Source organism: Sorex araneus, chromosome 2, assembly GCF_027595985.1.
Source record: "Sorex araneus isolate mSorAra2 chromosome 2, mSorAra2.pri, whole genome shotgun sequence".
Lineage (NCBI taxonomy): Eukaryota > Metazoa > Chordata > Mammalia > Eulipotyphla > Soricidae > Sorex > Sorex araneus.
In genome coordinates this window covers 81,575,843-81,647,931 of record NC_073303.1, presented here as the reverse complement: position 1 = coordinate 81,647,931, position 72,089 = coordinate 81,575,843, and positions in this window count along the sequence as shown.

Sequence of the window (72,089 nt, the reverse complement as noted above, 5' to 3'; positions counted from 1 at the left end):
CTTGAATCCTCTATTTGGCCAGTTTCAGACATGGACTTTGTTGACTCAGAGTTAACAAAACATATTTACTACACACAATACGCCAGCCCAGAACTACAAACACCAATCTGAGTACAGAAGTCTCAGTTCCAAGAAAAGAACCATGAAACCTGTCCGGGAGTAGTGATGACAGATGAATCTTATCACATTCACTGAAAGAAATGCACTAAATGCAGGTTTCTGAAAGATTGATGAAGGGTGAAAAATGTTCATTAGAAGACTTTTTTAGCTCTATTTTATAAATTTATTCCTTTAGCTGAAGGTTAGGGAAACAAAAAGGAGTGGTCAGTTTTAGTTATAGAAAATAAATTTCTACTTACAGGGATCTATACAGTATAGTATATATGGTTAACAATACTTTATTGTAATAATGTATTATATGGCATTCTTAAAATTTGCTAATATAAAAGATCCTATGTTAAATATTCTTACCATAGATATGGACTGGAGCGATAGCACAGTGGGTAGAACATTTGCCTTGCACATAGCTGACCTGGGTTCAATTCCTCCATCCCTCTCAGAGAGCCCCAGCAAGCTACCGAGAGTATCCCACCCACACAGCAGAGCCTGGCAAGCTACCCATGGCATATTCGTTATGCCAAAAACAGTAACAAGTCTCACAGTAGAGATGTTACTGGTACCCACTCAAGCAAATTGATGAACAACAGGATGACAGTGCTACAGTGCTATCACTATATATATATATATACATATATATTAATTATGAAACTGGAGGAAACTTTTGGAGGTGATAGCTATCTATGGCATTTATGGTGGAAATGACTTCAGAGATTATCACCAAACTTATAAAGTTGTATACATTTAATATGCCTATCATACTTTAATGAAGCATTTTTTATTTTTTAAAACTTACCCCTTTACCCTGATATTCCCATGTCCACAGAAGCAGACTATATTCAGTGGCAAGCTTATTTACAATTTAAAAATTGAAATGACTGAAGTAAACAAAGTCATGAGATTGAGATGGTATAAAATTGTAAAATGCCGTTTCACAGACGGTCCTTTTCAGAACTCAAGTACTTTAAGAACATCAGCTATGGAGTTAGAATTCCTGGATTAAAATCTAAACTCTCACTTAAAATCTATATGACCTTGTACAAGTGCTGAAAGCCCAGGGAATGAGAATAATTACATCACCTCACATATGGCTGTTATGAGGGTCCCATGGTCAATCTCCATAAAGCACTTAGCAAAACATCTGGAACAATATGAGTACTCCATGAGTGTTAGCTGTTTAATCATTGTTTTTGTTGTTAATCTTATTCCTTCATTGTGAAAGATAATCTACTCTGCAGCTGAAGAAGATAATGCTACTGAACAAATAGGTCAAAAATGTTAAATAATTATACATCTTGGAACTTTATTGAGGTTTTTAATCACAATATTGTCTATTTTGGGGTAAGATATTATTTCCCCTGTGACTGCACCATTCAAACACACATAAAATTAAAGAGGAAACAAAATAGAAACATAATATTTTAACTTGCTGAACTAAACAGATCCACATGCACATAAGACCTGTATGTAGAATCAAACTTTGATTTAATGTAACCAGATGTTAAAGAAATCATTTCGACTTTAATTTCAGCAGTGACTCCAAGATAATAAATATCACATTTCAAAGTGAGATGCAAGACACCAGTCTGAACATGCATGAGACTCGCTTAAGAACTGGTTATTAACATTTTGCTGACTATCTATCCTCAATCTAGAAAGGATTAGGAGTACTGAAGGAATGTTGGAGATTATAAAACTGAGGAAATGGCTGGGTCCTCTGAGTGCCAATCCTACCTAAGATTAAAGGAGATGGGGTAAGGGGAAAGGTCAGGTCATGATCCTCCCTTCCAACATACAGAAAGGACATTGTCATCCGTTCTTCAGAGCTGATATCACGAGCTCTGTCTGACTCTGGGATGTAGAGAAAAGACTGATGATGGCCAACTATACTAACAGAGAATAGGGCAGTTACTTCGGCTTGTTGAAACAAAAGACCTCCAGGTGTGACCTCTCATAAGTGAAAACCAGAAAAGGAGTAATTTAGAACCTACCTAGGAAATAAGCTGGCCCCAACAGGACACACACTGGTCAGTTTCCAGGACCAAGATCCATGAATGTGACTGGCCACTGAAAACATGAGTCGGGCAGAACATCCTAGCAATTCTTTGGTGTGAAGGGAGCAGATAATCCATAAAAGTGACCCCAAGAGGAAAGGCATTTTACAAACTCATTGTACGAGATAATTCCATGAATGAGACCCACCTCCCGCTCCTCTCCCACTCCACCTCCAACTCCGGCTCTAGTAAAGCAAGACCTGCCAGCAAGCCTGCAAGGGGTCTAGTTGCAGCAGTGCCAGGCTAAGGGAAAAGCTTACTGTTAAATAAAAACAGGTATCTTTTTTTTATTTAACATCCCCCTAGCTTGACATATTAATTTCTGAACTGAAGTTGATTCATTACCAAAGATAATCAGAGGATCTTTTGTTACCTGGGGACAACCAGAGAATCCAGAGGCTGGCCCTAGGGGCAGCAGAGAAACAAGCAGTGAGAGAGATGAATGAAGATATCTTCAGAGCTCACCTCATGAGTCCCGCTTGCTCAACACAATGACTCGAAATTATTTAAAAGTGTCCTTGCCAAGCTTCCTAAGTCAGTTCTGCCATGTGCTTTCCACCCTGAGTAAGACAGCAGTCCCTACCTAACAGTGATACAAGAGGAGCGGCACCATCTAAGGGCCACAGAGAACATGAAGACTATTGGGTGTTTCTGGTTCTACAGAGACCAGCTTCATCCCACTGAGACTTGCAGGTCATTCTGAGGAAGGGAAAGAAGCCCACAGCGATGTCTCCAAAGCCGCAACTTTTACCAAGACTCCTTTCTCACCCACACCTAGGTGATGACAAGAGAGCCAGAGAGGTAATACAGGATTAAGGCACTTGTGGATTGGATCCCTGGCACTGTGTATAGTCTCCCAAGCACTGTTAGGAATGACTTCAAAGAAAAAGTGAGAATCGCCCATATTATTTTCCAAAAGGGCTGAACAAGTCGGCATTCCCACCAGCAGTGAAGGAGAGTCCCTTTCTCCCCACATCTGCGCCAACACCAATCGCTTTTATTTTTTTTGGATGTAGGCCAGTCTCTGTGGTGTGAGATGGTATCTCATTGTTGTTTTGATCTGCATCTCCCTGATGATTAGTGATGTTGAGCATTTTCTCATGTGCCTCTCAGCCATTTGTATTTCTTCTTTGGGGAAGTTTCTGTTCATTTCATCATTCAATTTTTGATCTGGTCGGCAGTTTTCTTCTTGTGGAGTTCAACCAGTGCCTTGTATATTCTTGATATCAACCCCTTATCGGATTGGTATTGGGTAAATATCCTTTCCCATTCTGTAGGCTGTCTTTGTACTTTGGTCACTGTATCTTTTGAGGTGCAGAAGCTTCTTAATTTAAGGTAGTCCCATTTATTTATCTCTGTTTTCACTTGCTTGGCCAGTGGTGTGTCAGCTTTGAAGATATTGTTGGCTACAATGTTGTGGAGGGTTTTGCCGACCTTGTCTTCAATGTACCTTAGGGATTCTGGTCTGATGTTGAGGTCTTTAATCCGTTTTGATCTGATTTTTGTACATGGTGATAGGTGGAAATCTAAGTCCATTTTTTTGCATATAGCTGTCCAGTTTTGCCAGCACAATTTGTTAAACATGCTTTCCTTGCTCCACTTCACATTTCTCGCTCCCTTATCAAAGATTAGATGATCATATATTTAGGGTGGTGTGTCAGACCCTGTTCCTTTGGTCTGCAGTTCTGCCTTTGTTCCAGTACCATGCTGTTTTAATGACTACCGCTTTGTAGTAGAGTTTGAAGTTGGGGAGGTTGATTCCTCCCATTTCCTTTTTCCCAAGAATTGCTCTAGCTATTTGGGGGGCTTATTGTTCCATATAAATTTCAGGAGTGCTTGCTCCATGTCTTTGAAGAATGTCAAGGATATCCTTATAGGGATCGCATTGAATTTGTATAATGCTTTGGGGAGTATTGCCATTTTGATAATATTAATTCTTCCAATCCATGAGCAGGGGATATCTTTCCATTTCCTCATGTCCTCTTTTATTTCCTGAAGTAGCATTTTGTAGTTTTCATTATACAAAAATTAGAAATTGAGCTCCCATTTGACCCAGCAATACCACTCCTGGGAATATATCCCAGAGAGGCAAAAAGGAATAGTAGAAATGACATTTGCATTTCTATGTTCATTGCAACACTGTTTACAATAGCCACAATCTGGAAAAAAACGAGTGTCCAAAAACAGATGACTGGTTAAAGAAACTTTGATACCTCTACACAATGGAATACTATGCAGCTGTTAGAAAAGATGAAGTCATGAAATTTGCATATAAGTGGATCAACATGGAAAGTATCATGTTGAGTGAAATGAGTCAGAAAGAAAGAAACAGACATAGAAAGATTGAACTCATATGTGGAATATAAAGTAGCTGAGAGGTAGGAGCTAGCAATGATGCAACTTCTGGCAGAAATTTCTCTGGACTTAGTTACTAAAATACAGAAATCCAAAACCTCGCAGCTGCTATTGTGGCCACACGACCTAATATCTCTTCATTCTCAGCAATGGAAAACAAATTATCAAATGCTTCCTTTCCAGCAGGTCCGACTTTGGGAGGGGACTCCAAACAATAATAGTGAGTTCTTTGTTGAAATATTGAATGTAATCAAAGTAAAGAGCAAGTAAAGTGAAATTTATTAACCACAGAGGCGGGGTGGGGGGCTGGGAAGTGGGGGGGAGGCTTACTGTGGTTCTTGGTGGTGAATTTTGTGCACTAGTGAAGGGGATGGGTGTTTGAGCATTGTGTAACTGAGACTTAAGCCTGAAAGCTTTGTAACTTTCCACATGGCAACTCAATAAAAAAAAATTTTAAAGAAAGAAAAAGTGATAACAAAAAGTACTATTGTCGATCCCAGGTTAGGTAGTCTAACAATTTACCAAAATGCCCTCAAAGCATTCATTCCCATGGACTCCCAGTTCCTTCCTTTTTCCATTTTTTTTTACAATAAACTCAAAGAGCCCCTTGCTGCTGTCACTGCCAGAGAAGTGGTCGCTGTGAGTAATGTTCAGTGTCTCCTCAGGGTTAGTCCAGCCCAGCCCAGCCCAGCCTTGTTTGCAGAGATAAGAAAGGGAAGGGTGTCAACTCTAGAATAGTCGTGTAAAGATGTCATTTCTAAATTTAGAATAAAACTCAAAACACTTGGAATTTGTATTTCACTTGACTCTGGTGGGACGGGGAGAAAGAAGTGAGTATGAGGCTGCTGAAGACTTTGCAATTTCTTTCCTTGGGATCCCTGGGAGCTGAGTAAACTTTAGCAGCCAACTGGTAAACTAAGGAGGTCATGATGCTTTGAAATTTTTTAGCCTTAACTCAGTTTGCAGTAACCATTCTGAGCTGTCCTACGTAAGCTAAGAAATTGTTAGATGAGTTGCTTTGTAGCCCTGGGAACAACAGCCCTCATAACTAGTAATTTTCCTTATGATGCTGGAACATTTTTTTTTTGCCTCTGTCTGGTTAACAGCAGGAATGGTACTGATTCTTTTATCTGCCCTGAAATGACACACACAGACGCACAGACTCACCAAAAAATTCCACACACAGGAGAATGTATCTGACAAGCACAATAGCAGAAGAGAGCTGGAAAGTGGAGCCTTGAGCTCCGTAGGACTCTTCTTGGCTTGAAGGGTTTGGTCTGTGCTTTCAAGCCACATGCTGCAAATGAGGAAGTCCACCGCGGAGTTGACAGGTAAGATACAGTAAGTGCCTATCAAAAGTCAACTCACAAAACCAAGCTTTTGACAACACACTGTGACTCTCAGTGGGAAACCTACAATTTGCCAGTTGGCCCAGCAACAAGGAGAAGCACATCCAGGAAGTTCAGCTTCCTCTCTCAGGCAGCAAGGGGACAACCCCTTTTGATTTCAGGTTGGCATGCAGAAAGGACAAGAAAGGGAAACAATATTGCGTATGATCAAAAGACTGTGAAGGAAATAAAACAGTGGAAGTCACTCATTTAATTGTACTCCTTCTGAGAGCTCATCAGCATACAGTAAAAGTAGCATAACAACCAGGACCAAAGAATATGAGAGCAGGAGACAGAAGTCTACCCACACAGACAAAAAGATGGAGCTCATGTAAATGTTTGCCTTTCATTTATTTTGAGCAAACATTTCCTTCCACGTAACAGACTCATCCTGATCAGCAACTTCCACCTGGTGTTCTTCAAACCAGATGGAAGTGTAAATTATTTAAATACATGATCTTCCATTAGCTGTTGAGCTTAAGTGCCTCAAAAATAATTTTTAAGTGCTTTCCAGGATTTTAGAAAGCATTTGCACTAAGATAGATAAACATATTTTCAAGACACAACTCCAATGACAGCAATTTTTAGATTTTTAAAGTACAGTCAGCATTACCATCTATAAGTAATTATGACTTCTGCAAAAGATTGTTTATACTGTAAAAGTAAAATTACATCTAATGAGCCAATTAAGGATTTTCCCCTCCACATGACACTATTGTTTAAAATTCAAACTTGTTCATCATGACACATTGAGGAGCTATAATGATCCACCTTAAATTCCCTTTCAAGGGTGGATCAAAAAAAATAGTTTTTTGAGAATATGCTTTGTTAAGTTAAAAAATTGGAAGGTAGATTTTTCTGTAGGAAATAATGTTCACATTCATGATTATACAGTAGTCATATACTCATGACAGCATATGGATTGTGTCATGGCTACATGATAAAATAATTGCAGTCAGTGTGGACACATAAGAGTAGACACCAGAGTCAACTTCCAAAACTGCAATTAGTCAATTGAGCTATAAAAAAAAGTCCAATCAAATATTTAAAATTTTTAAATTGCCAAAATGATTGATAAGGCAATAGTGATCACCTGAATCAGAGCTTATCAACCTGATCACATTAAAATCCAGATTCTGATTCTGCAGAAAATTCTGAGTTTCTCTATTTCTAGGCAGCTCTTAGACACAGCAATGAAGCTGGTTTGTATATCCTTAAATAGCAAAGCCCTAATCTTTAGGTATCCCCTCATCAGCCCATCTGAAGATTCCACAACTTGGTAAATGTACAAAAGACTGCTAATCTCAGTAAGAAAAAGAAATCACTCTTTTTCCTAAATGTGTACTGGTGGTAAATTATACATACAGCAGTCAATAAAGTTTCTAAATAAGCATTACAGTATTGCATGGTGTGGCAGTTTTTAACTTATTTTTGAATGCCAAGAATCATTCATTCCAAGGTATTCTATTCAGAAGTCTAGTCTATAAAGGACACAAAAGTGAAATTGATCATACGTGTATAGTGTGTGTATCGTGGTATATGTATATGGTGGGTGTTCACTGTATACATATATATATGTGTGGGATATGTAGTTCATGTTTGATGTAGAAGTGATACAGTGATATATATGTATATATATCCAAGAGCCCAGAAAGCTACCGAGAGTATCCTGCCCACATGGGCAGAGCCTGGCAAGCTACCCATGGTGTATTCGTTGGTGTATGCCAAAAACAGTAATGATAGGTCTCATTGCCCTGACCCTGAAAGAGCCTCCAATCATTGGGAAAGACAAGTAAAAAGAGGCTGCTAAAATCTCAGTGCTGGTAGGAATAGAGACGTTACTGGTGCCCATTCGAGTAAATTGACGAACAATGGGATGACAGTAATACAGTGATACACTTTGATGTAGGTGTGTTAGGTGTGGTATGTGTATGTGAGTTACATGAATAATATATTATATGAGTGGGGTATGGAATGTGGTTTCTGCAGATACATGTAATATGCGCATTTGTGGTAGTAGATGTGCGATATGTGGTATATATGAGAGAGTGTAGTACTTGTATATGTTGTATAATATGGTATAGCACATACTGGTATGTACTTTGTGGTATATACATGATGTGTAGTATAACTGAAATGTTGAGGTGTTTTGAGGGCACATGTGTTAAGAGGAGTACATGGATGGTGTGTGTTAAAGGTGTGGTATATGATTGCATTGGTATGATATGTGTGTGCGTGTGTGTGTATGCTTGTGTGTGTGTATATGTATATGTGTGCAGTCTCACTCCTACCTGAACTGTGAACTCCCTTAACCCCATCTGGGATGCAGAGGGCAATAGGCCTGTTTGATGAGAGGAGTCTGAAAATAGCTGTGACCTTTCCACTTTTAAACCTTATTTCTCTTGTTTGCATTTTTAAAGGTCTTGATCCCAAATGTTCAAAAGAACCAAGGGGTCTGCTCATCCCTTGACTTAAAAGCACACAGCATTATGTCGGCCTTCAGATTTTACTCCCAGTTCTGCTCCTCATTTTTTTGCATGACTGCTGTTAATTGGACATTGACAGTGAATATTTGATATCCCTCCACCTTTTTTTCACTCTGTGAATATTGTTCTTCTCACCCGTTTTTATTATCTTTTTGATGTCTGTGCTTTGTTTTTGCTCTTCCCACTAGGGGTAAGTGACTAAAGGGGAAAAGTGTTCTTCTTATCACAGTCACCCAACCATCACCCCAGAATCAAATCGTTTCAGAGTTAAGAAAGTCATGGACGGTCCCCACCCCAATGCCTCATTTAAAGTTTCTGTTTTAACAAAATTGAGCTATAGATTTGAGCTCTTCATCTCCAAATTAATTGCTGCTATTCATGGTACTGACTCTAGCATAGACTTTCTTTACCTAGTTAAGGTTTAAAAGGCTGGGAAATAACTTCTTTTCCCCCAACCAAGTTCAGAATCGACACAGATCCAGGAAAGATGAAAATAAAATATCACCTTTGTTCCCAATAAAGCTGTTGGAGAATTTGTCTCAGATGGGAGAGCTAAATGGGCTCACTAACGATGCGAGACAGAATTAAAATTATGCACTGTGTCAAAGGAAGCACCGAAGTGCAGCAATCACGGGGCTCCTTCCCCACCCCCAGCCCGGGCAGAGCCAGTCTCGCTGAGTGGAATATCCAGGAGCAGACATGCGTTCTCAGCAGGTGGGCGAAAGCAAGACAGAGATGGAGAAATAGCATGTTCTGTCTTTCTCAAATTCAACTGTCAGATTTCACTCTTCCGTTTGAAACGACTTTCGGGCAGGAAAGAGGCAAAGAGGGTGTCATTTCACAAGAGGACAAGATGAGTGAGAACTAGCACCTCCCTGTGCACAGACTTTGATATGGACAGATGAATGCATTACATTTGCTAGTTCCCTTCTTCCTGATGGATGTACTCTCGGAGCAGGCATAAAGGAAGCTATTTCATTGCTATTATCATATCTCCAAACAATTTCTAATAATGAGCTCAAAATAGTCATAAAAGACTTTATGCCAATGTTTGTGAGGGATACAAAGTATAAAACTATTTATGCCCTCAAGATGTTCAAATATATAGTTGGATAGGTCAAATTGAACAAGGTTTTTTTGTTTGGTAGGTTTTTGTTTTTTAGTGTCAGGGATCAAATCCAAAGTCTTACATAGGCAAAGCCATTAAGTCCAATTAAATCATGTACCCAGCCCCAAAACAAGCATTTTTTTTAAAGAGACAGTATTGTTTTTTTAACCAAAACAAAGGTCTCATTTCAGCACATTTTCACCCTAGTTGAAAGCACAATAAGAATCCACAGGAGTCAGGGTTATGGCACAATAAGAAATGCCTGACCTGGTATGTGTGAGGTTAGATTCCCAGCACCACATTGATGCCAGTGGGGTCACCAGGTGACTTATGTGAAGAGCTTTCTCTCTGTCCACTTCTCCCACTCTAAAAAAGACTGGGGTTTTCTAGGACTGATAAAAGTCTGCTGAGTGCCTTGCACCTGGCAGGAAAGGACAGTCAGTCCTAGACCTTCCCTGGGGTCTTTTGGGTATTCCGCCTTTCTCTAAAGAATTTCAGGAGAAGACAAAGCAGTGAAGCAAAAACAAACAGGTTTAGTTGCAAGTTTTAAGGAGGTGGGAAAGAGAAAGAGAGACAGACACAGATTAGGCCCAAGTGGTAGTACAATGGGTAAGGTACTTGCCTTGCCTTGGATCCTCAGCACGCTATAAAGTCCCCTAACTGCTCCAGGAATGATCCCTGAGCGCAGATCCTTGACCACTGCCAGGTATGGATCCCCCCTCTATAAAAAAGTCCCATACGGTGCTAGATTAAATACCATAGACCAGGAGATTAAATTAAAATTGGACTCAATATATTACTTATTATGAAAATAATTTTATTACAATAATGACAAAAATTTGAAAATATCTAACTTCCCAATTAATTTTATATTTGTCTATAGCCTCTTTTAGTTCTTGTCTACACACATGCACAATTTGGACATAAAGATTTGAAAATAAAAAAGAGACAGACAGGGGCTGGAGCGATAGCACAGCGGGTAGGGCGTTTGCCTTGCACGCGGCCGACCCGGGTTCGTTCCCCGGCATCCCATATGGTCCCCCGAGCATCGCCAGGAGTAATTCCTGAGTGCAGAGCCAGGAGTAACCCCTGAGCATCGCTGGGTGTGTGACCCAAAAAGCAAAAAAAAAAAAAAAAAAGAGACAGACAGACAGACACACACACACACACACACACACACATATACAGAAGGGGGAGGGTTGAGGAGAGAGAGAGAGAATACTGGAGAGACAACAGGGACTTCTCCAGGGTGGAGAGAGAGTGAGAGCGCGAGAGTAACATGCTCAAGAGAGAACACAGTCTTCTCCAGAGTGGAGCGAGACCCCGGCACACATCCCAGCATTAGATATGAAAGCATGAAAGTACACATCTCAGGAGGGGAGATGAGGGTGACACATGTGCTTGGGCACCACAGGCGCTCAACAGCAACACAAGTGCATAGGCGGCACATGAACTTGGGCAGCACATGCTTGTGCTTCCTTTGTTCAAGTTGACTTTTGCAAGGTTTCTTTCAAGCTGTGCCATGTGGAAGTTTCTACCTAGGTAAGAGTCCATTGCTAACGTGGTTGCCAAGGGGACAGAGTTGGGGGTAGCTAATGGCCTCCTTCTTTAGAATACCTTTAAATACCTTTCCCGGCCTTTGTTTCTGTTGGAGCTTCTCTCTGAGAAGGGTCCACACTTTGCTGGCTCTGTGCTGGTGCCAAATACAGGTCTGATCAGGCCTTAGTTCCTGTGTCCACAGTGGGTTCTGACAATTCTGACAGGGCGAGTTGGTTTTATTGTTTCTCATAAGGGGCCTTTTCCGATCTACTTGCCTGCATGCTTCAACATGATCTCGGAGCACCAAGTAATGAGCCAGAATCGCCCTCAAACACTTCCAGGTACGGCTAGTAAGAAAATAATAAATAAATAAATAAATAAATAAATAAATAAATAAATAAATAAATAAAACAATTCAGAAAAGAAAAAAATCTTGATTAGCTAGGGTGTAGGATAATGTTTTACTGTGAAGTATGATCTGGTTCTCCAAAAATAAAGATTTTGGATAGAATAGTGAAATGGTAGAAGCCAGAGGATTATTGACAGTACATACATTTTCTAATGGAAGACTTGAAAGTGCGAACATCCATACTTATACAGTTTTGGTGTATTAATCAAAGAATAGCTACAATAATCTGAAAAGACTTATAAAATAGTTCTCCCTGCTCTGACTAAATCTCTATCTAAGGCTTATTTAGTTACTGTACTCTTACCAAAACATCACACCAATTGAGTACTGAAGCAGATACAAGATGCCAATTCATAAAAATGGTTTTATTCTGGGAAAAAAAATCATTATTTTGTGGTAATTTATCACAGGAACCAAATAGGATTGGCATCTTCTATCTTTATCCAGCAGGTTAATCACAAAAAATGAGATGGGGACTCAACCAACAGTATAGAGGACAGGGCTTTTGCCTTGCACATGATCCTGGTTCAGTCCCCCATGCTCCATAGGGTCCCCTGAGCCCACCAGGATGATCCCTGAGCACAGAACTAGGAGTAAATCCTGGACACTGCAGGGTGTAACTCAAAAGCAAAAACAAAACAAAGAATAAGATTAAGAGATGGAGGCAACATCACAAGCCAGCCTCAACACTCCTGAACAGGTTAGCCTTTATTGTTTCCATTAACAGGTACATTCAGAACAGTTAGCACGTGCATAAATAGCAAAGACAGGAATATTTACATAGCTATGGCCAGTAAGTTGATACATAATCAACTGGAACCTTATAGTACTAACGTCATGGTAATTTCTTATTGTATTCTTATTTGGATGCATTTTGCTGCCCTCATTGTAAACTAGACTTATTTTACTCAAGAGACTATCCCAACCTTGGGATTATTATTAAGGGAATAATTTACCACAATTTTAATAAAATTATACTGTTTATGTTAATATGTAACCAGTTCATTACCCCATTTTAGATAAATAAGTAAATTAAAAATGCTTCAGTATTAATTTCTACTATGATAGGCATATCTGTGAATATATATAAAAATACAAATATATTTTGCATATTGTGCAAAAACCCTTTAGAATCTTTAGTAATTTCAAGAATGCAAAGAATCCTGAAGCAAAGTTTTAAGAATTGCTATAAACTTATGGATTATGTATTCTCAATCAAATTTTAAAAATAAAAGTGGAGCATTAATTAAAAAAAGTCAGAGTTTAAAGCTGCAGATACTCCTCATGCCCTGCTACAGCCGGAGGCCTCAACCCCCCCAAGGGTCAGTTTCTGGACAGTGAAGATCACACAGATCTCAGGTGCAGCTTGACACCTGCTGTGGGATGGATGGAATGCTAGTGTCCACACTGCAGGTGCTTTCAGCTAATTCCACTGCTCTGGAACCATCCCTCCCAGCTCAAGGACTCTTACAGGACACCAGGGGGTGAACATGGGTCAGCTGGATGCAAGTCCAAAGCCTTAGACTGCTGTACCAAAGGATTTTTTTAAGATTTGAGGGCCTCACCTAGAGGGTCTCAGGATTGACTCCGGACGCTGAGCTCAGGGATCTCTCCTGGCAGACTTAGGGGACTATATAAGGTGATGGGGATTGAATCCAGGTCAGCCATGTGAAAGGCAAGCACGCTACCCTCTGTACTATAGTTTCAGCCCCCTGCAAGACTTCTATCAGAAAAATCCAATGTCCTCTTACTTTTTTTTCCAGTTAAAGCAGACAGGTCTTAAGGCAGGAAATCCCTAACAATGAGTTTCTAGAAGTGATAAAAATGAAAATATGACCAAAATTTTAAAAATGATTGTTATCAGTTCTGTTTACCCCCTCAAATATTCAAAGGACCCCCATAGAAATGAAGGAAACCGAAATCTAATAAAACTCTAAATGATCCTATTACCAACCTAGAGAAGACTGGATCTCTTAGATGAAGGAGAAACTTCAGGAGGAATAAAATGCCTTAAGGCTAGGGAAAAAAGACAACTGAAAGTTCAAAGTTCTTGTTCCTTACAATTCCTTAGCAATTGACTTTAATCTACATAGAAATCCCCAAGCTGGGGCACTTTAGGAAAATCCTATAAAACCAATTTTGCAGGGGCTGGATAAATGGCATAGCAGGTAGGATGCTTGCCTTGCCTGTGGTCAACCTGAATTTGATCGCCAGCGCCTTACATGGTCCCTGATCCTTGAGGGCTGAGTCCAGAAGTAAACCCTGAATGTAGCCAGGTATGTATGGCTCAGAAAAACAAAAAACAAACAAAGAAAACCAACTTAACAAAAGCAAGTAATGTACATTCTTTTCTAGAATCACAGCATTCCAACTTGGGATGTGTGATTCCTTTCTTTTACTTTAAAGAGTTCTCTCCCCACTCACTTCTCTCACTTGTATCACTTGTATCACTTGTCCTCCCGTTGCTCATTGATTTGCTAGAGCGGATGCCAGTAATGTCTGCATTCATCCCTTTCTCATGCTACTGTAGCCCAATGGCATCTTCTTGCTCCAGGAACACGAAAAGCATCACAGCCTCTCCTTACTCGTCCTTCCCAATGCTGCCATGGGGGCTCTTTCAAGGCCATGGGAATGAGGCCTATTATTGTTACTGTTTTTGGCATGTCAAATATGCCACGGGGAGCTTGTCAGGCTCTGCAGTGCGGGCAGGATATCCTTGGTAGCATGCCAGGCTCTCCAAGAGGGACAGAGGCTTTTAGATCAGCCTCTAAGCATCCCTACAGGTGCTCCCAGTCTACCGGATGCAAGCGAAATAAATTTTGCCCCCTCTTAGGGGTCCCCCAGTGAGGACAGCCTGGCCCAGGGACAGGAGGTTCTGTGTCACTCTCTTCTGGGAGCTTTGTTTTATAGACTCTGGATCTTGGCCATTGATGAAATTACATGGCGCCTAGGGCATTTTGTGGGTGTGACTGCCAAAGTACAGGAAAAATGGGGGATCTGGGTGGAGAAGGCCCAATCCTGATCCGAGCTGGCTTGGACATCTCAGCCACGGGTCCCACATACCTGGGTTCCTCTATCAGTTCCTTTGGGTGTGAGGCTCATCCAAGTGTGTGGAAAGTGGCCTTGAGCATGGCTGGGGCTGGGTTCCGGAGATTTTTGGCTGGCAGGGCTCTGCTTAGGGTGGGGAGGGAAACTCAACCCGCCCCTCCGAAGGAGCCCTGATAAAGACAGCCTGGTGTGAGGGCAGGAGATTCTGCATCCACTTCTCTCATATATCTTAAATAAAATTTCTTGGTGGTGGGGGGGAGAAGAACCCCCAAGCACTGGCTAAAGTAGAGGCTCCATTTCTGGCCCCAGTCAGGCAATTCAGTGCTAGGACCACACGACAAAGCTGAGAAACTTGGGTGGAGGTCAGTGACTGGCCTTTTATTTCCTGCAAAGAACAATCATTTGCTCCTGCCTGAGGCCACAACCCATTGAAATTTTAGGCACTAGGAACCAGTTCCATGGCAGGTGGGTTAAGTGGAACTTGGGTACAGTGGGCTAGTAGGACCCTTGAGTCCACACTGTGCAGGTACCGGGGCAGACTGATCTCAATCTCAGGCACTACACAGGGGAGACAGAGGTGGGCCAAGCAAGCGACACTTTCTCTGTGTGGCTACTTTCTCTCTGACCAACACCTCCTTCTTTCAACATGTTAGTAGTCGTTTACGATCATTGCCTGAACCATTATTTTATTCATTTCAAACTGGCAATTTTCTTATTTTTCTTCCTCATTCCTTTTTCTCATATCAGCTTGAATATTTCAGCAAAGGAAATGTCCCATCAATTATCTGACTCCTCTTGTGGCAGGGGGCTGTCAGTTCTCTCTGAGAAAGGCCAAGATTGCCACCCTTAGGGAGGAACGTTAGCTGAGCACTGGAGCAGGAGATTATGGCCACAAAGGTCACCTGAAAAAGCAGATATTTTTCCTACATTTGATGGAAAGGACTAAAAGTAATACTAACTTTGCTTTCACCTCAATTTCTGTAAACCCACTTGATTCAGGTATAAAAAAGGAAATAAACTGTCATTCAGGGCTTGATATCTTGGATGTTAATCCTGCCAAGCCCATACCTACTCAATAGAGCTGTTTTTCCTGAAACCCTTAGTGTCCTGAAACTCTATTCGAGATTCTCTTCAAGCTCTTGAGCTCTTACTTATAAAAGAAATACAATTAAATGGGCGATTTCAATTTATATGTATTCATGTATTTATTTTGGGTTTGGGGCCACACCCAGCAGTACTGGGAGCTTACTCCTGACTCTGTGCTCAAGGATCACTCTTGGTGGTCCTGGAGACCACCTGGGCCTGCCACATGCATGGCAAGCTCCATACTCACTGTAGCATATAAGTGAAGCTCAGGAGCTTCTCTTAAGCGGGTGATTTGAAATGGGTGATTTTAAAATAATATCATTTTTCCCTAACACTCTCCATAGGTGTCTGTTGGAATTATCTTGCTTTAGGAAGATTATAAAATTATGTATTTTAGCATATTTTAAATGATTTTGTCAATTGTCATTATCATGTTTATTTATGGATGATTTAATGTTTCCCTTTGCCAACGGAATGGGGCATTTCTTCAAGTTGACCTTGAGTTCTTCATATATATCCATATTTTCTGGTTTCTATGCTCTGTAAGATGAGATGCTACAGGGTTCTACTGGAATGTTTTCTGCCTTCCAGAAGTGAACACAGTTAACTAACCAGGATCTTGACATTAAGTCGCCGGGATGGTAGTAACTATTTCCAGGCTTTTTAAGCAAACAGAGATAGAAATATTTTTGTTATTTTGTTGTCATTTTAGGGCATGATACATTTCAAATTTAAGCTGTTTTTCTTATTTAATTTAGTAAGACAGCTCATTTATTAACTCACTTTCATTTATGTTGCATCTTTTATTCTTTCATTCCCAAATACTGTTTTCCAATAATATAAACATCACTACTCACTTCATCTACACCATATATATTCAACCATCTTAAAATAAAAGTGTCAACACTACCACCTACAATATGATTACCAAAAACAGTTTAAGATTTTTTTGAAATCTATTTTCTTTTGGGCATATTGTACTAGGGAAAGTATGGCCAAATAAATGTGTTCAAAGTTGTTTTGAATAGTTTCTTTCTTTAAAATGATACCACAAACTCATTATTCTACTAACACTTCTATCTTGCTTTTAGTTTTAAAATTATGTGAGCTTTGGAGATTTCAAAAGCAAATCTATAAAACAACAGCAATTCAGAGAACATAAGTTTCTACCTTTCTCTTCCCACTACGCATAAATATTCATATACAATCAGCTTTTAGTTGAATGTTGTGCCCCCAGACTGTTGACTTTCTAACTTCAGATACATAAATACATGATAATATTAAAAACAGGGTATTTGATGACATAGTCAAGTAAAGATAAAGTCTTGCTCTATGAGGATGGACCCTAATCCAGTGACTAAAACTGTTATAAAAGAGAACGGAAGGGAATGTTGACACAGAGCCATAATCACACTCAAAAGAAGGTGGCACTGTGAACATAGAAGCAGAAATTGGAGAGAAGTAGGACATGTAAAACATCCAAGATGGTCAGTAAGCACCAGCAACTAGGAAGGGGCAAGTCAGGATTCTTTCTTCTTCCAGTTGGAAGATGTTGCCACCCTCACTTTGATTTTGGACTAGTAGCACTCAAAACCATTAAAGGAAGGAGAACTTGTTTCACTTCACCTAGTTTGGGGGAACTGTGGAAGGATGCTGCAGGGGCTCTCACTGACCTACAAAAACTCATGCCAGTCTCAGCGAGGTGTGGTAACTGTTTCCTCAAGTTCCTGTTCTCTCTGAAGAATTATAAGCTTGTCACAGAAACTGAGAAACCACAACTGAGCACTACAACAAATCATGACCAAAAAGGCCACTTACAAAAACTGTTTTCCTTAGCTTTGAAATAACAGTGTTGAAAGATAGAGTTAAGGGGCTGGAGTGATAGTACAGTGAGCAGGACGTTTGCCTTGCACTCAGCTGACCTGGGATTGATTCCCAGCATCCCATATGGTCCCCCAAGCACCACCAGGAGTAATTCCTGAGTGCAAATCCAGGAGTAATCCCTGTTCATTGCCAGGTGTGACCCCCCAAAAAAAAAGATAGAGTTAAAAGTAACAGTGACTTGGGGCCACTGAGATAGTACAGTAGACTAGGGGAATAAGGTGCTAATCTTGCGTTCACTGACCCGGGTTCAATCCCTGGCACCAAATACAGTTCACTTGCAAGGAGTAAACCTTGAGTGTCATTGGGTGTGGCCCAAAACCCCAAAACTATACCAAAACAAAACAGTAACTTTCCTTCCCTTTCTGCTTCTGTAAGCCTGCTCTCCTAGAGTACATAAATGAAGAAGAATTGTCATTCAAGGCCCTGTACTTTGGATGTGAATCCTGCAGAGCCGATGCAGATACACTTAATAAACTTGTTTTTCCTAAAGCCCTTGGTGTCCTATAACTTCATTTGAGATTTCGGCTACAGTACTTGATGTGTCAGCTCTAGGACACTTGCTATCTTCTCAGTCCCAACTCATGCTCTGAGAGTAGTACCATGTCACACACATTTTTTTTAATCTTAATTTTTTAACCTTGTGTATATGTCCTGATGATTATTACCTAAGAGTTTATAAAGACATTCCACGTGCCTTTTCATAGCTGTATTACTCCATAGGTACAGTACTTTGCACAGATATAGTACTCTTGTTTGTCCATACTCCATAATTCAACTCAATAGTTCTCCATGAGTTTATTGACTAATTTATCATTACTTACAAGGCTTCAAAAATTATATTTTTGTCAGTATATTTTTGTGGTAAGTATCATATAGGAGTGGGATTTTTGGGTCAAGGGCAAAAGTACATAAATAAATGTTGTGAATACTGCCAAATTCCTCTCTTAAAGATTTTCCCATTTTGCATTCACAGCAATTATGTGAGATTGCCATTTTCTTCATGGCAACTCACCAACAATATTTCAAGTATCTGGATTTTCATCAACTTAATAAAAACATTTTTCTTCGTGAGATCTATATGTGTACTTCTTTATATCACACATATGCTTCTTTAACATATATATGAACAAGAAATTATTTCCAGAAGCATGAAATGAAATATGTATATACTATATAGACTCCTTCCCCTGCTACCCTTTGCCCTTTGGCTATAGGATAAAAACTGTGAGGGGGCAGGGAGGTGCAAAACGATAGTTTAGTGGATAGGGTAATTGCTTGGATGCAGCTGACCCAGGTGCGATCCTCAGCATACTATATGGTTTCCCCAAGCACCACCAGGAGTAATTCCTGAGTGCAGATCCAGGAGTAAGCCTTGAGCATTGGCAGGTGTGACCAAAAAACAAAAGCAAAAACACCAGCTAAAAAGCAGATCAAAACTGGGGACCTTGGGGCTGAAGCAATAGTACAGTGGGTAGGGCATTTGCCTTGAACGTGGCCGACCCAGGTTCGATTTCTAGTATTCCCATATGGTCCTCTGAGCATCTCCAGGGGTGATTCCTGAGTGCAGAACCAGGAGTAACCCCTGTGCATTGCCAGGTGTGACTCATAAAGAAAAAAAACTGGGGAGCTGGAGTGATAGCTCAGTGGCTAGTACACTTGCCTTGCATGTGGGCTGACCTGGATTTGATCCCCAGTACCCCAAAGGGTCAAGGATTACTAGAAGTAGTCCTTGAGCTTAAAGCTAGGAGTAAGTACTGAGCACCACTGGGTATCACTGTATCACTGTATCACTGTCATCCCGTTGTTGGTCGATTTACTAGAGCAGGCACCAGTAACGTCTCTATTACACTCAGCCCTGAGATTTTAGCAGCTTCTCCTTACTCGTATTTCCAATGATTGGAGGCTCTTTTAGGGCCAGGGGAATGGGACCTATCGTTACTGTTTCTGGCATATCAAATACGTCACGGGTAGCTTGCCAGGCTATGCCGTGAGCACCACTGGGTATGACCCCTATAACAAAATAAGTAGCACTGTAGCACTGTCATCCCATTGTTCATTTATTTGCTCAAGCGGGCATCAGTAACATCCTCATTGTGAGATTTGTTACTGCTTTTGGCATAAACAAAATAAGTAAATAAATTTAAAAATCTATAAGAGCAAAAATTCTACAACAGAGAGATAAAAATATTTAATTCAAAAGAGAAATGAGAGAACATTAAATGAAATTTAATCTAACATGGAAAGCATGACAAGTAGACTCAATCTTGCAGAAAACAAAAAAGCATAAAATGAGAGTTAAATATTGCAGTAATGATTCAAAGGAAAGAGGAGTGAGAAAAAAATGTGGCAAGAAAAATAAAATTCAAGAAAAATACTTCATTTGAAGGGCAAATAGCAGGGTGATGGAAATTTCAAAAGAATAAAAACCATATTTAAAGTACTAAAAATTTCCGAAATCTAACAAAATAACCACAAATGTATACAAAGCAGAGAAAACACTCCATTTGTTTTTGGTATTAGTTAGAGGTTACACCCAGCAGTGCTCAAGGCTTACTCCTGGATTTGTACCCAGGAATCACTTTTGGTGATCTCAGAGGACCATATGTGGTACCAGGGATTGAACCTGGGTCAACTGCATGGAAGAGAAGCATGCAACCTGTTATACTGTTGCTCTAATCCTGAGACCCCCCAATTTTTAAATCCACAGTAATTTATACCAAGACATATCATTGTTCACTGTATCACTGTATCACTGTCATCCCATTGTTCATTGATTTGCTTGAGCAGGAGCCAGTAACGTCTCCATTCGTCCTAGCCCTGAGATTTTAGCAGCCTCTCTTCACTCATCCTTCCCAATAGTGCCACATTGGAGGCTCCTTTAGGGTCAGGGGAATGAGACCCATCATTGTTACTGTTTTGGGCATATTGAGTATGCCACGCGGAGCTTGCCAGGCTCTGCCATGAGGGCAGGATACTCTCGGTAGCTTGCCAGGCTCTCCGAGAGGGAGAATTAGACAATAAGAGGTCGCGAGGCCGCAAATGTGGCCACGGGCTTCCAAGAGCTTTGTTTTATAAGTTTCTGAATCTTGGCCATTAATGGGATTACACAGCGCCGGGGCAGTTTCTGGGTGTCACTGCCTAGCTACTGGAAAATGGGGGATCTGGGTAGAGGAGGCCCAGTCCCGATCCAAGGCTTAAGATCTCAGCCCAGGTCCCACACACCTGGGTTCCTCTGCCAGTTCCTTCATGTGTGAGGCTCGTCCGAGCATGTGGAGAGTGACTTTGAGCATAGCTGTAGCTGGGTTCCGGAGGTCTTTGGCTGCCGGGGCTCTTCTTGGGGCAGGGAGGGAAACTCAACCCGCCCCCCTCTGAGGGGCCCAGGTGAAGACAGGCACAGAGGCAGGAGACTGCCATATCATTGTTAAATTACTATAAATTACTATAAATCAATGGCTAAAAAAATATGAAGACTGATAAGGAAAATATTATATATAAAGGTATATTAGACTTCCATCTGACTTGTTAGTAAAAATCTTACATTTTAAAAAGGTAGAATTACATATTCACACCTCTAATATATAAAAAATAATCCAGCTCAGAAGACTTTATCATTTTTAAAAGATCATTCAACAATCAAAAGTAATGGAAAAATAACCTTTTTCAGACAAACAGAAACTAATAGAGTCTACCATCACTAGACCTTCTTTATAAAAAAGTTCTACATGGAAAAAGGAAAGCAAAGAATGCAAATCCTCTTAGGTGATAAATAGTAATATAGTAGTAGAAATATGAATAACAACAAAACATAAAAGGAAGAGGAAAAATTATAAAATCTTAAAATATCTAATAATGAGGTGATACCACAACAAAAAGAAAGAAAATTTTAAGGAGGTCAAGAAGATGGCCTAATGACTTAAATGCTTGCCTGGCAAGTGCAAAGTCATGAATCCAAATCAGGATGCTCCACATGGGCAAAGACGATCAGGGTAATTCCACTGTCTGTGTTCCACAGTTAAAAGGTTATGGATTTAAGTAACTCTGTGACTTAAAGCACTTGCCTGACAAAGCAAAGCTGCAAAATCAAATTCTCATGCTGCAATATGCACGAAGGCCAGTCTGACACAGCTGTGCTGTTGAGAGTTCTCAGTGACAAAGGGCCTGGAAGATTGCTCAGTAGCTTAGCAAGTATCCACAGCAAGTGTGAGATTGTACTTAATTCTGGTGCCAGACACATGCTGAGGTAATATTTCCCACCAAAGACTAAATATTCTAGAAAACAAAAAAAAACATAAATAAAAAGACATTTTCAGATAAGTAAATTTGATGTTACCTTCATTGTAACCTCAACACAAAAATCTAGAGCAGAGGTAATTGGAAGACCAAAAGAAAAAAAAAAACACATATTCTTTAGGGGAAACCACATATGAGGCAGATTGGTAAAGGTAGGAGGTAGACACACACACACAAAAAAAAAAACAGAAATTAAAAAAATCAGAGTGAAATGACAGGAAGTCTTTTATGCCAATAATTATCCTAAATGATATGAACTCCTCAACCAAAAAAAATAATATGGCTGGGTTGAAAAAAAATTTTTTTAAAAACTTAAAAAACAAGATCCATCTATAACAGAGGTTCCCAACTTTTTTGACCTACTTCCTCTTTGCAAGAAAAAATATTCTGTGTCCCTGGAAATCCATCTTCTTTAAACCAATAGCCAAAAGCACTGCACCCACTCCAGTGGCTCCAGGAGCTTCTACCAACCTCTTTGAGGTATACTGATCTATGCTATGCATACTAGAGTCAGATCAGATATATATAAAAAAAATACATAGATTCAGAGTAAAAAGATAGAATAAGATCTTTCAAGACACTTTTTTAATGCAAAAAGGGACAGAAATTACTACTGATTTATATGATAAAATGAACTTTCATATAGGATTACTGGTGGAGAGAAGTTGACACTGGTAGTGGGATTGGTGTTGAAATATATGCCTAAAACTCATCAACAACTTTGTAAATCACAAGTCTTTAATTAAAAAAATTTAGAAACAAAGAAAATTAAAATGAACTTTTAATCAACAATGGTAATGAGACAAAGACATATTATATACGAATCAAAGTGTCAATCCATCAGGAAGATATATAATAGTTAATAGATGAATGCACCTAATACAGAGGCACTAAAATATACAAAACAAGTACAAACAGAACTCAAGGGTTACATTGATAACAATAAAACTGCAGTTTCTCAACATAACACTTAGACCAATGGACAGATAATCCACAAAAAAAAATTAAGTATATAAATGCATTACATGAAGTAAGGAAAGACATGGACTTAGTCAATTTATGTCCTTCTATCTCTACAATTCCCCAAAATGAATTCTACCAAGTTCACATGAAACATTCTCAAATACTGATTGTATATTAGGACATAAATAAAATATTAACGAATACATGAATATTGGAATCATAGCACTGTTGTCCCATTGTTCATCGATTTGCTTGCGCAGACACTAGTAACGTCTCCATTGTGAGACTTCATGTTACCGTTTTTTTTTTGGGGGGGGGAAGCTTGCCATGGGGAGCTTGCCACGGGGAGCTTGCCAGGCTCTGCCATGTGGTCAGGATACTTTTGGTAGCTTGCCAGTCTCTCCGAGAGGGATGGAGGAATTGAACTCAGGTCAGTCGCATACAAGGCAAACACCCTAGCTGCTGTAATTAGAATCATATCAAGCATATTTTCTGATCTCAATTGTGTAAGACTTGAAATCAAAAATAAAATGGGGAAAACTACAAATATATGAAGAGTAAACAACATGCTTCCGAATAACTCTTGGATCCCTGTGAAAAACAAAGGGAAAATTTTAATTACCTCAAAGGAAAAAAACACCAAAGGAGATAAAGCTATTGATGCTATGGGATATAGTAAAAGTAGTGTTAAGAAGGAGCCAAGACCAATCACTGGAGAAAATGACCTCTCCAACAAATGGTATTGGGAAATCTGGACAGCCATATGCAAAAAGAAAAAACAAAATCCCACAGCTATTTAGTATTTACAACAAACTCAAAGCTTTACATAGAATAAACAATTGGATAGGAGACTCCAAGTTGTAAAATATATAGAAGAAAACAGGCGATACACAACAGTACATCAACATCAGAGATATAGTTGGAAAGTCAACCCTAATTGCAAAGGAAACAACAAAAATAAATTGACTATATCAGATTTATAAGATTTTACACAGTAAATAAAGTATCACAAAACAAAAATTATTCCTAATGAGTGGGAGAATATATTTGAATACTATACATCCAAAATATATAAAGAACTCACACTACTCAACAACAAAAAGCAAAATGATCAAAGACTTGATGAATGAAATAGTGTAGTGGTATGGCACTTGTCTTGCATGCTGCCAACTGGGGTCCCTAACAGCACATATGGTTCCCTGAGCCCTGAGAGTGATCCCCGAGCACAGAGCCAGAAGTAAGCCTGTACACAGCTGGATGTGGCCCCTAAACAAAGACACTTTTGCAAGGAAGATATAAATGGTTCTTAGATACATAAAAAATATATTATTAGGGAAATGCAAATCAAAACCACAGTGAGATATCACCTCATACTGGTGAAAATGGCCTATGTCAAAATATTGGAAACAGCAAATGTTGGCAAGTATATAAAGAAATAGGAACTCTGCTGGTAAAAATGGAAATTGGTACAATCTCTAATAGAAAAGGGAATGGAGATTAGCTTTTTATAAAATGAGAATCCCTGCGCTGGTAATACCAATATCTGGGGACAGATCTGAAAGATATGAAAACAGTCCTCTGAAAGAATATTTACTTCACTATGTTCAGAGCAGCTTTATTCACAACATACAAAATAATAAATCAATCTAAGTGTGCATCCACAAATGAATGGATAAAAACCTGTGGTATTGGGGACCAGAGAAATAGTACAAGTGATAGGGTGTTTGCCTTGTATGCAGCTGACCAGGATTTCATCCCCAGAGTCCCGTAAGGTCCAAACCTTCCCTGAGCACCACTGGGTGTGACCTCCAAACAAAACAAAACAAAAACCCACAGTGGGATATATTCTCACTGGAATACTATCTACTATTAAAATATATAAAATCACACCACTAGAGACATGTGTAGCGCATGAGGTGATCATGCTAAGTGAAATAAGTAACAAATTAAAAAAATTTTATTCCATGGCTTCTCCCATTTGTAGATTATGAATAACTAAAGCAAATGAACTGAAAGAATAAAGCTAATTCCTAAAGTTGGTGAAAACTTTGGTAGTATGGTAAGGAAAAGGAAAGAAGACAGAAGAAATTAGTAGATGGGTCCTATTTGGACCATATTTGGATTCCAGGGTACTGCCAGGAGGCATTCCTGGAGCAGAGAGCCAGGAATAAGCCCTTAACTTTTCTGAATGTCATCCCCCAGCCCTACCGCCCCCTCCAAAACAAGATATATCAGAGCTATCTCTCTTATGCACAAACTGAGGAAAAGACAAGTGAGCACATGAACTGTCAAAAATCCATAATGCGAGCTTCCATAAGACTGAAGTCCTTTGGGTGCCTTATCTTGAGCTTCTCAACTTTCAGACCATGAAAACATTACTTTTTGTTGGTTAACAGAACTCATTTCTGTGACTTTTTAATATGGTAGCTTGAGCAGACTGAGTTAGAAACTCTAAATAAATATTGACTGCTAGAAAAAATAATAATACCTTCTAAGGAATAAAATGCATTCAAAATTAAAGCATACTACAAAGTTGGGAAGAGAACAATGGTATAGAAGTATTCTAAGACTCTAGCACTATTGTAGAAGTCATAAAATTAATCATATGTATTAGACTAAATGGCTAGAGTGATAGCACAGCAGATAGGGTGTTTGCCTTGCACGCGGCCCACCAGGGTTCAATTCCTCCGCCTCTCTCGAAGAACCTGGAAAGCTACCAGAGTATCTCGCCCACGGCAGAGCCTGGCAAGCTACCCGTGGCATATTCGATATGCCAAAAACAGTAGCAACACGTCTCACAATGGGGACTTTACTGGTGCCCGCTCAAGCAAATCGATGAGGAATGGAATGACAGTGATAGAGTGATTAAACTAAATCTGAATGCATATTATAATCTATATAGTAAACAATTTATTTTCTTTATTTTTTTTCCTTTTTGAGTCACACCCAGCAATGCACAGGAGTTACTCCTGGCTCATGCATTTAGAAATCACTCCTGGCGGTGCTCAGGGAACCATATGGGATGCTAGGAATCAAACCCAGGTCAGCTGCATGCAAGACAAATGCCCTACCCGCTGTGCTATTGCTCCAGCTCCTAGTAAACAATTTTAAATGACAAGATGAATAACTGGCTATACAAATAAAATATGCTATAATAAAAGTTTAATTCATCCAAAGATAGACAACAAAGAAAGGGACACATAAAATAGAAGGGTCAGATGGGAAAGAAATTGTTAGATGGTTGCTACAAGACCCAAATATAATAGTAAGTACGTCAAATACAAATAGACTACACATGCCAATTAAAAAGTGTCAGAGTGAGTTTTTTAAACTATATGTTTACAAGGAGATATACCTCAAATATAAAATGCCTAGCATGATGCCTGGCATATGGTGTCCTCAAAAGGAAGCTGGTAGTGGAAACTGTAATTAATACGATTGTGAATGTAATTACCAGCTTCCCAAGGAACAAGGATGAAAGTGCTTCAGAAAGAGTATAAAGGGGATGTGACTAGTTCACAATTGTGTCAATTTTTGGTCCACAGAATAAATATTAAAAGTTCTTTTCATGAAGGCATAATATAAGTTGATAACAAATATTACATGATTTGCTTTATAAAAATCACCCTTAAGATATGCTTTAAATCAATAGAACTTTACATTGTGTTCAAACATCTATTATATAATGAGAATTTGTAGAAAGATCTCTATCCCATGGTGTAATTGTACAGATTTTAATTTTAATTACCTCATCAAAACATAGAGATTTTTTTCAGATTTATCTAAACTTTAAATCACTTAGACACCAAATAATTACTCCAGATATTTCAGGATGTTTTTAAAATTCAGTATTAATACTTCAAAGGTAATCTATACGATCCTGTAAACAGGTTTTCCCCAGGGCAAATATAATGTAATCTCAACTGTTTCTAATTTTTCTTCAGGAACTTTTAAAGTGTTAAAAATGTTGAGAGAAGCTGGAGCAATAGTATAGCGGGTAGGGTGTTTGCCTTGCACACAGCCGACCCAGGTTTGATCCCCGGCATCCTATATGGTACCCTGAACACCGCCAGGAGTAATTCCTAAGTGCAGAGCCAGTAGTAACCAGTGACCATCACTGGGTGTAACCCAAATAAAACAATCAATCAATAAAAATAAAATTGTTGAGAAAATAGTCTATTAATTACTTTGTAAAAATGCAAACTATAGAGAAGTTGCATAAATAGAACAATGAAATTTTTTGTTGGTTTTTTGTGGGGTTTTTTTGCTTTTTGGGTCACACCTGGCAATGCTCAGAGGTTATTCCTGGCTCTGCATTCAGGAGTCACTCCTGGCGGTGCTCAGGGGACCATATGAGATGATGGGAATTGAATCCGGGTCGGCCACGTGCAAGGCAAACGCACTACCCACTGTACTATCACTCCAGCCCCCAACAATGAAATTCTTCACTCTGATTTACCAGTACCTAATATTATGCTGCTACATTTGTTATATATTTCTCTCTCCATAACACACAAGTAATAATTATTATTTTTCTTTTTTGAGAATAAATTTTAAGTGTTACTCTTTGCCACTAAATATTTTGACTTGCATCTCCTAAGAAAAAACATTTTCCCATGGTTTCCATGAAAATAATGAAAGAAAAGATAGTGATATCAAAAATTTTGAACAATTCTGTTCACAATCATGACTCAGAAAATCAAGTACCTCAGAATCACATTAGTTAAGGAGGTAAAGGACCTGTACAAAGAAAACTACAAAACGCTACTTCAAGTAATAAAAGAAATGGAGACACATCTCCTACTCATAGATGGGAGAATTAACATTGTCAAAATAGCAATATTCTCCAAAGCATCATGAAGATTAATGCAGTCCCTATAAGGATACCCATGATATTTTTCAAAGAAATTGTTCAAACACTCTTGAAATTCATATGGAACAATTAACCCCCACGAATAGCTAAAGCAATTCTTGGAAAAAAAGATGATGGGAGGCATTGCCTTCCCCAAATTCAAACTGCATTACAAAGTGGTAGTAATTAAAACAGCATGATATTGAAATAAAGACTGACCCAGACCCACAGACCAATGAAATAGGAATGAATATCCTGACACACAGTTTTAAATATATGATCATTTAATCCCTTCTTAAAAGGGAGCAAGAAATATGAAGTGGATCAAGGAAAGCCTCTTTAACAAATGGTGCTGAAAAAACTGGACAGCTTCATACTGATAAGGGGTTAATAGTAAAGATATACAAGACACTGGTTGAACTCTACAAGGAAAAAAAATCCAACCCCATCAAAAAAATGGGACGAAGAAATGAATAGAAATTTTCTCAAAGAAGAAATTCAATTGGTCAAAAGGCACATGAAAAAATGTTCTTCATCACTAACCACCAGGGAGATTCGAATCAAAACAACAATGAGATATCATCTCACACCACGGAGACTGGTACACATCCAAAAGAACAAGAGCAACCAGTGCTAGTGCAGATGTATGGAAAAAGAGTCTCTCCTTCATTGTTGGTGGGAATATCTACTGGTCCAGTCTTTTTGGAAAACAATATGGACATTCCTCAAAAAATTAGAAATTGATCTCCCATTTGACTCAGCAATGCCACTTCTAGGAATATACCCTGAGGGCCCATAAAACACATAGCAGAAACACCATCTGCACCCCTATGTTCATTGCAGCACTGTTCACAATAGCCAGAATCTGGAAACAAGCTGAGTTCTCAAGAACAGAAAAATGAAAAATGAATAAAGTAACTATGACACATCTATACAATGGAATACTATGTAGCTGTAATAAAAATCACTGTATCACTGTCATCCCATTGCTCATCGATTTGTTCGAGCGAGCACCAGTAATGTCTCTCATTGAGAGACTTATTGTTACTATTTTTGGCATATCCAATATGCATGGGTAGCTTGCCAGGCTCTGCCGCTTGGGCTCGATACTCTCGGTAGCTTGCCGGGCTCTCCAAGAGGGGCAGAGGAATTGAACTCGGGTCGGCCACGTGAAAGGCAAAGCCCAACCACTGTGCTATTGCTCCATCGCTCCAGCAGAAGTCATGAAGTTAGCCTATAAATGGATGGACATGATGAGTATCATGCTGAGTGGAATGAGTCAGAAGGAGAGGGACAGATATAGAATGACTTCATTCATTTGTGGCTTTGTGGGTCTATAAAAAAATAGACCCAGTGATTCAATAAGAAAATAAAAATAAATAAGAAATAATAAAAAGGACATTTTCTTACATAGCCACCATGTAAATATCAAATTCAGGAAATTTAAATTTGATTTAGAAGTATTAATAGAGTCAACATTTACATTTTTTAAATGTAACTCATTTGTGAAGATCTTCAAGATCTTAGAAATTTTTTCTTACTCTCTTTCCTGGTCATTTTTATTACATCTTCACAGCCATCTTTTTACTTTTACATGATATTTATGCCATGCTTGTCAGTCTAATTCATTTCTTTGACATCTCTCATATCAGACCCTGGCATTCTGGAGGATAGCAACCATGTTCTATTTTTTGTTATTTCCTCAGTTTATGGTACAGTTCCTAACACTAGCAAGTATTCCAAAATTACTTTATGAATGAATAAAATAAATATATCACATAATTATTTTTGTTTCTGATTTCTTGTCAAAAGCACTATCATATCCCTAGTTATATTCAGGTAGTAGTCAAATATATTGTTCTTCTTCTGCTTTACCAAAAACATAAACTATATTACTACACATTCATAACAAAATTTTAGTTTTTTTCCTCCCCCGCCCCCAAATTTTAGTTTATTAATAACATTTTTCATTAAAGTTCACTCCTTCCAGCTTCTGTCCAATCACCTGCTAACTGCAACACACCACTTAAATTGTAAAACTATTATTTTAAAGGCATTAAGGTAAATAATAAGAAATATAAAATAAATGATTATGTATTATTTTATACGTAAAGGTCAAATTAATCAAAATAGAGATCAAAGTTAATGTTTGCATTCTATATATAGTAGGCATCAAATTTTAAATCCCTTCCTTTTCAATCAGAAAAGAAATTAGAGAAGGGAGTGGAAGTCGGGACAAAGAAAACTTCACTATTGGTTAGTAACAAGAGATGAATTTTGTCCACACAGACTCTTCTAAAAGAGAATACCTTGGAATCCACTTAATTGTGAAGGTAAGGGACCTGTACAAAGTTTTGTAACTGCAGCTCACAGTGATTCAATCAAAAATAAATAAATAAATAAATAAATAATACAAGAGAACAATCCCAACTAGGTATGAAAAAAGACAGAAGAAATGTCAAGTAGCATGTTCCATTTATTTCAGACTCTTCTGTATCAAAAATATTTCACGAACAAACATTCATTGGCAACTGTCATCCAATTCTCCAGTATGCTCGGTACATTTATCTTCTTCACAAGAAAGTACAGTATCATTTCTACCCCCTCCCATTCTATAAATAAAGCAGATCCAGTGTTGTTTCATGACTTACAAGAGCCACAGCTGTACTGTAGCTTTTCATTGCATCCAAGTGGACTTTGATCTTAAAACCACTGTTTTATGTTTCCCTGATTGGGCAGGGTGAGGGTTTGGGGACATGCTAAATGTTAAAGTTTGACAACATGCAAGATTATTCGTTTTTAAGTGCGTCTCAAAATTAGACATATTAGAAATATGCCTTCAAACCAATGAAATAGTCAAGTGATAGTTGGGACTCCAACATTCATATTGACAACACCAGATACACCAGTTCTCACATCCAAGTGGGTCAATGTGGACTACAACTGCTCCAAAGGCTGGGTGACATTTCTCACCACCCAGATGAGAAAGATCAGAATTTGCCTCTTACGAGTGAGCAATGTTGCCTAACAATTGAAAGGCTAAAAGGAAGTCACCAGGTGCGCCAGAGAGATAGAATTCTCTCAATATTTACAGCATGACCAAGAGCTTGGGAAGTGGTCTTGGAACTGAAGAGCTGAGCCAGAAAAGCCCTGGGACTCGATCAGCAGTGCAGTGCATCAGGGCAGAATCTAAATAGTGAGCTTTCTCCTCCTCTGACTGCGTGGAGTCCACTTTGGCATGCTGCTTTCCCTGCACAACTGTGGTTCTTGCTAAATAATTGAAACCCAGGCTTTGTCCATATCAGGGATATTACTGTTTGATTTTGTTATCCCAAAGGGACAGCTGCGAACAGCTGATGCCTCTGCTAGTACTGGAATTGCAACAGAATGTGGGAATTTTTCTAACTTCCTTTCAGAAAAAAATCTCCAGGCATTGCATTGGAAAACATAGGCTTCTTAGGATTTTTTGTTCTTTTTAATGTACAAGAATAAACAGGTGAGAAGGATGAGAGGTTGGTGAGTTACCTTGCAGAAAGGCAAATTGCATCTGCGCATAAATTGTAAAAGAATTTTTAATTATAAATGAAATAAGCCAGTCCCCAAGGAATTGAGATGATGCAGAATAAGTTCCTCCTAATGGAAATTTGTGAATTTTAATATGCACACCATATCAGGATAATACTGCTCTCATACATACATGGTTACAGAAGCATGCTGCTACATACATCCTGCTTCACCCCAAGCTAACGAAGAGAACAAATCACAAAGACTGCTATGAAAGAGAAATTCTTCACATGGAAATCCCCAACGTGAACTGAGAAATTAACACTGGCTTCAGCACCATCAGACCCGTGACCTCAGTCTAATAATTCACCACATGGTTACAGAACACACAGTCCTGCCCAACTACCAAACCAATGCTCTTTGAAATACGTATCTGCAAAATTCTTTATAAAAGGTTTAATCATTATTTATCAGAAACACATTGACTAGTTTACTGTATTTAAAATAGCATTTAATGAAGAGACACATAAAAAGACCAGAACTTGTCTTAACATATTCTTATATACTTGATTTCATCAAAATTTTCAAATTGACAGAAGCAAAAGGAAGAGGAGAGTGGTGAATGGGGTCAGCTCTATGGTAAAGGCCAGAATTCAGCCTTTAGTGATTTACTTAATGTAGCATGTACAGACATTGACATATGACTATGCAGAACTGAAACCTAAATTATGTTACTGTGCAATGCTACTTCAGAAAACTTTTTAATCCTTGGGTCATAGCAAAAGAATATGAACAACATATCATTCCTTGCTACATGGTGAAGAATTTAAGGGGTAAAAAATAGAATTAATGTTTTTTTTTGTCTCTAGGCCATACCCAGCTGTACATGGGCTTACATCTGGCTCTGTGCTCAAAGGTCAGTCCTGGCAGGCCTCAGGGGACTGTATGGGTTTCTGGGGAATGAACCCAGGTGGGCTGGTGCAAAGCAAGTGCCCCACCTGCTTAACTAACTCTCTAGACCTTGTCATGATTTTTTTAAAAAGCAAACAGAAATAGGCACAAACAGCTGAGAGCCCTTTAAACTAAAGCAAAGCCTGATTCCCTCCATCTCATGGCTCTAGATGAAGTGCATAGAGGAGCCAGTTACATTCTAACACCCCAGTGGATGCCTGGAGGTGCACACGGCACTGAACCACATCTCAATATTTTCCTATGCATATTGGGAAGCAAAACCAGAACACCAGCACACACAGATCTCACTGGCCCTGATTACTGAGCTCCTCCACGAAGAACTTCATGGAGAATAAAAAAAATTAAAGCAAGAGTTGACTTATTGTCTGTTTATTTTTGTTTTGGAGCCACATCTAGTGGTGATCACAGCTTACTCCTGACTCTGCACTCAGGGATCAATGTTTGTGAGCATAGGGGACCATATGGGATGCCAAGGATTAGATCCATGTAGGCCATGTTCAGGGCAAACACATTACCTGCTGTACTCTGGCCCCAAAGCAAGCTTTGATTTTTAAAGCTACAGGATGAAAGTGGGCTGGAGCGATAGCACAGAGGGTAGGGTGTTTGCCTTGCATGCGGCCGACCCGGGTTTGATTCCTCCGACCTTCTCGAAGAGCCCAGCAAGCTACTGAGAGTGTCCTGCCCGTCAGAGCTTGGCACGCTCCCCCTGGCGTATTCAGTATGCCAAAAACAGTAACAAAAGTCTCACAATGGAGGCGTTACTGGTGCCCGCTCGAGCAAATCAATGAGCAACAGGATGACAGTGATACAGTGATACAGTGATAATTTATAAATTATATATGTAAAAAAATAATTTGCAATACAAAAAATGTATCCATCAAGGAGTCAGGATGATGGGTGGGAGGGAATCTGAGGTTACTGGTGGAGGGATGGGGTTACAGACAGAGGAATTAAAGGTGGGAGGTGGGACCCTCTATAAGCCTAAAAGCCTACTACAAACAACTTTGTCAATAATAGTGTCTAAATAACAATAATTTTAAAAGTACAATTAAAACATTTGGAAAGGGGGGTTATAGCTGTAACCTCCTAAAATACTATGTCTGCCGCCACACAGAAAGTTTCTTCACGATAACATCTCTGCCTCCTTACCAGGAGCAGCTCTTGTCCAACACCCCAAAACAAACAAACAAAAACTCCACAACACCACTACTAACAGTATATCATGAAACTGATCCTAATTCCTGATAGTACCAAAAAAAACTGACCCCAGTTTCCTTAAACCCTTCCTAGAATTACTCCTCCCTAGCAGCGTCCTGTTCTATTTCTCCCTGTCACTTCTTCACAGCAAGCGGCTATAGAGCTCTCCTGGTTGCAAGTGACGCAAATCGGGCTTCGGTTTCCTTTCAGATGTGCTCCTCCTTGTCTTCCTTTGTGGGCTGATACATAGAATAATACCTCCAGCAATAATAAAACCAGCACCAATCACTTATTTTTTTCTCAGAACTAGAGAAAAAATATGTATAATTTTATATCTATATAAAATGGGGGGGAGCATACACAGAAGTGCTAGGGGCAGTCGTCGCACTGTCTCCCTTGCCCACTAGAGACTGTTTAGTCTTTACACTTACAGGTCTCCCTCCCACCCAAAAGGCGAGTATTCCGGGGAAACCTGTCTTCAGGCATCAGCTGTGAAGGGAAGAAACAACTACCAGTAACTTGGCTGCAAAAAAAGTTTCAGCATCCCCAAAATATTCTACCAAGTCAAACCAAATATCAAGAAACCCTAAAATGGCACTATCTACAGTAAAAGCAAGAATGATAGGGCACAGACACAGTCTGTATAAGGTAATTCTTGAGAAAGGAGCTAGGCAAAAGGGAGCTAGCTCCACGGATGAACAGCTTCTAGAAAGACTGCAAAAAAAAAAATCACTGAATACTGTTTTGTTTTTTCCTTCTTATCCAAAAAAGCTAAAATTCTCTTTAGACTCTGTTCAGTTAGTGAAAAGAGGTATTAAGTAATGTACATCTTTCAGAAAACCAAAGTGATGTTACTTGAACTTAACTGAACTCAGTTGAACTTTGAAAAATGGGGAGATGCCTTATAATCCAAACAACCTATGTTCTGGGTTTGGAGAAATAAGACAACTCGAGTATGCAGAGAAGCCAGTGTTCAAACCCGGCCCAGTTGACAGCACAATGCTCTCAGGGCCACTGATTCCTGGAATAAAAGGCGGCCGGCCAAGCGAGTTAATAGGCTGCCTCTTAAACTGGATTTGAGCATAGCTCTCCCCAGTTTATTTCCCACCTAGTGTTCACTGTGTGAGGGATGGGGGAAGGGGCAGGGGAGGAAGAATGTATTATCTTCTCAAACGGAAGGCGGTTTTCATTTTGTGTTCATGTCTCTATAAAAACTTGTAAAGGGGTTTTTGGGTTTTCAATTAATACATTCTTGGATGTGAGGAAGCAAGATGGCATAGAGAAAGGAGACAACACGAAGTGTAAAATGCAGGAAAAGGGGACTAATACCCGATGCAATCCTTCTAACCATGTGGGGCCCTCTGAAGCTTGGTTTTCTCTTCTGTGAAATGGGCACAGTAATACCTGCCTCTGTGGGAGGTCTACAGTGCCTGATACAAAGAAACATGGTTATGAGAGCTACTACGGCCACTGGCTACCGTAGTAGAGAGGACCTACAAGGGCTAGCAATGACCCTGGCAATCAAAGAATTCATAGAAGCCCAGATGGGTCCCTTTCATGGTTGCTGGAAGTCACAAAGGCCATCAGAATTAGGAATGGGGGGAAGGGGCTTGATTGGAGATGTGCAGACATGAAAGAAGCTATTTTTTTTTTAAAAAAAAAGATCTTGTCTAAGCTACTGTGCCTACTCCTCCTAGGAGCCAGTATTACAAAGAAACAGTGCTGCGCTAAAGTTTTAGGACATTTGGAATTTCAGAAACCAAGGATTCTGATCTAGAGGGACTTAAATGCACACCCATTGGATAATAAGGTACTCATCTTTGTGATAATTCTGGAGATTAGATTTCATAGACAGGTGTGGAAGAGAATAGAGAAACTATATTATGGTAATTCCAAAGCTTTCCTAGATTTCTGAAAGAATAAAAAAATGCATAGATGTAGATATTACTGATAAGTATGAGAAAAGAAAGCCATAATTGCAACCAGTAAATGAACAATTGCCTATATTTATTACAAATCTCCCCTTAATGAACTGCAGCCTACTCATTAAATGGGAGGGAAAAATATGAGGACAGGAAATGGCAAGGGGCGGAGTACAGGGGCAGGAGAGAGGGTGAAAGAAATCACTTTATTTCTAACATGATGCAGTGCAATACAAATACAATCAAAGGGGTTAATCTAATCCCTTTGTGAAGCATTGAGTCAGAGAACAAGACAAAAACAAACCTGTGATCTGGAACTTCCCAAGCCCCCACTCGGGGGGATTAATGAGGAGTACACGGCTGTGAAATTACGTGCCCTCTGAGTCAGGAAAATGGTCCTACTGGTGCATGACCTTGAAATGAGGGGACGCAAACTTCACCTGATCCACAATTACGAGGCACCGAAAAGGGGCGGGGGGGGGGGGGGGCTGGGGGGCTGGGCGAGGGGAAAGGACGTGCAGAAGGACTGCGAGTTGGGAATAGAAAAACCCACCAATCTCAACAACCCCGAGGCATGACGGGGGATCTTCAACACAACATAAAATATTCTGAGGACATTAAAAGGACGCTGGTGTTTGTACTGAGGCAGGAGAAGGCAAGCCTGTCCTCTTTATTTACATGAAGTGGATATTTTGTGGCTGTTGTTATGGGCTTAGTGATGTTTGTCTCTATTCAATTTTCCCTTTGCAATGAAAAATTGTTGCGAGATGATTTCTAGTCTTAGCTGCTTTACATGACAGTATTATCAAGGATTCATCAAGAGGCCATCTGTCGAATTTATGAAAAAAATATGCAAAAACAAAACAGATGAAAAGGAAAGAGCAAGACAGACTGGTCCAGGGGAAGATAGATGTGGCAGCATGTGCCTCCGTGTGAAAATTACAACATTTAAATACTGCGGAATAAATTACTGTGCCGAAAAATTAGTAATGCTCTCCCACTTTAGACGCTACCCTTACCATAAGAACATAATGAAATATATCACATATCAAATCACCCTTTCCTCCGACTATTATTATATTCTAATGAAAAATTAGGAGAGGAGAGACACATAAACCTCAGATGGGAGGGATGAAAATGAGCCAGAGTGGATTTGCTCTAGTATTGAGCCATGAGAAGCTTCTCCAAAATGCACAGTCCATATGGAAATAAGAGCTTTTCCCCTCTATTTATTAGAAAGTCAATAAAATAAATTACAGATTGTGTGAAAAACTGAAATAATATATATTAAAATGACAACGAGGCTGGCCAAGCTCACACCCAAATTAGAGGGGCTGTAAAAACAATGTAATTCAGAAAAGAAATGGGAAGGAGCAGCGAAAGGCACGGGAAACAAATGGCCAGAGCTGCGGTATTGCCCCCTGTAGGCGGGAAGGAGAAGCACATGTGTTTAGGGACTGGCTCCAAGCAGAGACTCCTGCCAGCAACTCCGCCAGCTCTGTGCAGACTCCTCACAGCCCACAGCGAGAGGCAGCTCCCGTCTTAATATCTTTCCAGCCTTCACCTTCCTTGGGAGCCTCTTCCCAACTCCTCCCCGTCCCCTTCCCCCCTAGAGTTCCATGTATGTAAGACTTTTATTTCAGTCCGGGAAGCTGTCTAACAGTGTTGCAAAATAACGTATTAACATACAATGTTCCTAAGACACAATACAGGTTATAGCTAGCAGCAGCCACCAGGTTTCAAAAGTAAGGTTGGAAAAGAGCAAAGTCTTGTTTCACAAAGAGCCGAAGAGGGAAATAAAGACATCGTGGAATATTGTGACCAACTTGTATTACCTAACATTAATCTGAGGACACAGCATTGACTAATTATTTTAATCACAAACCCTGTGAGGTCATTACTATTTACCATTATTTTCCGTTTTACAGACAGAGAAACAGAATCCCCGAAGGATGTGAATATCCCATCTAGCAATCGCATAGCTATGGTGCAGGGATTCAAATTTATGCTATCAGGTTCAAAGTATATGTTCCAATGGCCAAGCTGCAAGGAAAATGACTGAGCTACCTCATTAATTTTGTTCAAAATGTTACAAATTTTCCAGTTAAAAATTATAAGAATAGGGGCTGGAGAGAGAGTTTGGCAGATCAGGTGCTTACCTTCTCACAGCTGACCTGAGTATAGCATCCCTTGTGGTCCCCTGAGTGCTACCGGAAGTGATCTCTGAGCACAGAGCCAGGAGTAAGCCCTGAGCACAGCTGGCGCTGTGGCCCCCAAAACTCTGTGTGAGAGAGAGAATAAAAACTGTCCCTGTGAAATGAGATTGGACCATATTATTCCTTAGACTATGCAAACACAGTCTTAAATGCTCTGACTTTCTTTCTCTAGTTTACTCTCTTTCATTGGCGGCGGGGGGGTGGGGCAGGGAGCACTAACCTAGTGATACCCAGAGGTTAGTCTTGGCTCTGCACCCAGGAATCACTCACGGTGGTGCACGGAGGACCATATGGAATGCCAGAAATTGAACCCAGGTTGTCCGTATGCAAGGCAAGTGCCCAATGCACTGTACTATCTCTCCAGCCCCCTAGTTTGCTGTCTTTCTGATTAAGTGGAGAGCACATATTTGAAGGTGTTCCTTTCCATCTATTATGGGACTAGAGAAAATAGGATCTTGCTGATAATGACAACAGATAGGGGCCGGAGAGACAGCACAGGAGATAAGGTGGGCATTTGTCTTGCATGTGGCTACAGCAGCTGTGACCCTGGTTCAAATGTTCATAATTACGTATGATCGCCTGAGCACCACCAGGGGCCACTCCTGTCCACAGAACCAGGAATAACCCCTGTGCACTGCCAGGTGTGGCCAAAAACCAAACGGTAATTAATTAATTAACTAAAGACAAAGGGTAACACGCCAGTGAAAGATGGGAGGTGAGAAATAAAATCCTAGGTCCTCCTAAAATGCTCTCTGGGCTAAAAAGTCTTGAAACATTTTGCATCTATAAAATATAAAAGTTTATAGAAATTATATCAATATATGCAAAAAGCCTCTGATCTACATTGTATATTTGACTAGTGACATATATCTGAATTAAATAATATATTAAACTTTTGTTAAACCAAAGATTCACAAGAAAGTGGAAAACATTATTTCAAAAAACAAACATTGTTCAAACTATGCATAAAACTTTACAGACTAATAATAAGACAGCATTATCTGCCTGGTCCTTGTAACACATTGAAATTTAATATTTTTCTACTTACAGTTTCAACATAAATTAAAAGTTGACCAACTTTAATTAAATACTTCATTTTTAATTTCATTTACCATTTTTACAGAATTATGATTACCTGTAAATAAACAGCAGGCTATATAAATTCAGAAAATTTTCTCTTCTCAACCAGCAGGACCTGATGGTGGTGTGAATAACTACTTCAGAAGAAGTAAATTTCAAAAAAAAAATTAGTTGAACAGATAACAAAATGGGGCTTCTCATAGAAGCATCTCAGGCAAAGCAAGACTGGGTGATACCCCAACGGCAGTAGACACAGGGCCAGGAATATTGCTTCATAGTTGGAAGCCTGTCTCGTGAGCTGGGGGAGAAGGCAGCTGGAATAGAGAAGGGATCACTAAGGCAATGATGGTTGGAGGATTCGTCCGAGATGGGAGATGTGTGCTGAAAGTAGATATAGCACCAAACATGATAACCTCTCAGTAACTGTGTTGCAAACCATAATGGCCAAAAGTAGAGAGTGAGTATGTGGGAAATCATCTTCCATGGAGGCAGGGGGAAGATAGCAAAGAGCGGGGGGGGTACACTGGGGACATTGGTGGTGGGGAATGTGCACTGGTGGAGGGATGGGTGTTTGATCATTGTATGATTGTAACTCAAACATGAAAGCTTGTAACTATCTCATGGTGATTCAACAACAACAACAACAAAAAGACTCGGTGATACCAAATCATCCTTTCTTTCATTCTCTCTTGTACATTAGCACCCAGACATTGATAATACTTCCTGAATGCTGATTTTTGTGTATTTTTTCAAATTAGAGTAGGATCATACTCATCGGATATCTAATGTAAGTGCAGTCCTTAATCCTAATATAAAGGGATTCAAAATGCTTTTCATCTAATTTTTAACTATGAAAATGACCTCAAATGACAGAACAATGCATTCAGGTAGCCATCATTAACCACACTGCAAGTCACAGCATTTCAAAAAAGACTTAAAAATAAATAAGTAAAAATCAAATGGCCCTAAAACTTGGAACAAGATTATATAGAGATTCTCACACGTGTCTAACAAGTTTTTGCGGCTCAAAGTCTACTCTAAAGATAGTGACTTAGAGGGGCTGGAGCAATAGCACAGCGGGTAGGGCATTTACCTTGCACTCGGCCAACCCGGGTTCGAATCCCAGCATCCCATATGGTCCCCAGAGCACCGCCAGGAGTAATTCCTGAGTGCATGAGGCAGGAGTGACCCCTGTGCATCGCCGGGTGTGACCCAAAAACCAAAGAAAAAAAGTGACTTAGACCCATGATGGAACAAAACTACTTGCAGCTGCCGCTGTGGTCTCAGACAAAATCCATTTTATCAAAAAAAAAAATGGATAGGCACAAAGTATTTTTTACCATGTTTTTATCCCAAAAGTCTCACTTTCAATCATCCTTTGCCTATATCACCCAATTAGGTGCCATCTCTATGACCAGATATGGGCTAGGCAGAGTCAACTCAATATTAACAGTTGGGGAGTTGGAGTCAGCTCTTCAGGATCTCAATAACTGGTACTCACCATCAGGAGTCCTTTGGCAACTGAAACTATTTTCAGTTTGTGTACAAGAGTGGATTTTACCATTGAAGTAATCTGACTTGTCTCACATATTCTTAACTCCCAGATACCTTGTAGACCTTGGAAAAATATCTAGAGCACATGATTTCACGTCTTTCGTGTTATATCTTTATTACTCCTTACAACTACTCCAAAATGCTAGGTGTTCTCGTTCTTCCATTATTTCAACCTTACTTCTATCTCTACGTCCTACTTTAATTGCACTCTTATTAAACCAGAAATTCATACAATATATTTATACTTATATCCTTCACTCAGACAGATATTTGAAGAAACAGATTTTTTTTCTCTCTCTCTCTTAGCATGCCCAGTATTTCCCATCTATCAACCCATTTCCCTTGCTCTTCTAGGAAGCATTCCTGGATTATTGTAGCACACAGTGATCAGTACTCTATTTTTTAAAAACATAGCAACCCAATAAGCCCTATGTTCTCTTTAGACATTATATACACATGTCTTACAGATTTTTAGTAGATTTATTGAATTTTAAAAGACCGCTCATTCATTAAGTAAAAGTATCTACTTTACTAAAATTAATTCATATGAATTAATTTGTTAAGTTATCACATTTCCGCTGTCAAAGATACTATTCTTAAACTTATAGCAAAGGAAACCATAACCTTTTTTATTTTTTTTTCTTTCTTTCACCGGCGGTGCTCAGGGGTTACTCCTGGCTCTGCACTCAGGAATTACCGCTGGTGGCACTCAGGGGACCATATGGAATGCTGGGATTCGAACCTGGGTTGGCTGCGTGCAAGGCAAATGCCCTACCCGCTGCGCTATTGCACCAGCCCCTTATTTCATTTTATTATATTGAATCACCGTGAGAAAAAAAATACAAAGCTTTCAGGTTTAAGTCTCAGTCATACAATGATTGAAACCCCATCCCTTCACCAGTGCACATGTTCCACCACCAAGAACCCCAAAATACCCCCCTCCCACCTAGCCCCCACCAAAGTAGCTAATGATCTTCATTTTATTCTCCATACTTTGAATACATTCAATATTTCAATAGAGAACTCACTATTATTGTTTGGAATTTTCCCCCAACAACCAGGCCTGCTGAAAAAGGCATCATTTAATAATTTCTTTTCATTGCTGAGAATGAAGATTAAAACAGATTTCAAACATATCCTAAACAGAATCCTAAATTTTTATATATTCAAGACACTGTCCATCTCCTACCATTTATTACTTCTAAAAATGTTATTATTTACTCAGCATCTTTTGCCAAAACTTCTGGACTGTCCTTATATCTTCTCTCTTTCTGTGCACAATTGGCACTTAGGAATACCCTTATTTTACCATTACTTATAAAATGACAAGAGTGATATTTAGTAGCTTCAGTTTCAGTGAAAGCTATGATAACTCTTCTGCACATACAGCTTTTAATCTAAAATCTTAATAAAATGAAAGGAAAGTGATTATTGTAACAGTGAGAACAGAAATGAATATAACTATTTCCAAAGTGTTTTAAAGTATCATATTTGATTGGGGGAAGGATTTTTATAAAACAGACCAAAAATACTAGATATGTCACTTATATTTTTATCATTAATGTCCTTATAGTTTATAAAGATTCCCATGCCCACCATGTCATTTCTTAATTGCCATAACGCCATAATAACTGTTATTGCCATTTTACAGATGTAAATGTTGGTAAACTTGCCCAAAGTCACTTAGTGTCTCACTACCTAAATTCAACCCAGAACCTTGATTTTTCTATGCCTGCTACAGTGCATGTTACACTGGAACCTTTCCTAATCCATTCCTAACCTATGCAACCAGTAACATTTCAAATGTGTGTGCTCATAGGTGTACATATACACCTGTACTATCATGCTATCATGCCTATACTTATACTTACTTATACATACATGTGTTCACACACACACAGAGTTTCTTTTTGGTCACCAAGGAATCATTGAAAGGGTCTACAACTAATCTAGAATGGGTGATTTGCCTGCCTTACTCTTTTGACTAGGTTTTCATGAGAAGCCTGAAGGGAATCACCGAGACCCCATTAATGTACATTAAATTAGTCACTCAGTGCACGACAACACCCCAGAATGGAGTCACTGACACCAATAATGGAGGCCACCCCTCCATGCCCTCTTGGCTTAGCGGGAGAGAGCTTAACGGGAGAGCTTAACGGGAGAGAGCTCAGGCTCAACAGAATAGGACAGGAAGCCAGAGCTATGAGGCAAATGTCCTGAGTTCAAGCCTCAGGTTGTGCTTGGAACCATTTTGTTCATTTTAAAGCTATTGCCTTTAATAGAACAAATCTCTTTTGATCTGTGCCTGCTCAGCATGTAGAGAGGAGACTGAGTTTGTGTTATCTCAGTTAAATAACTGCTACTCCAAATAAATACTCTGCACACCACTCAGCCTTTTAGAAATGGAAAATAAATCATCACCAAAAAAGCTTACCTTACAAACCCACAAATCATCAGAAATATAAATGCTTTCCTTTCTAGTCCCATGTTTTAATAAAGGTCCCCCTCCTTCTTCTTCAGACTCACTCAATTACAATATCACTATCAGTTCACATTACAGGTCAGAGATATGGTGCTTAATGTATGTAAAGCCAGTGCTCCTCTCCTAATAACCTGTCATTCCGGGGATTTGAATGTCAGAATACAGCCCGCCGCGGTAATGCTAGTCGGCAGCCCGATGATGAAAACTTTGGGCAAATCATGAAGAACACTCCAGATCCACATCATCAGAAGGTTACTGGGGAGAGCCTTTCATTCTGCTTTGACCCCTTGATCTGACAAGTGACACCTACAAAATGAACAGCTCTCCAACTTAAATTGTTTAACTGTAGCCTGATCAGTTTTATTATCTTGCTAATCCAAATATCAGCCGCTTCATCAGAATGGAAGATATGCATATCATGAATTATTTTGACACGGGGACCTTTTAATTTTTGCCAGCAATATTTCACTGCCCCAATCAGGGCCTGCAGTCAGTGATGCCATTCGCCTCCTGGGATGTCAGAGGACAGCGCACTCCTGACAGCACCAAATCATCCGGGAGCTGTAACGAGCCATTGCTGCAATTATTATTATCTCCTGTAGTCATGCATTTCATTACAGAGCAGGCAGCCGGGGCCTTGGGGTTCAGTGCCGTTTTCTTCAGGAATCTCTGCCATTTTATGGGCTTGCCAAGCTCTGGGGTATCATTTCCCTTTTCTTACCCCTCAGTAGACAAGTTGCGGTGAATTTCTAATGAAAACAAAACACTTGGTAGGCGCTACAGGAAGAACGAACTCAGTACAGGACATTAAGCAGCGGTAAGGCAGTCTGAATGGCCCACTTGAAGTTTATGAAAGCCGTGGTTAATCAGCAATAAGGTTTGCTACAGAGACAGCTAAAGAACAGCTTATCCAGGGGAAAAGCACTCCTGGATGGCAAAGCACTAAGAATGCTTTCTTAAAGAAAATCCCCCTTTCCCTTAGAAGCACTTCATAATTTCTCTCTCCCTTGCTAACCGTTTTCTTCTTCTCAACATCCATCCTAGGTGTATCTAGTCCCACTCAGGGCTCCATCAACTGGGCCTGCGTTCACCAACCTGCGCTATCATCATGCCGGGAAACTACAGTGAACAACCTCTAGAAACACCCATTATCTTGCCTTTTAAAGCTGTTATTACAGATGGACTTAATCATCACACAACAAGGCACCTTCTTCATGACTTTCCGTGGGAGAAAGTTTTTTCTAGTCTCACAAACAGATGATGTGTGTTTAACTTAGGGGTTCTGTGAATCATATGATTTATATATTTCTTGAGATGGCAGCTAGAAACCCTCAAACTAAATTGATATTCCTCAAGAAATTAAACATAGAACTACCATATGGTCCAGCAATGCCACTTCCGGTTATATATATATATATGTATATATATATATATTCCCTGAAAAAAAATTAAAGCAGGAACTCCAACAGATATTTGAATACTCATATGAATAACATCTCTGTTCATAATGGCCAAAAGGTAGAAGCAATCTGATACACACTGATGGGTTAATGGAGAGACAATTTGTGGTATAAATATAGAATATTATTCAGCGTTTAAAAGGAGGAAATTCTGAAACATACAAAGATGTAGCACTGTAGCACTGTCATCCCGTTGTTCATTGATTTGCTCAAGTGGGCTCCAGTAACATTCCATTGTGAGACTTCTTACTGTTCTTGGCATATCAAATACGCCACGAGTAGCTTGCCAGGCTCTGCCGTGCGGGCACAATACTCTCAGTAGCTTGCTGGGCTCGCTGAGAGGGAATACAAAGATGAACCCTAAAAACATTGTGCTCATATAAACCAGTCCCTAAAGGAACATAAATACCGCATTATTCCAATTTTATGATGATATCTGAAGTAGTCAAACTCGTAGTCAAAAAGGAGAATGGTGATTACCATGGGAAAATGAGCAGTTACTATTTTAATAGGTGTAGAGTTTCCATTTAGAATATGAAAACATTCTGCAGATGAGTGATGGTGATGGTTATATAACAATGTGACCATGCTTTGTTCCACTGAGAAATATAATTTAAAATAGTTAAAAAGTTAAATTTTTTGTTATGAATATTTTTGCAATTTAAAAAACCAAACTTGCAGATTTCTCAATCTAAAGGAGCTCATGGCTTGTATACTATGCACTGAGTGTATTGCCATTTTTTCTCCCTCCCCTAACCCCTACTTTATTTGTACTTTATTTTCCTAAGAGAGCAGAAGAGGAGCTGTAGCTATGTAGTACGGTAAAAAGAGAATTTGTCCTATACACAGCCAACCTGGGTTCGATCCTCAGCACCATATACGGTCCTCTGAGTCCTGCCAGGCCAGGAATGATTCCTGAGAGCAGATCTAGGAGTTAGCCCTAAGCAACGACATATATGGCCCAAAAACAGACAAAATTTTTCCTCAACAACTCTTTTTTGGTCTTTGGGGCACACCCAGAAACACTTCAGGGGTTACTCCTAGCTCTGCACTGAGGAATTGTTCCCGGCAGTGATTGGGGGAACCCTATGATGGAACCCAAATGTCCGACCCCCTTACCTCTCCAGTTCCTCCTCAACAAATTTTTTAAAAAATCTTACTTTATTATCATTTGTAGATTTTGTAATACAATGACTTCAATCTTTTTTTTAATAGACATAGAAGGATTTACTATTAAAATACACTCAGTCTGGCAAAATGAAGCTGTTGATTCTTTTGTATGGAAGTATATGGGAGAACATCATTGAAAAATATATATTTCTTAAGGCCTTGAGTGACACTGAGACTAGCAGGAAGGTTCTGAGGGGCCGAGTTCACCCTCACGCCCCCTTGAGCACAGAAAACCACGCTGCAACGGCTGCCATACCACCTTAAGGCAGTGGCCTCGTGTTCCTTCAGCCTTGCACTTCTGTACTCCTCGCTCTCCCTTCTCTGAACCAACCTCAATGGCTTTCAGACCTGAGTTGTCCCACAGTGCCCCCAGCTTTAAAAAGGACTGGGGTTTCTGCTGTCAAATACTGAAATTTTATACCTTTTGGATAGAACCCCAAATTTTCATTTTGCACCCACAAGTTGTCCAGAAAAGGAATGAAAGAAAGGAAAAAAGAAGAAGAAAAGGAAAAGAGAAGAGTCATGCATGGATTCGTGCCAGAAAAAATCACTATTTTTCAAACTGTCCCAAAATGTGGCTTCCACGACTTCCCCTAGGTAAGATAACTTTGCCATCTCTTCAATTTCCCTGGAAGTTAAGGCTTTAATAACAATCTATTTAACTAGATTCAAATGCAGAGAAAAAAAGAACAGAGCCAGGAAAAAACTGAGAAGCGGAAAGAGAAAGCTCAAGGAAGAACACAAAAATGCAGACAGTTGGAAAGAAAAAATGGCCACCGTGGATTACAGCTCACAGATCTCTTCAGATCCAAGACATTTACGGTCTCAAACTTCCAGAGGAAACTGTCCAGTGCTAGATGGTTCCAGATTTTTTTTTCTTTCCCCCAGCTGACAAAAATTTAAAGAAATTCAAAAAATGACCCTTTGGAGTCTTTCAAATGTGCATTTTGTTTCTAGTGAAGGGGGAGGGTTGAGTAAATCATTTGAGTAAAATATTCATTTGAGGCAGGAAAGGAGGGGAAATGAAAAATTGGGTGTGGAGGGTGAGGGGATGCGAGAGAAATGGCTCCCAGGGCAGCATTTTCTAATTTGCAGATTTTCACTAAGCCATCCCCCACCCACATGCTCGCTCTGTTCCTAACAGCGACTTCATCAATTAAGATTCTATGAGACTGGCAGGCTCCGAGATCAACAGTACCATCCACATATTCACTATTCCACTGGCAAGGCAAACAATTCCGAATATTAAAAGTAAAGCGACACATTCTGCCATGTCTTTTGTATACAGACAGCTGAAGCCGCGTGAAAGTTTGGCACCAAAAGGCCAAGTACCATATTTTCAGCCACCCACACGCCAAACCCTATAATAACTACAGACTCTAGATGTGAAATTTTCAGACATTTGCAGCAAAGGAAAACTAATAGTCATGTTTCTTCATGTGCTTCCTTTCCTTAACAGGGCAGTTTCTCAACTTTAAAACCTCATCCGTGTAAGCTAAAGAGAACAAAGGGTGCTGAGTAGATACTTTCACCAGATGTCAAATGGTGCTTATTTATTTAAACAGAAACCCCCACTTTGTACATTTGGTTCATTTAGTTGTATGTGCTTGGTAATAAGTATTTTTATGAGTAAAAAGCTGCCACCAGTGTGCTTAAGTTACAATAGGGCTTTGGGAAAGTCTGTTAGCTGAGACTAAATATTGCTCTTTTTGCTTTTGGTTGAAATGTAAATTCCACTCCCATCCTCCCTCTGTAATAGGAGAAATGTTGCTTCTAAAGTCGGGGCAAATATTTTATCCTTCTTCCGTGATTGAATCTGGAAGCTTCGACCCGGGTTCTGCCCCTGTGCTTTTTAAGGTGTGTGTATATGTGACAGAGAGCACCGATTTTTCTCAATGTTCACAACAGAAAAATATTCACTTTCTTCTGCATAAATATCGGGGTTCCAGTAACCTGCTTGGGCTGTAAGATCTGATAAATTGGGAGTTTATGTTGCTAATTTGGTAAGTATGATAAAGCAGTTAGCCCAACATTCCCGTGGACCTCTATAAATATAAAGGTTAAGTTATTCTATACAAAAAGGGCCTTCATAAGGCTGGACCGATAGCATAGCAGGTAGGGGTCTGCCTTGCACTCAGTGGACCTGGGTTCAATTCCCAGCATCCCATTTTTAAAAAGTTAAGCAAGATAGTTTTTATTAATAAAAACTTGCTTAGAAAGAAATGAAGGGGGTCTGGAGCAATAGCCCAGCGGGTAGGGTGTTGGCCTTGCACGTGGCCAACCCGGGTTCGATTCCCAGCATCCCATATTGTCCCCTGAGCACCGCCAGGAGTAATTCCTGAGTGCAAAAGTTAGGAGTAACTTCTGTGTATTGCCGGGTGTGACCCAAGAAGGGGTGGGGGAAGGCCTCATGTCCCTCATCCTGGCCATTAGAAAATGTATTTTAGATCAGATTGGGATCTCTATCAAGCAGTCTATGCTTGTCAAGATGAGATATTTGTCCTCCCCCTTCAACTGATGAGGCGAAAGATAATAGAAAGAGATCACATCTTGTGCAGGTTAGAAATGTGCAAAAACATCAAAAAGAAGCAGAGATGACCATTGTAGTACTAGGTTATCAAGTAATCAACACCAAGCTCTGGAGAAAGTTGTGCTGGGTGCCTACCTTTTCAGGCAAGATAAAGATAAAGAGATAGGAGTGTTACAAGATAAAGAGTGTTATAAGGAGATTTTTAAACAAGTACAAATAAGATCAGAGCAACTTTTTGTAGTGTAAGGTCCTTGATATCACAAGCACAGAACAGCCTGAAGCATGTATTTAGGAAGAAGGGGAACTGGCAGATCAAATCAGCAGCAATATATGCCATTTCTAATACAGGATACATGATTTAATTTAATATAACTTTTTAGTAAAGTGTATATTGTTCTCAGTAGATACTATACTTTATTCATGTCTAACTATTTTTAACCCAAAATTAAATAATCCATTCAATTTTATGTTACACACGAACATCTAAATGAGGGGACCAGAGAGAGAGTTTAGCAGACAGGGTGCTTTTCTTGCATGTGGCCAATCCAAGTTCAATTTTTTTAGCACCATATGTAGTCCCCCAATTCTAGCCTGGAGTGATCCCTGAGCACAGAGCTAGGAGTAAGCTCTGAGCATTGCCAGGTATGACTCCCTCCCCCCCCCCACACACACACACAATCTACATTAAAAGTGGAAAGTTAGCTCAAAGAGCAGGAGCACATAACTTGCATGCAGAAAGACTCCAGTTTAATCCCTGTGCCACATTCCCCTCTACTCCACCCCAGTACTTCTGAGCTGAGTTGCAGCACCAGACTTTAATACCAAACCGTGAGAGCTGCACTGTCAGATCAGGAGTTACTGGGAGTGATAGCTGTGTCCCAAGCATTGCTGAGGAGGTCTTCTCAAAATCTATATGAATAGAACTATAATATTGTAGTAAAGATTTAGATGCTTTTTCTAGCAGATAGCCATAGATGGAATATTGAAGCTAACCATTAGTAATTTAGTACAGAATGCTACTAAACTTCATTCCTAACACGTTGGCTTTCCTAAGAACTTCAACACTACATTATCTGGACATAAGGACTATTTCTTTAAATTTGTCTTAATTTATTTTAAACAAATACCTGAAGGGGCTGGAGCGATTAGAGTGATAGTATAGCAGGAATACACTTGCCTTGCATGCAGCCAACCTGGGTTCCATCTCTGGCACCCATATCTGAACTATGCCAGGAATGATTCCCAAGTGTAGAGCCAGAAGAAACTCCTGAGCATCTACTGGTGTGGCCCAAAGACAAAACCAAACTAAATAATTTTTTTTAAAAAGCTGATGGTTGAATTTACACATTCCAAAAACATAAAAAGTAAAAACAAGCAAAATCACTAGGGTCAGAGACAGAAGAGGAAACTTGTAACTTGTCTACTTTTAAAAGCCAAAGTAGGGGGTGTGGGCTTATGTGATAATACAGCAGTTGAGTACTTGCTTTACACACTGACAACCCAGGATCGATAACCAGCAGCCCAAATGGTCCCCTGAGCACCACAAGGAGTGTTTTTGAATATTAGAATATCTAATATTTTAAAATTATTGAGTTCAAAGCCAGAAGTAGGCTCTGAGCATTGCCAGGTGTCACCCATAAACCAAAAAAAAAAGTTCATTAGAAATAGAATGAATTAGGCATATGTGCTACAGAGAAAGAAAATTAATTCATTAGCAGTACATGTTAAATATTAATTACCAGCACCCTAAATATAAAGGTTGCAGTGCTAAGGAAAAAGAAAAACTTTTAAATAAGACAATATAATTCTAACCATAGAGACCCATAGAGTTTAAAATATTCAACAATCAATATCTTATAAAGGAATGCAAACATATGTGAAGATGGGGATGGGTGAGAAAGGAACCTTCACACACTGTTGGCAGGACTTTCATCTTGTTCAGCCTGCATGGGAAACAGTATGGGAATTCTTTTATATTAAAAAAAATGAAATAAAAATAGAACTACCATATAATCCAGTCATTTCACTTCTTGATACCTATTACAACACAAAAACACCAATTAAGAGCCAGAAAAATAGTATAGCAGAGGTGTTTGCCTCTGACATGGCTGACTTTGGTTCAATCCCCAGTGCCCCATGTGGTGCTCAGATCACCAGAAGTGATCCCTGAGCTCAGAGCCAGGAGTAAGGACTGAGCACTGAGCACTGCTGGTTATGGTCTCAATTCAAAACTATATGTGTACACTATGTTCATGGCAGCACTTTTACAATAGCCAATATCTGGAAACAACCCAGGCACCCATAAACAGATAAATTGATAAAGAAAAAAATTATGATATAGATCAATAGATAGATGCTCAATGAAATATGCCTCAGCTATTTAAAAAAATAATGAAGTCTTACCTTTTGCTACAACACAGAAGTAACTAAAAGGCATCATGTTAAGCCAAATTAGCCAGAAAAATTTTTAAAATACCAGATGATCTCATTCATATGTGAAATATAAATTAATAAAGTGGGGAAATACACAACATCCCATAAAAACAAACCCTTAGACTGTGAAGGGCTGAATTTAGGAAGCAGGGAGATGTGAAAGTATGAGTTGAATCTCAGCATCACTGGATGACTTCGGTTAACTCTGAACACCACAAAAAAATGAAGTGGGTTTACTAAAAGAGGAGAGGCAGGAAGACAGGAGAAGATGAGAAGGGCCAGATGCAGGCTAAGTGGTAGAGGGATATTGGCACTTCAGGGGTAAAAGTGGAACATTTTATGCCTAAAATAAGTATTCTATGTATAAAATATAAATATTGACAACACTATGAACCATGTTACCTGTAAAAGTGTAGGTAAGAGGGGCCAGAGTGATAGTATAGCAGGTAGGATGTTTGCCTTGCACGCAGCCAACCTGGGTTCGATCCCTGATATTCCATATAGTCCCTGAGCATGCCAGGAGTAATTCCTGAGTGCAGAACCAGAAGTAACCCCTAAGCACAAAGGGTGTAGCACAGAAATCAGCAAAAAAAAAGTATGGGTAAGAATACATAAATTAAAAAATAAAATACTAACCAGAAAATTCAGTGGGAACTTCTGAATGGGAATAGGTAAGTAGAGATTTAAAATTGATGGTGGAGTTTCTGTTTGGAGGCTAAAACTGGGGTGGATATACCTATATGTTTTGTTGAGTTGTAAATATAAACCTCAGCTCAAGATTCTATGTATATTTATATAAACATAATTTAATGTTAAGTAAAAACTATCCCACCATAATCAAGATGATATGACAACAACCACCAACTTATCTACCATTGGTTGTAAAACAAAACATTACTAAGACAACAATTTTATTCTTTATATTTTAAACATTTTAAAATTATTATCAAAATATATTTTATACAAATATTTCAAATAGAGTTTGGAAAAAAATGCCTGAATCTTCTGGCTTCTTTAGGCTATATTAAGCATCAAACATTATACACTTTAAAATGTTTCTAAATGAAGGTTAGTGGCATTTATCAGTGATTAGATGTAGACAAAATGTAATAATGAACTTGAATATGAGAAAAAATATTAACATTTCTTTATTTCTTTGATAATCCATCCAAAAAGAATGTTTGAAAGAGGCCCATCATGCTGAGTTGTACCAAACTTTCTCCTAATCTGTCAGAAATCCATTTACATGCCAACTGCAGGTTGGTATTTATTAAATTTGGCATAAAGTTCTGATATTAAAGATGAGAAAATCCTCTTCTACAGACTACTCTCTCCTTTTTTCAGAGTTTTTCCATGATAGAGAAATCTTTCTCTTTTGTGTGTCTCACATACTCCTGGCAGAATGAACAAAATTGTCCTGAACTTTTCAGTGGACATCATTGAGGGGGCAGCCTCGCATGGTGGGAGTACATAGCTTTACGCGGGCCTAGGTGTGGCATCCCTCTCCTCCACATACTATCTGTGCAGTCTTGGGAAACTGGCACAATCTCTCTTTAGTTTTTAGTTCCAAAATTAGCAGCATTATTTTAGAGTTGTTTTGAGGGTTAAACAAGCCAATTAAATAGCATCTAGCATATAGTAGAATCTCCAGAAAAATGAGATGCCTTATCCATTCATTCTTTCTTCCCTGATGTATAAAATTCTCCATCCAAGTGTTCTGAAAACCTGTTCAAAATTACCGAAAGCTATTTTCTGAGATTATTAATTATAAAAAATAACTAAGGTCCCATTCTTTCTACCTATGAAGATAATTACATTTTTTTTTGATGACCTACGATGGGACTGGAGAAATGGCACAGTGGGTAAGGTACTTACTTATCTTGCACTCAGCCAACCTGGGTTTTGATCCCCTGCACCATATCTGGTCCCCCAAGCCCACCAGGAGTGATTCCTGAGCACAACTGTGTATAAAAAATCAAACAAGCAAATAAATCACAGCAGGAGAAATCGAAGTTTTCTATTGAATGGACTTTATACTATAAGCAATTTTACAATAATAGTAAGGCTTGTGGGAAGCTAGAAGTTAAGTTAGCATTTAAAATTAATAAATTAGTGATTCAGAAAAAGCACTAGCACAAATGTAAAATTCGGAAGATAAATAAATTTCACTTTATTTTTAATAACTATAAAACTATTTAACAGACACTTAAGCCAGTTATTAAAATTTTCATTAGACATGGGGGTGTTTGGCAGTCTGAAAAACAAAGAGCATCTATTTTAAAGTTTGTATTACTAAATATAGATAACATTTTGACAAACAGAAAAACAAAGAACTATTTTAAGTCTGGTTTCAAAAGGCTTTATCATAATCAGCTGGTGTTTATTAGTGTCTCTTGTGCGTATGGTTTTGCATTTTTCTTTGCAGAATATTAAATAACACAAAAATATTAATTCTTGCCCTCTAAGGGTTTACATTCTAGGATATTTCATTCATTTGGGAGAAAATAATTCTTTCATTTTGAAAACAGTAGGCAGATGGTTTAATCCATTGGGTTTAGTTTCAAACAAACAAACAAAAACATTTTTGAGGTGCAGAAAAACTAGAAGAAACAGATAAAAACATGTCAAGAGTTTTACATATAATTTGTCTCTATGGAAACCTTCAATATTAAGTGTTAAATATGCATAATATTTACACATTTATTCTAAGACATCAATTTAACATTCTTCTCTAGCTTTCAAGAGATTCCATTGAAGTCAACAAGTATTTTTCAATACTTACAATTAGCACAGTTGCTGCACAGAAATTCTATCATTTCCTTACCCTACATTTGTTGAACACCTATAATGTGACAGATATGTTTCTAAGTTCTAGAACAAGTGGCTTAAATAATACAAGTTTCCTGTCTATTCATTTTATACCAATGAGGCTATTTTCTAAACCTCGTAACATCAACCAAAATGCATGGAACATTAAAAAATCTTTTATCCTGACCTTCTGCTTGCTGCAGCCCAGATGAGGTCTGCCTCTGGCTGACATCGCTGGGTCTGTTCTATTGGATGCACAGCCTTCCCTGCTGGGTAAGACCCAGCAGACTCCATACCCAACCTGCTCTATATTAAAGGCCCACATCACAGCTCCTTCCTGATCTTCTGCTTGTTGCTTCACCAACCCAACCCACGATGGGCAGAAAACACAGAGAGCAATCCGCAGCCCAATCCCTCAGCATATTCCAGAGGGCCTAATAACAAAACTCACCCACAGCACAGCAAGATCACTAGAAAAACAATGGAGAAAACACATAAAGCCCAGCATCAATGAGTAAAAACAATATCGCCAAAGACATAAAACCAGTAAAAACCCCAGTGTCTTTGGTGACCCCAAAATGAGTATGTTCAAAATGTTCAAAGAAATGACAGTACTGGGGCTGGAGCGATAGCACAGTGGGTAGGGTGTTTACCTTGCATGCGGCTGACCCGGGTTCGATTCCCAGCATCCCATATGGTCCCCTGAGCATGGCCAGGAGTAATTCCTGAGTGCAGAGCCAGGAGTAATCTCTGTGCATTACTGGGTGTGACCCAAAAACAAAAAACAAAAAAAGGAAGAAATGATAGCACAGGAGATCAACAAAGCACAAGAAAGTATGAGAGTTGAAATAAAAACTACTATAGTCAAAAATGAGAGAAATAAAGAACATGATGGTATATCATGATATATTTTTCCAAAAGTCAATAAAAACTCTGAATAGCAGAATAATAGAAGCTAAGCAAAAGATCAAGGAGCTCCAAGAAGAGGAGGAAACTATTAGGGAGCAACAGAAGGTGGAAAATAATCTGAAAAGGAATTAACAGCCCACCAGAGAACTATGGGATGGATTCAAGAGCAAGAATTTAAAAAATCACTGGTGTCCCTGAAGAACAGAAAGGCAAATGTGTTGAAGAAACAATAGTCAAATAAATCACTGATAAGAATTTCCCAGAGGTGGGGCTGGAGCAATAGTACAGTGGGTAGGGCATTTGCCTTGCATACGGCTCACCCATATGGTCCTCCAAGCACTGCCAGGGGTAATTTCTGAGTGCAGAGCCAGGAGTAACCCCTAAGCTTCGCTGGGTGTGACCCAAAAAGAAAAAAAAATTCCCAGAGTTGAGGAATATAGGCATCAAGATTCAGCAGGCCCAAAGGGTCCCAGCAAAAATAGATCTGGCTAGGAAAACTTCAAGACACACTGTACTCAAAATAACAAAATCCAAATATAGAGACAGAATACTGAAAGCAGCAAGATTAAAAAAAAATGTACACACAATGGAAAGCCCATAATACGTAGAGCAGATCTATCAAACCAAATGAACACCTCTCCATGAGACTCTATCCATTAGATTATTATTCAGATTTGAAGCAACTATACAGAGCTTCATAGACAAGCAATAGCTTAGAGAATTCATAGCTTGAAACCAGTTTTACAAGAAGTAGTAAAAGAGTTCCTCTGAAGGACAGGAAAAACTTACCATCATGTGGCATTGAGTGTGACACTCACAAATGGTGCATATGACTGTCCTCTACTAAATTAAGAAAAGTTAAAAACATATAGCAATCATTACAATCATCATAAATGGACTTTCATTGATTTATTTTCTGATAATTCTATTTCCCACTCCTTTAAGTTTTATTGGACCAACTAATACAAAATAAATGTGTTATACGCCTGCCAAGGGGGGAAGGCTGGAGGGTAGTAGGAATATGAGGGACATTAATGGAGAGAAGGGAACATTGGTAGTGGGATTGGTGTTGGAACACTGTGTGCCTAAAAAAAACTCTATTATGAATAACTTTGTAAATCACAACGTCTTAATAAAAATAAATTTAAAAAATAAATTTTTATGTGAGTATTTTGCTTTATGATGAAGAGTGCTGAAGTTATATCAGAATGTACACTGTGTGCAAATGAAGGCTTGTAGTGTGGATGTCTCAAGTGTTCAGAATTTTTGAAGGGAACCACAAACAAGAGATGCAGATCAACACCATCATAAAAATTCCACCTGTAACTTTCATTCCTAAACACAAATAAATTTCACAGTTAGAATTGTGGCTTAATTGATATTTGCTACATATTTGCTTCATTTGGCAAAATTTCAAACTGTGCAATAAAATGATAAAAAAAAAGAATACTTGAAATGAATCTTGGAAGAGAGCAATACAGTGCAGAAATATCTCCCCACCATGCGCCAGGTTGATTTCATCTGGGTACCTTGGTGGAGAGCAGATGTGTCCCTCTGCCAGCCCCGATAGCACCCTGGCAGCTGCAAATCTCCAGAATCCAATCGCCGCCACACTCATGGCTGACCTTCATAGGCTCAGCCCAAGCCCCCCACACATGAGATTGAATCCTCTGAAGAACCCAAGTATGCCGGACTTGTGATTGAAATCTCCAGGCTTGTCTGAAGTTAGGAATGGGCCCCGCCTCCAGTCTCCCTGTGCTTCTGGTTTCCTGGCAGTCACGTTGGTACAAACCACTCTGACTGCCATTTATGCCCATTAATGGCCATGATCCAGAGACTCACAAATGAATCTTGGAAGAGAGCAACATGCTGTAGAGATGCCTCTGGACCCCAAAATCATCATCCAGTTAAAAAAATTAACTCCAGTTCTAGCACTCTATGTAAAATTTTATAATTCCATGAGTGCATGGCCGGAAAAACGGCCACACAACTGCTTTTTTTTTTTAATTTCATTGAATCACTGTGAGATAGTTACAGGCTTTCATGTTTGGGTTACAATCACACGGTGATCAAACACCCATCTCTCCACCAGTGCACATTCCCCATCACCAATATCCCCGGTATACCCCCCATTTCCCACCCTACCCTGCCTCCATGGAAGACAATATTCCCCATACTCTCTCTCTACTTTTGTGCATTATGCTTTGCAACACAGACACTGAGAGGTCATCATGTTTGGTCTATTATCTACTTTCAGCACACAGCTCCCATTCCGACTGATTCTTCCAGCCATCATTTTCTTAGTGATCCCTTCTCTATTCCATCTGCCTTCTCCACTCCACTCATGAAGCAGTCTTCCAACTATGGGGAAATCCTCCTGGCCCTTGTATCTACTGTCCTTGGGTGTCAGCCTCATGTGATGTTATTCTATACGCCACAGATGAGTGTAGTCCTTCTATGTCTGTCCCTCTCTTTCTGACTTATTTCACTTAACATGATACTCTCCATGTCTCTCCATTTATAAGCAAATTTCATGCTTTGTATAAGCAATACTAACAGCTGCATAGTATTCCATTGTATAGATGTACCAAAGTTTCTTTAACCAATCATCTGTTCTAGGGCATTTGGGTTATTTCCAGATTTTGGCTATTGTGTTTTTTTTTTTTGCTTTTGGGTCACACCCGGCGATGCACAGGGATCACTCCTGGCTCTGCACTCAGGAATTACTCCTGGCTGAGCTCAGGAGACCATATGGGATGCTGGGACTCGAACCCGGGTTGGCCGCGTGCAAGGCAAACGCCCTACCCGCTGAGCTATCACTCCAGCCCCAAGATTTTGGCTATTGTGAACAGTGCTGCAATGAACATATAGGTACAGATGTCATTTCTACTGTGCTTTCTTGCATCCTCGGGACATATTCCCAGAAGTGGTATTGCGGGGTCATATGGAAGCTCAATTTCTAGTTTTTGAAGGACTGTCCATATTGTTTTCCAGAAAGGCTGGACCAGTCGGCATTCCCACCAAAAGTGAAATAGCGTTCCTCTTGCCCCACATCCACACCAAAACTGGTTGCTTTTGTTCTTTTTAATTTATGCTAGTCTCTATGGTGTGAGATGATATCTCATTGTTGTTTTGATTTGCATCTCCCTAGTGACTAGCGATGTGGAGCATTTTTTCATGTGCCTTTTGGCCGTTTGTATTTCTTTTTTGAGGAAACTTCTGTTCATTTCTTCTCCCCATTTTTTGATGGGGTTGGAGGATTTTTTCTTATACAATTCTACTAGTGTCTTGTATATCCTGGATATTAAACACAACAACTTATATTTATGCCACTGATATACCAAGAGTAGCACTCCACATTTGATGGGTGTAAGATAGAAGACAATCTGGATAAAACATGTGTACATATATATATGCACATTATATGTGTATGTGTATATATATATACAAATATATATATATATATATAAACACACAAGACTCCAACTCTAACAACATGTTAGTGATCTCTAATACTGAGGTTTAATGACTCCAAGATGAGATACAACAATTTTCACACACTTTGCTCTAAGGAAATCTTTTTGGATCATTTTTAGTCAATTATTCATAATAAACAATACAAAATAAATTATTTAGCATCTGTCTTTGGGGCAGGCTTGGGTGGTACTGGGAAAATTTGAAGTAATGGTGGTGGGAAGGTGTAATGGTGCTGGTATTGGTGTTAAAATATTGAATGTAATCAATTACTGTGCAGGTGAAAGCCCTCCCCACCCCAAGGGACCCAGCCCCGGCAGCCAATCTCCACTATCCCACTGCCACCACACTCCACGCCACTTTCCACACACTTGGGCTGAGCCTCACATATGAGTGAACATATTCCTGGATATATCATCATAAAGAGAAGAGAGCAAAGGGAAATATATCTGTCACTGTCACTATCATCCTGTTGCTCATTGATTTGCTCAAGCAGGCACCAGTAACATCTCCACTGTGAGACTTACTATTACTGTTTTTGGCATATCGAATATATATGTGTGTGTATATATATATGCCTCTCAGAGAGCCTGGCAAGCTACCGAGAGTATCCTGCCCACATGGAAGAGCCTGGCAAGCTCCTTATGGCGTATTCAATATGCCAAATACAGTAACAATAACAAGTCTTATTCCCCTAACCCTGAAAAGAGCCTCCAATCATTGGGAAAAACAAGTAAGAAGAGGCTGCTAAAATCTCAGGGCTGGAATGAATGGAGATGTTACTGGCACCTGCTTGAGTAAATCGATGAACAATAGGATGACAGTGATATAGTGATACTGTGAACAACTCTATGAAAATAAATTTAATAAATAAATAACCTTTGAGTCTTTTACCCTTCTGGAGAGGTCAGTGTTCTGTCTTGAACGTATCTGTCTCTCATTCTCTCCTCTCACATTTTCCTGAGTAAATTTATTTAAATAAAACTCTTTTGCTTTACCTAAAGATAAAGAATACCTTTGGGAAAATGGACTCTAATGCAAAGATATGTATTCTGAAAGAAGACCACCTAAGAAGTCTCACATCTCTGATCACAACCCACAGCAGGCACAGAAAACTTGAAAAGTGCACATCACTTTATATCCTTGCCTGGAAAATATCTTCAGTACTTCTCACTAACTTGCAAAATAATCACAATCTTTATGAAGAGTCATGATGTTTAATCATATGTGAATTTGAATGAACCATGGGATGCCCAGATATTTCACAAAACATTAGTCTGCATATACTCAATGAGGGTATTTCCAGAAAACTAGTGTGTGCATTGGTAGACAGTCCAGCCAACCGCACTCCCTGGTGTGGGTGGGCATCATCCAGTCTGTTGAAAGCTGTAATAGAATTCATTCTCTACCTTTCCCTGACTCCTTGAGCTGAGACATTGATCTTCTCTTGCCCATAGATGGATTCTTACACCATCTGTGCTCTATTCTCAGCCTTCCAACTCACATTGAACTATACTAGCAGCCTTATTTTTTGTCTCCAGCATTCAGATATTAAGTTGTAGAACATAGACTTCATAATCCTACAGGACAATTCCTTCTAATCAATCTCTTTAGTTATAAAAGATAGATGATAGATAAACAGACATTGTTTCTCTGGAGAACTTTAATGAACAAACAAAAAGTTTATGCATAATTGCATTATTGCCTGCTTTACATGCTTCATTTATCACGAAGGACTTCTTATCCAGTACACAGACACACGAACTTTCTTCCTAATCCTCATAATCCGAGGAAGCCAGCCCCTTCCCCACCAAGACTTACTCACATTCTCTTCCCTCCTTAAAATACATTGATGTGTCTTCCTTCCTCAGTAAAAATATATGTGCTCTCACCTCTTTTCCCTAGAATACTCCATCACTCTATAATTGACTAATTGTAAGTTATCTTAAATATCTTGGCTTCCGTGGTGATTGCTAAGGAAACTGTTTTATCACTAAATAAATTAGCTGCTCTGCTTGTATGCCCACATCACCCACATAGATTTGGTCCTTTGTGGCATTTTCATTATTGCAATTCAGTAATCATATAGTATTTGCTTTCTTCTGTTGCTGTTTACTGTATAGACTAGACAGTTTTTGTTTTCTTATTTTAACTATAGAGCGCCATTATTGAGCATGTTGCCTGGTACATAACAATAAATATTTAATGTGTGTATACATAATTGAAAGAATGAATAAACAAATCACTATCATGTCCAAGTCAGATAGTTCACCTACTGAGTCACTCATTAAATACCTTTCAGTCAAAGTATATTTTTTATCTGTAAATGTGAGTAGACCTTTGTAATCCCATTACTTGTTTCCTGATATATAATAAGGACTTGCAAATGTTGAATCAATAATGGATGAAGGATGGATTGATGGAAGAAGCCAAATCCAGTAATTAAATTTCTCTACTGCTAAGTTTATCTTTTAAAAATAGGTATAATGGACCCTCTGCGCCTAAAGACTTTGATTCCAGAGACCTAACACTTTCGAGCATCCAGCGCAGCTTCTAATAACAATGCACTGGGACTGCGAACTGGGCTACAACTCTGTGCTGCCCAGGGGTGGATTTTTTCCTCCCCACCCTGTCTTCCTGCATGGAAAACGGCGGCAGCGGCAACCGCATGGCAGGCGCCATCTTTAAGAATCCTAACCCAGAGGTATTCGATTTTTACACTTGGGACTCCCAGGGACTCATGGGAAGGGGGCGTAACCAGCACGCCCTCGGCCCAGATAAATCCAGAGCTGCTGAGCATTAAGCGGACCCTCTGCGCCTAAAGACTTTGATTCCAGACACCTAACACTTTTGGGCATCCAGCGCAGCTTCTAATAACAATGCATTAAGACTGCGAACTGGGCTATGCAATTTCTGGTAGAATTTTCCCTGTACTTTATACAGAAATCCAAAACCGTGCGGATGCGGCAGCGTCCGCGCGACTTAACATCTATAATTGTCAGCTATGTGAAACAGTTCCTTTTGAACAGGTCTGACTTGGGGGGTAAACTCCAAATAATAACAGTAAGTTTTTGTTGAAATATTGAAGGTTATTAATGTAGCAGCCACCTCTCTGGACTGTGAACTAAGCAAAAGCCCCACGCCGGCGATGTGGCGTGGCGTACACCATACTATGAGGCACGGGAAGGGGGATGAGGGGGGGGGGGGAAAAAGGGAAAAGGAAAAAGGAAAAAAAAAGAGTTATGTACTTGTAGCAGTGGGGCTACATATCTCTTCATTCCCAGCAATGGAAAACTAATTATCAAATGCTTCCTTGGTAGTAGGTCTGTCTCTCTTGGGCGGAAACTCCAACAACTATAATGAGTTGTGTGTTGAAATATGGAACGTAATCAAGGTAAAGAGAAAATGAAGTGAAATTCATTAGTTATACAGTAGGGGGTAGGGGGTGGGGGTGGGGGGTATACTGGGGTTTTCGGTGGTGGAATAAGGGCACTGGTGAAGGGATGGGTGTTTGAATATTGTATAACTGAGACATAAACCTGAGAACTTTGTAACTTTCCACATGGCGATTTAATAAAAAGTTTAAAAAAAATAAAAATAAAAATAGGTATAACCTTCATCCTCATCAAATAGTTAAACAGATATGCAAATATTTGAAAAAATGCAAAAAAAATTGGGGGGAAAAACATTTCCATCTCAGTTTTTAAAATCTCGTTTTTAATATGTACTTGGAACTTATATACTGAATTGTTTGTTAGTTGACTTTATATATGTTATCATCCCAACCATATTATGTAGTTTAAGATGTAAGAACACATTTAATATTTTCCAATATATCCCCCTCTACTTCTACAGAAACATGCATAGCAACCAGAATTTAGATATTTTCAGTGAATATTTACTGATTTATATAAATTTTACTATGTTATGTAGCATGACAAAGTTCTAACACATTCAGTTGAAATCTTTCTAGTCAACTTATTATTATGTGCTATAAAATGTTTGGGAGGGCCTGGTAAGCTCCCCATGGCATATTCATATGCCAAATATGGTAACAATGATGGTCTCATTCCCCTGTCCCAGAAAGAGCCTCCAATGCGGCACTGTTGGGAAGGACAAGTAAAGAGAGGCTTCTAAAATCTCAGGGCTAGTACGAATAGAGACGTTACTGAGACCACTCAAGAAAATCAATGATCAACAGGATTATGAAGATGATGATAATAAAATGCTACTTTTCTTTCCCTGAGCCTTGTCCAGACTTTATCCTGAGGTTCAAGTTATCTAATTGATAAAACAATGCTGTTACCCAGATTGTAAACACTAAACATAAAGATAGACAAAGAAAAGGTGAAAGTTGTTTCTAAGCTCAAATTAATAAAAGTCTAAATTACAGAGGCAACAGTGACAATGGTAAAATAATAGAAGTTAAAAATGGTCATTGTGAGTTGTTATTAGCTGTTCATTATCATTTTGTTTGTATCAAAAATTAATCCCCAAAATATTACATTGTAGTTTTTGAAAGTTTTTTGGAGGTTTGTGATAAACTTCTGAAATCCAAAATAAAATGTTGTAATATAAAGTTTGCAAATAATGTTTTTGCTAGTTGTCAAAACTTATCTTAGGGGCCAGAGAGATAGTACATTGGGTAGGGCACTTGCCTTGCTTGAGGCTGACCCGTGTTTGATTCTGGGCATCCAGAATAGTCCCTGAGCACCACCTGGAGTAATTCTTAAGTACAGAGCCAGGAGAAGCCTGTGAGCACTTCCAGGTTGGTATGGCCCAAAGCCAGAAAACAAAACAAAACAAAAACCTTATCCTAGAAGAAAGAAATAGAATAAAAGAACTGGATTCCATTAAGATCAAATGCTTGGAGAAGAAAGGAGAGAACGAAAGAGGAAAGGAAAGCAGAGGGAAGGAAATTTTTTTTTAATTTATACAAAATTCTCAGATTTTGCCAGTTCTTGGCATTCTTGCTCTGTGCACCTCTCAGGACTAAGAATCATGCCACCTGCAGGTTTAGCCTCAATGGCCAGTTTACTCGCTTCCTTGTTCTGAGGTAGATGTAGCAACTCATGAAGAAAGATTATTGAGCATGCACTCCCTTAAAATATGCATTTATATGCAATTCATATTTGTAGATAAATTTAGATTATGCTATGGTACTACACATTATATATCACATACATAAAGTATACTTTTTGAAGAATGAATTTTAAAAACCATTAAAATGGCAATGTTAACACTACTCTTCTTTTGTTCCAAGGATCATCATGTGCACTCCCTATGATGACCATTCCAGCTTGCAGCTCTCTGAAAGCAGTTCTTATTAGAGGCCCCAGCTGTGTTTGTCAATCTAGAGACTTGCCTTCTTACTTTGCCCTGAGGTTTCCTGTTCTACTTGCCCTCCTTGTGATCCCCAATTCATTCATCTGTACTACTAAAGCATTAGTTTCTTTTCTGTTTTCTGTTCCTTTTTTTCTGGTAACATGAACTGTGCTTTTAAACCTCAGCAAGAGTATGAATTTAAGTTACAAACACAGATCTACCTCTTGCAACCAGAATGTGCCCTTACCTGGTTCAAATATTGACTTGAACTAGAATATCTTGCTGTTTTATAAAATCCTTCATGCTATCTAGCCACTGCAGTGCTGCATCCCACAAAACAATGGCATCTGACCAAAAGAAGTTCAATGTTCTTTTCACTCTACTCCTGAACCAACCACATAATATACAAGCAAGGGATACGTCAATCTGACAGACTAGAGAAGCACAAATCAGAGTGTTTATTATAATACACTTCTAATATATCTTTGTGTCAGTTGTATTGACTTTCCTATTAATCATTAGCATACTAATTAAATAAAAATTCATTTATTACCACATTTTAGATTAGATTGGCTTTTCCCCCCTTAAAGCCATCTGGTGTGTCTTCTTCCAGTACAGCTTCTTTCAAATATGCAATCTAAGAGTTATAAAACTCTCCAAAAATGTAATCAACAATATCACAGTCAAACAAATGCTTACAAAGGACAAGAGAATTGTTTTGCTGAGTTCCAGTCAGCTGTGAGACTGCTAACAAAATTAGACCAGTCAGTAACTCTCGACACCCCCAAATTCACAGGATTCTCTAAAATACACATAAGTGAAGGGACTTGGAGTTCTAGTCACAGTTCCTCTCACTCTAAAGTTCCATTATTCTTCAAAGTCTCTTAACTATATTAGTCAGTTATTGAAGGAGCAAATGAAAAACGAAGACTTACAAAAGCCTTGTTCCAAATGTAGTATGTGTAGGAGGGATGAAGTATGCTTGTATTTTTGGTTATCCCACAGGAAATAGTATGATAAAGAAAAGGTAGGAATAAAATTTTATATACAAAAGGAACTCTATCTGTTCTTAATCAAAACTAAGATACCATGTATACTAAATAAGAAAACTATCATTAACTTGTCACAAAAGAATGATGGCGATGAGAATATTTAACAATGACAGCTTTTATCACCTGAAATTTTATAAACCAGAAAAACAGAAGTGAAAATCTAGGGCTAACCAAAACATAGCAGAAAAAAATGATATTAAATTATTCAATTATTATTATTCATTAAACATTATTCAAATAATTAATATTATATTATTAGAGAACACTAATTTTTTTTAAAATGACACTTCCAATTTGATTATTCTATTTTTCACTTCTAGGGTTTCGAATTTATTTTCCCTCATATTTTCAAAATCACATTTTATAGTTTTCAGTTGCCTAATGAAATGTTTGGGACTGAGTTTTGTCTCCATAAGCATAAAAACATGGTTTGTGTCAGTCTGCCTCTGGTAATTCCACTATCCAGATGTCCCATGGATCTGTTTCTGGTCTGTTGTTTATGCTGGTTCTCGTTCATGTTTTCTTGTTTCCTTGTGTGCCTAGTTAACTTTCACAGTGAAATATACTTCATAGTTGAAGTGAAAGCTTACAATAATAATGGGAGACTGGGGGCTGGAGTGATAGCATAGCGGGTAGAGTGTTTGCCTTGCACGGAACCGACCCGGGTTGATTCCCAGAATCCCATATGGTCCCCCAGCACCGCCAGGAGTAATTCCTGAGTGTAGAGCCAGTAGTAAGTAACCCTTGTGCATCGCTAGGTGTGACCCAAAAAGCAATAATAATAATAATAATAATAATAATAATAATGGGAGATTGAGGATGGTCTTTACTCAAAAAAAATTTTTTCATTGTTTTTCCAGGAGCTTAACAACTGTCATTGTTAAATATTCTCATCGCCATCATTCTTTTGTGACAAGTTAATGATAGTTTTCTTATTTAGTATACATGGTATCTTAGTTTTGATTAAGAACAGATAGTTCCTTTTGTATATAAAATTTTATTCCTACCTTTTATTTATCATACTATTTCCTGTGGGATAACCAAAAAAAGAAACACTTTTCTTGTTTCTCACTTGATGAGAGAAACAAGAAAAGTGCCTGTCATAGCGGCCTGGGGGTAGTGGTAGAAGAACTGGGGTCATTGGTGATGGGAAATATACACTGGTGGAGGGATGGGTGTTGGGACATTATATGTCTGAAACCCAATCATGAATAGCTTTGTAACTATGTATCTTCATAGTGACTCAATTTAAAAAAAATAATGCACTTTATTAAGCTTGAGATTAAAGATTGAAGTTTGGGGAGCCCCGGAGAATGTGAAATGTGGTTGAATTTCATGAAAATTTTGGTTTATATCTGGTTTGCATTCACTCCCGGGATCTAGCCTTTTGGTGCCCCCATTTATAATCTGAGTTTCCGTGTATTTCTCAACCTTGGTACCACTGACTCAGGTTTGAATTCCTTCTCAGTAATCAACCTCTTTACTACCTGACCTGGGTTGGTAAATATTCCCCACAAAGTAAACATAATCCCAAATAAAATACTAATATTTCTGATTTTTTGTCTTCTCCCAGTTCTTATAACCAAACCCTTCACCCAACCATGACAAAGTAGAATTTCCTCTCTAACATCACTTCCGTTTTCTTTCTCCTTCCTTCGCTGCATTTGGTTTTCTTCTTCTATCCTATGACCCTGATTCATCAACCACAGCAGGTACACAGTGATCTCAAACTAACCACTGCCAAATACTTACAATAGTTCGGCCTTCTACCATATCAGGGCTCTCTGTCAAAGTTGCCTGCTGCAGGGCCTGAAGTGATAGGTACGGCAGGTAGGTGCTTGCCTTGTACACAACTGTCCCAGATTTGATCCCTGGCACCCTATATGGTTTCCCAAGGCCCTCGGGGAGTAATCCCTGAGCACAGAAGAAGGAGTAAACTCTGAGCACTGTTGGGTGTGGTCCCCAAACCAACCAAACAAAAAGCTTGCCTGTTTTATCCTGGGGAAGTGGCTCAAAGTGAAATGGAAATCCCACACAAGTGCCCGGTAGAGTCCTGACACTACCTGTTCCAGGTCTTCCAACTTCTTCATTTGATGTGGTACAGATGAAGTTTCTTTTAGCCCATGATAATTAACTGTGTTTTCTGCTCTAGAATTTTCCCACTCTAATAATTGCTTTTAAAACTACTAACCTGATTGATTGATGAATGCGACTGAAGTAGGGATCTGGGGAGAAAAGTTGTGGTCGAGCTTCACCGGAAGTGGGGGAGAGGTGAAAGGCACCCGCGGAGGCCACACTCCTGCCCTCTGCGAATGTTGCAGAGTGGCCTGGTGGGAGAGCTGGGCAGTGTCCCTCCAGAGTCCAGCTGAAGGACGTTTTCACTGGGAATTTCCTTCCGGTAGAACAATACTGCTTGACAAGCACTGAGTGCCCAATACATAATGAAAGACTACCTTCATTAGTTAATTTAAAGTTAATTAACTAGTAGAGATGCTCATTTCCTAAAAGCGTTGAAATGGTCTCATATTTTGTCTGAGGGTAGCCTCCACGAGGGTTGCTCAGTATGCCCAGGGAGCCTGGTAAGAGGCTCGATGTAAGGACCGGAGAATGCTGTGCTGCCTTGATGCTCAGATAGATAATATAGGGCAACTCTGAAGCTGCACGAGGCTTCCCAGGGCTGCACCTGTTCATGCATGGTGAACTCGGTGGGGGTTGAACCCAAGTCAGGCATACTCCAGGTATGCTAGGCACCTGGTCACTGTGCTATACCTTAAATGTCCTCATTGAGGACACCTAAAATATCCTCAAATTTTTGTGTTTAAAACTTATTGAGGGCTGGAGCGATAGCACAGCGGGTAGGGCGTTTGCCTTGCACGCGGCCGACCCGGGTTCGATCCTCAGCATCCCATATGGTCCCCTGAGCACCGCCAGGAGTAACTCCTGAGTGCAAAGCCAGGAGTAACCCCTGTGCATCGCCAGGTGAGACCCAAAAAGAAAAAAAAAAAACTTATTGAAGTAGCATTGCATTACAACTCAAGCATTGGGTTTCAGATATACAGGATTATAAATCAATAATACCAAAAGTCTAGTTTCTATTTTTCATTATGCAATTTACCCTTTTGCACAATTTTTCCTTTTTTCTCCTTGTTTTACACTGTTGGTAACCACTGTTTTGTTCCTACAGTCTAACAGTGCTTTTTATTTTGTTCACTCATTTTGTTTATCTCCCACACACATGCAAATCATGCAATATTTGCCTTTCTCTATTTTACTTATTTAACTTAGCATAATACCCTCTAGATCCCACTGTGTTATTGTAAATTTCAAAGCTTAACAGTGTTTTTAGTAATTGAATAGTATCCATTGTATAAATATATCACATCTTTATCCAATCATCTATCATTAAACAATTAGGTCTAACATTTGGCTATTGCAAATAATGCTGAAAAAAATGTGAAAATGCATATATCTCTTTGAATTTTTGTCTTTTATACTTCTGGTAAATACTCAGAAGTGAAAAACTGGATCATATGGAATTTCCATTTTTTATTTTTTTAGGAATTTCCATACTGCTTTCCATAATGACTGTACCAATTTACATTCCCACCATCTGTGTACAAGGGATCCCTCTCTCCTTATCCTTTTAGACACTTACTGTTTCTTGTCCCTCTGATAATGGTCATGAAATGCTTTTTATTTTACAGGTAAAAATAATTAAATTTTGGACTTTTCATTTTATTTATTCCAATACACATATACATATTTATTTCAATAGACACAAAACTATTTTGTGCAATTTTGTTAATAAAATCTACCCATTTTCGTGCCACTTTGTCACTCATAATTGCATAAATCCAGGTGTCATTGGAATTATCATTGGAGATATGCCTCTAGGTACATTAAGAAAATAAAAAAATACTTCGTATAAAAATCTGCCTGACATTTCTATAGCAGGGGGTATATGCCCATTTTATAAAAGTAATTCATATTCTCATCAGGTCACTAATAGATTTAAGCTATTGTTTTAGGTGTCTTTCTCAGTTCAGCTTATAAATTTATATTTATAAAGTTAACACTTCACAATGGAACTTTTAAATAAATTTGCTTAGTGACATGCTTCTAACATGTTCTCTTTTAGAGAAGAGCTCTATAATTGCCTCTCAGCTTTGCCTTTTCAAAGATATGTAATTTGGGTCAAATTTCTGTGGCAGACTTTGATTTATCAACCCTCTTCTTCCTGGGTCACATACGCCAGCTCTCTTGAAATTTGGTGTAGTCATCTTTTTGAATCTTCATCCATGAAATGAGAGCAAAAGCAATGCTCACCCTGGACAAAGCAACTAAGAACAATCACTCTTTATGTGTACTTTCACTGATCATTGAACACCCTCCCAACTTCACCTGGCCCTCAGATTGGAACAGAAAATACAAGAGGGAATCCTAAAATTCAAAATAAGGCAAAGTTACCAGATAGAAAGAGCGGGGGGTCTCAAATGGCTATATGGAGCAAAGCAGTCCTTTCCAGGGCTGTCATTTCATTGAGAGAGAAACAAACCTTGATTGTGTTAGACATCACAGATGTTGAGGTTATTAAGAGTAGTTAGCCTACCCTGTCTAATAAACTCCCTAATGTTTTATTCCCTCATCTGTATAAAGTATGGAAATAACAGAACCTACCTCATAGGGTTGGTGTTAGGATTAAATGAGATAACAAATGTAAAGTGCTTAACATAGTGTTTGGCACAAAGAATGAATAAATAAATTATGACTACTTTATAGTTACTACCATCTTCATCACTAACATCATAATTTCTCTCTCATATTTCAGATGAAACATTTTCTTTATCACTTAAAACATACCAGGGTTCTGGAAATAATTTTTTGGTCATACTCACTGAGTAGCATATTTCTGAGCCCAGTACGTGACCCATGCAATCTGAGAGCAGAACTCATGAGATATTGATCAGTCTTTCCTGGCTCAGGACAGTATTCTTTGGATCAGGTTAGACTTTTTGATCCTATCATTGTAAGGTCATTATTCCCCAATGCTCTTGGACATGTAGAGATAGTGAATACTCTGAGATATGCTATCTGATTAAACTTACTTAATATAAATTATATGTGTAGCAAGAATCTCCTTATACAATATTTATGCTCCATAAGTGCTTGCTGATTAACTAAGGGGTATTTTTAATCAGTCTGAAGTTTTCTAAAATGTGTACTATGTACTAATTTTTAATAAAGTAAAAATATATCTTTAGTCAATAAAACACATCTTTCCTCCCAATTTCAGCTCCCCTTCTCATCACAGAAATGCAAGCTCGAATTCACAACAATGCAACTATATTACTGGTAAATGGAGTTTTTAAAATGCACATATATAAGTCAACTTCAAATTGGACAGAGAATTGCAATGCTTGATGGAAGGATGCCTAGGTCATCCACAGCCCCAGGGAAGAAATCGAGCAGGGAAGAAAAGACAGATGGGAAGCAATGGGAAGCAGAGGTCAAGGGAATTACAGTACCTCAGTGGTATATAAGAGTGGTACACCTAAATATCCAAACCATGATGTCAGCAATACTGGAAACTTCTACAACCAAACTTAAAAATGCTCCTGTCGATGTCAGAGTGATAGTACAGGGGATAGGACATTTGCCTTGCATGCAGCTGACCAAGGTTCTATCCCCGGTGTCCCATATGGTCCTCTGAGCACCGCCAGGAGTAATTCCTGAATGCAGAGCTCAGTAACCCCTGAGCATTGCCAGATGGACCCAAAAAGCCAAAAGTTAAATAAATATGTTTTTTTTTAATGTTCCTGTCAAGGTTTCAGGCTGGGAAGACAAAGATAAAAAAACAATGTGAGTGGGAAGGAACCGGAGAACCCTGATGAAGGAAAGATGACACTGGTGGTGGGATCAGGGCTGGAACACAGTGTATCTAAAATTCAACTACAAGTAACTTTGTAAATTATGGTGCCTTGAAAAACTTTGTAAAAAGCAAATGAGGATAGGACTAGAGAGATAGATTAATAGACTGAGCATGCTTTGCATGCAATAGACCCATATCCTGACCCTAATACCATATTGTCCCCTAGCAGCACCAATAACAACCCCCATACAGAAAGCCAAACCTTTGAGCACTTCAAGGTGTGGCCCAAATATTTTTTTTAAATTTGGGTCTGGAGCGATAGCACAGTAGGTAGGACATTTGCCTTGCACGTGGCCGACCCGGGTTCAATTCCTCTGTCCCTCTCGGAGAGCCCAGCAAGCTACCAAGAGTATCCCACCTGCATAGCAGAGCCTGGCAAGCTACCTGTGGCGTATTTCATATGCCAAAAACAGTAACAATAAGTCTCACAATGGAGACGTTACTGGTGCCCGCTCGGGCAAATCGATGAACAACGGGACAACAGTGATTCAGTGATACAGAATTTGGGTAGAGGCCAGGGATAATAAATGGTAAGACCATCTGCCCAGTAAGTGTGAGACTGTGAGTCAATCCCAGAACTGTACGCCATGCTGAGAGCTATCCTGGAAGCACTTCCATTTGGAATCCTGATATCATATTAGAGTATGCAATTTCCAGCCCATGTCAACATCGCAGAAGTGTGTCACTTCTTCTGAGCAACAAAACTAAGTATTTGATCCCAGGTCCTTAAAACAGTAACAACAAAGGTAAGAGAAACAAATTTAGACATTGATCATCACAGATACCTTGATAAGTAATACAACTAGTACTTTCTAAGGAAAGTATAATGTAAAGCAAATTCTGAAAATAAATGTACATGAAAACAAGCACTAATTAGAAAAAGTAAGAGCCTTCTAATACACTTTCAAAAAACTGAAAAAATCTTCTCAAATAAATATATTGTTTTGCATTTATAATAGTTTCTTTTTGTCTTTTAATAGATAAACACACACCCTAATGCACACTGAAGTAGTGTGTCTTGTACTAAAGCCACACAGAATATCATGAATCTCATAGCATTGCTTTGCATTTAGCTAGCTGCTTAAGTCTATAGCTTATGGGCCAAAGAGCCAGTACAGCGGGTAGGGAGCTTGCCGTGCACACAGCTGACCCAGGTTTGATGCCCAATATCCATATGGTTCCCCAAGCTCCCCAGGAGTGCTCCCTACTACAGAGCTAGGAGTAACCCCTGAGCACCACCAGGTGTGACCCAAAAAAACAAAACAAAACAAAAAATCTATAAATTAATAAGAAACAATGTTTTGTTTCCCTACATTTTTTCAAAAAGTCAATTAAGATGATTAATAATAAAACATATGTAAGTTGTAATATATCAACCTTGAATAAAAATACTGAGGAAAGGGCTGAAGAGACAATACAGGGTTTAAGGCATTTTCCTGGCATGTGGACAAGTCTATTTAATCCCTGATAACACATATGGTCCTCTGAGTACTGGGAAGAGTATCCCCTAGGCACAGGACCAGGAGTAGTCCCTGACCATGATTAGGAATAGCCTAAATAAATACTGAGTTTGAAAAAAGCAAGAGGAAAGCAGAAGGAAAATTAAAAGAAGGTCATTGGGTGAGACTGAAAAGTAACAAGTGTTCTAAGAAGTTCTAAAACTTTCTAATGGTTGACTACAAATTTCCCCCTGACCTTTCTTAGCGACCAACACAAAAAATTAATAACTATCACAAATCATATAATTCATAAAGTTCACAACTATAATATTATAAACATTTTCCAAGTCAAGATCCTTATAGTAGAGACAATAAGTTATATAGAACTAATTATTTAAATATTCAACAGAACTAAAATATTTTAAAGAATCAAAGGAAAAATGTCCCCAAAAAGGTCATATTACCTTCTATTTCCTGTGTAGTGAAGATTAGATGCTATTATCTGTGGAGGTAGGTGGATCTGGATTCATCAAAGAAAAAAATCTAAATGAAACCTACAAACAGAAGAGTAAAATCATGGAAGGAGGGACACATATGGAAGAAGGACTTTTGCTGAATCCAACCGAGCTTGGCTGATAAGTTATGATAAGATCTGACTTTCCTACTAGTTGTGAATGTAAGAGGAGAACTGGAAGTAGAAAGTAGAGAATGGGATGAAAAGGAATAAAAGGATAGAAAGACTGCATGAATCCTGTATTTATTTATCTGCATTCTCCAAGTGCAATACAAGAAGAGCATGTGACTTAGTTTGTTTTCCGCAGTGGGTAGGGCATTTGCCTTGCATGAGGCCGACCTGGGTTTGACTCCTCCGCCCCTCTCGAAGAGCCCTGCAAGCTACTGAGAGTATCCCGCCTGCATGGCAGAGCCTGGCAAGCTACCCGTGGCATATTCGATATGCCAAAAACAGTAACAAGTCTCACAATGGAGATGTTACTGGTGCCCACTCGAGCAAATGAATGAGCAACGAGATGACAGTGATACAATGACACAGAAA